Below are 71,712 nucleotides of genomic sequence, written 5' to 3'. Positions count from 1 at the left end.
TGATGCTCAGTCAGCCCTCTGAAAGCTTCTGAACATATTCTGCTTTGTTTCTGTTATACAAGATTCACAAACCTTCACCTTACACTTCATTGTCTCTCCCCATCATCACCCTCTGAAGAACCTCCATTGGGAATCTACTTGCCTCCAGTTTGGGCACAAATCCTCAAATGCAACAACATCATTACTTCCACTCAGACTGTTTTGCCTACCACCCCAAGAAACTTTCCTCAAGCAGAAGCAGTCAGGATTTTTTTACCACACTTGGTTTCCTCATGGGCAAAAGAAGAAAGGAAAAAGAAACTTGTTTTCTTCCAATTCTGATCCCTGGACTGAAAATTAAACTGAACCTGAGCCTCTTGAGCATTCTTAACTTGATCTCAAGGTATTCGTGGCAGATGTTTGTATGGCAGTTTGAGTTCCCATGGAAGCTGCTCTACTGGTTCACTTTTAACACAAGCACCTCCAAGTTTCTTTTGTTTCTCATCCTCACTGCCTTACACTTCTGACCCAAATGATTATAGCTACTGTTGATACTTCTTGTGAACAAGATGCTACTTTGAAGCCCATCCTATCACTAAAGTGAAAGTTTGCATCTTTCTCCCCTTTCCTCCTGATGGCAGAAGCCTGTAATCTTATTAACTGCAACAGCTGTAAATAGTTGCTGTTCCAAAGCAGTCCCACGTGGTCTGGGACAGCATTGCCTCCTTTTGACTTTAAGCTCAAAGAAAATCATTCTCACCCACAGTTAGTAAAGCCTTCTGTTCTTTAGCTTAACATATGCAAATGAACTAGTTCCTCTAAAATAAATTACAAATCTCCCTTACAAGCTACAAATCTCCTTTTCAAGTCATGAATCTCCTGTTCCCCTCCCCAGTTGCCAATGGTCTCTTCGCTCATGTTTTGAGATTTCCACATTCTTCTTTCCTGGATTGTGTCCCGAGCTATTTATCTTAATAGTTCCCCTGGACTCAGCCTGGAACCTCCCTTTAAGTCACTTGCTCAGTCATCTAATCATACCCTTAATCCCTCTTGATAGATCTAACCCCAACCGGCTACCTGCGCTGACAGAAAGAAGGAAACCCTGCCCTACCTATTACACATAACCATTCCCATGCACTCACTGAAATAATGGCATAGAATTCCTAGATCATCATTCCTGATAGTAACTGTTCTACTGACCACCTTTCCTTTTTCTCCTGGTGACTGCTAAGACCATGTTTTTGTCCTTTCTAGCTACTTGATGTTTAATCATCTCCTTCAGTCTTTTTATGTGAATATACAGTTGCAATGGATTTTAGGCTGTCATAAAAGACATGACAATCAAGGAAGGAAAGTACAAAAAGAAAAAAAAGTAATTTTCCCACAAATTAACAAGCAAAACCATCAAGCTAAGTCTGAAAATGTATCTGATACTGCATATGGGGGAAAGTCACAGAACACTGTTATTCCCAAACATGACTTAAACAGCAAAAGAAAACCACAAACAAACTACTCTAGATACCACAGTGAAGGCTAAGAACAGGTGACCGCTTAAAAACCAACTAAACAAAAAAAACAAACAGCAAGAATCCAGTGAGGCTCAACATATACTTAGTCTTTTGGGGATCTTTTTGGTCTCATGAAAGGTTGGCTGCTTTTCAAACAGCATGAAGCAAAAAAGACCAGATCTTCACAGCACAAAAATAAAGCAGCAACAGACCCTGGAAGATGCTCTGGCACAGTTCAAGCCTCATTAGAAAACACCTGCCAGCAGGACAATCCTGCTGAAGACTGAGAATAGGACTAGAGGCAGACTTGGGTGTCCAATAAAAAAACGGAAGTGAGAACTGGAGAGAATAATGAGCACATTCAGGTTTATATGAATGAGAAGGGTTTGTGTAGGAGTAGTAGTGGGAATACAATTTCTTCACCTTTTGTTGTGTAATTTTGCTGTGTAGTAGTGTTTCTGTCCGACTCCTTGTGTAATGCTACTGCATGGCATCATTTGTTGAGCAACTCTGCTGCGTGGTACAGTTTTTTATTTAATGATATTGAACATTAGGCAATGGTCTTGCATACCCTAATTTGTGTTTTCTGTTGTGCAACATCACTGCCATAGTACCTGACACAAAGGTGAATTGCATGAATCCATGTAACAGTGCTGAAGTCATGATTTTAACATGTATTCACTCAGGTGGAAAACGGAGAGGAGTGGTTCTTTTCTGAATAAAGAAACACAGAAAAGCAGCAAACTGGGCAGCTATTTGAGTGGAACCTCAGGTGTTAAGGCATGATTTCATCAAAGAGCATCTCATCATTGCCTGACAAATGACACTGACCTACCCAGAGCCACCTTGTAACCAGATTGTCTGACATTATGTATCTCACATATCCATACCTGACTATAAAACTACAGGAGGACCTTGGGTTACATACTATCTGGAATAAACAAGCACAGTAACATGCCTCCGATGCAAGTTTGGCTCTATGCAAAGCTATCCTTACAGAGATCTGCTGAAATCCAGAACCTGAACAAGAAACTCTCCACCTCTTAGGCAAAATGGAACCAATCACTTCATTACAGTGGATTCCTGTGTTAACAACACCACTACTGAACTTACAGCAAAAAATCAGAATTTTGCATTAGTAAGTTAGTAAAAGACTTGAGCAAATTTTAAATGCCATCACAATGTCATCCTGCTACTGCTTAACACTCTTTGAAGAAGCAGGAGAAAGTAAGTTTGTTCTACACCTAGTATCACTCTGTGTTACTTAGCTTTATGTGAGGAATGTAAACTTGTTTTTTTCATCCTTCCATTATTTGTTCCCCTCTCCTAATTTCTGGTTATAACAAACATGGACTATATAGAGTTAAATCTCATGTCTGAGGTTCAGACAATACATCGAAACTTTAAGTCTTTTTCCAAACAGATCAAGCAATCCATAAGGATATCAACCTTGTCCCCACATCTGTTTTCATCCCCATCTGTAGATGCTACTGATTGGCCTGACCAGCATCTCTTTCATGTGTTACCTGGCAGGCTACCAACAACTGTGTATTACAAGAGACAGGCAGCAAACACTAGCAAGATTACAATGCAATGCTGCTGCAAGCATTTTCATTTGATCCTACACTCTGTCAGTTTTTAAACACACAAGAAAACACTATCTACACAGGCGTAATTCTTAAAATATAGCAAAAAAAAAAGAATATAAGCTGGGAATATAAACTGTGAGGGAACAAAAAAGTGAGCGCTCTCCATCTATAACATAAGATTAATTTGTCTGACAGATGGCATAAAGGAAAGGGGAGGAAAAGAAAGGATTGCTGATGCAGTGAGCTTCCCGTCTGTAATGAAGGCCCCACATTCTCACACAGCCACAAAATACATCCCTATCTGCATGTACTTCAAAGCCTTGCTTCATTTATTTCTAGGTTTAAAATCAAAATAACCTAGACCTCATCACTGTATGGACAACTCAAAAAAACCCCAAACAAACAAAACCCAATTAGAAAAAACAAGCAAAAAACCCCAAAAAAACAACCAAACAAAAAAACCCCAACAAACAAATAAACAAAAAAAAGCCCCCAAACACCCAGAGAAACGTTTTGGGGGTTTTTCTGTCAGCTGCCCAAGACTACTCACAATAGCAACTATGAAAGCTGCAACGCTACCTTGCTCCTTTGGTTTCATCCACCAGAGCCAGACATTCACGCTAACCAACGCTTCCAGAGCTACCGGCCACTGCAGCAAGTTACCATCCTATCTGCTGTTCCAGCACTGAGAGCTGTTTTCACGTCTCCGTATTTCAAGATATTTTCACTTCCTTCAGCATCTTCCACTACTGCAGTCATAGGATGCCAATAGCAAAAAAACCCTGACAAAACCAAAACGGCAGAACCGACCCAAACGCACTTAATACAAGATGAGAAGCTTCTGCGTTTGCCGGAGCAACGTCCCTTCATTGATCCTGACGAACTCCACACAACGCTGTCACTGGGCTCTCACCTGCCGCAGAAGCCAAAGGCTGCCTGAGCTCCGGCACCAATTACCGGCAGCCTTCGCTTACCTCCGGCATCAGATTCCCGTATGACCATCCAAGGCACGCTGCGGTGAGAAGGAAACAGAAGAACGACGGCTCTCGGAAGCGGATCTTGCTAGGTCTAGCGCCCGGGGGACACCCTCCCCTTACCGCGGAGAGATGCCCCGAGTACCCCGAGCCGTTGCATGGAATTAAGACAGATAAACAACTAGAGCACCCACGCACACCCAGAAAAACGACGAGGAGAGGCGGCTGCGATGGAGTCTTCCCCTACCCACTAGCCCCTAGACGCGGTGCCAGGGCCGGGCCCGGCGGCCACCCCTGCTCCCGCCGGAGCGCGGCGCGTCTCCCGGGAAACGGAGCCATTTTGAACCCGCTGCGCCGCGGTGACAGCGGGCGAAGGGTGCCGGCGGGCACGGCGATGGCGGGGCCGCCGGGGCGCGTTACCTCGGATGCTCCAGGTCCAGCGGTAGAACTCGAGGGTATCGTTCACCACACTGGACACCAAGCCCATAGCGCGGGGGGGTTCGGCGGCGGCGGCACCCATAGTGAGCAGCAGCAGCAGCGGCGGAGCCGGCAGACCTATCTCGGCTCTTGTGTCCGTCCCTCTGGGCCGGGGCTGCTGCTGCTGCTGCCCTTCTACACCCGGAGATGTGATTTAAATCTCTATCTCTCGGTATCTTCCCTCCAGACTCCGCCTCGCTCCCGTCACCGGCTCCCGTGCCCCGCGGGCAGGGAGGAGAGCGAGGAGGCGGAGGCGGGCGGAGAGGAGCGAGAAGAGAACGAGCTGGGGGGGTAGCGGGAAGCGGCGCGGCGGCCGCGGCTCCGCAGCACCGTCCGCGGTGCGGTGCGCTCTGTCACGTGGCCAGCCGCTCGCTGCCCGCCGGCGGCTGCCCGCAGGGTACGCGGCCCCGCCGCGCAGGCGCACGGTGGCCGCCCCGCTGCTACGCGCTGAGGGGACTGCGGCGGGAGCAGGTGCTGGGGCGGCCAGGCCGCCCGTGGCCAGCCGGTAGCGTTCCTTCCTCCGCCCCCAGTGAGTGTCCGGAGGGGAAAACTGATGCTTAGCGTCTTAATTTGCCTTTTATTTTTAGATATGTTGTTGCCAGCCGGGGGAATAAATATTTCATTCGAGTTTTGTTTCTTTTCCTGTTTTTTTTAGGCGGATTTTTCTTGTTGTCTCCTTTCCTTCTTGCTTCTCCTTGATGGACAGGCCAAAGCACTGACCTGAGCAGTGGTGACTTTGTGAGGCTGTTCTTTGGGAGGTTCTGGCTCTTTAGCCTCTGCTAAAATCCCTTTCCCTCGCAGCACTGATAAAACCAGCAACTGCAGCAGGACCTCACTACCTCCCTGCCTTACCTGCAGTGGTCGATGCCATTTCCCTGACCAGCAACTTGCCCAACCTCCTCAAGCAACACTGAGATGCCTTTTGTGCCGTCTTCATCTCCTAGACCAAAGCCTTTATGGTCACTCAATGGCACAGAACGGTTTGCCTTCTTGCAAGGGCTGTGGCTGAGGGCTGCAGGAGAAGGCACCTCCATGGGAAAGGCAAGCAGGGCTGTGGGTGCAATCCCAGTTCATCCATTCTGCGCCTTATGCTTCGACCCCAAAAAACCCTCTGCCTGGTGTGGGTGCACCAGCTGCTCCTCGTGCACACTTTGTCTCTTCTGCCAGCTTGTCTCTCGACATCCCTCTTCCATGTTCCACATCATGTGGATGGCTGTATGGCACTCTCAGGAGTGGTTTCCCCACTGAGGGACAGCGGGGAACCTTCTCCCGCAGTACGGCAGCAGCAACCGTGTCACTTCTTGTCACTCGTTTTTGGTGAGCACAGCTCATACATCTTTCTGCTTGGTTACTCTGCTCAGCTCTTGGACTGCCCTGGCTCCTGTGGATGGGAGAGACACAGTGGCCACTGCTAGTTATGTCACTGCGAGCAGAGTGGCTGCACCTGGAGCTCAGTAACCAGCGAGTGTTTGGGAGTGGGGATCACCCACACTGGGAAAAGGAAGAGGAGCTCTATCAACCCCTGGAGGCCTGGATGGACAGGGAAGTCCAGCATACCCCAATGCTGCCTGAAAAGCCAGAGCCAAAACAAGGTTACCACCTGCTACTGTGTGGACAGATATTACTTCTCTCCACCTGAGAAGAGTCAATCAAAGCTCTGCATGAATTCCACTTGCTTGAATGACATTTTATTTTGATGGCACTGATCATAGCAGTAGGGCTGCTGAGAGCTCTGAAATGGGTAGGGCAAGTTTAACGCCAGCCTGGTTCCCAAGCTGCAGGCAGACAATGTAATGTTAGCTGTGGTTTCTGTGCCTCCTTCAGGTGAAACCACTGTGGTGTGTTGTTGGGTACTTACAAACGTGATGGGCGGTTAGCATTGTCTAAAGTATGGCTCCAGAATTTTTTTTAATGCTGCCATTTAAATAAAAAAGAAACTATAAGAAATGAGTTGCAGTCCTCATACTTGTGTATGGCCATTTGCCTTAGCCATGTTTGCAATGGAATGGGCTCCTGCATAAATCAAGACAGCAAAGGATTGCACTCCGCTGCTATCTCCAGTGTCAGACAAGATGTAAAATAAGCAGGGTTCCACCAACACAAGGAGTAAAGATCCTGTCTACCAAAGAACAAAAAGGAACACAACATATTAGCAATCTTAATAAATATTTCATAGTAAGAATTAATTCTATTATAGCCTAGATAGACTTACTTATTCAAGTGACTTTTAATTTATTCTGTGGAAGTCCTTTTTGCACAACTGACACCATTCATTACTGTTTATAAAGTGGTTATATGGTCTAGTTTTCTGTTTCATCTATTTCAGATTAGATAACTTCTCTTGACTGCAATTAATTCCCTTATATTGGCAATATGATTGTACATAGATAATTTTAAAGAGCAATTAAGCCTTGAGAAGAGCCACAAGAGAGCTGCAGAGCCTGGATAACAGGGAGAAGAGGTATGATCTAACCAGAATAACTTCTTACGTGCTTTGACATTGGCTTCAAAAACCATGATGTTTATGACAAACTATTCTCATTCGTTTACCTTTAAGCCTGTAAGCACATGGCCATGCTTTAAAAATTATGTCTCTGAAGGCTTCCAAACACATCCCAGTTAGTTTCTTACGTTTGTGCAGCCAGCAGGTGATGTGCTGGTTCTGAGACCCATGTCTTAAGGTGAGATGGAGGAGGAAGGCATCCAAAGGCATAGCATCAAAGCAGCCTCCAGGGAAATCTGCTGTATGGTAGTAAAAAAGAAATAAAATTAAAAATTATATAATTAATTAGTCAATATTGCATCTTCTGTGTGGCAATCTACAGGTTTCTAAAGCCCAGACATCTCAGGTGGGCAAATTTCCACTCAGAAAAGGCAAGCCTGTAGCACCTGACCCCAGAGGAACACACAGACTCTTACCTGTGATCCAACCATTTGTCCAGTACTCCAGGGTGCCTGTGCCGACAGCAGGCAAGTCTGTGTGCTTCAGGTGCAGAGGTGACAGGAAGTTGTTGGGACAGCCTGCCACAAAGAAGGTCTCCTCCCAGTTCCCATCTGAGGTACAAACCATTTTTTTGTATTCCTTTCAGACCATTTTCCCATTTTTGTATAAAAACAAACCAACCAACCCAAAAAACCCACACCAAAACAGCAAAACCCACAAACAAACACCACCCCAAAACAACAATCCCTGACAACAAAGCAAACCCCCAAAACCTCACAAACAATAGACTATCTCACTGAAGAACTATGTAAAGCCATTTCCTGCTGCTTCCTTACGTAAATAGATAGCAGCAGAAATGATACAAGGTGCAGCTGCTCAGTGCGTTCCGTAACGCAGGTGAGGAGGCAGTTATTCACGGATGTCACTGAAGCACATTCTGCTGTTACATTTGATGAACAAGCAGATGCTTCTGCACTAACTGAACGTATTCCCACGCAGGTTTTCCTTCAGGTTAGCCATGAGATCGTCGTAAAGGCAAAATGAAATGCGGGCACGTTGGATAACGTTTACGAGGCACAGCAGGAAGAAAGCAGTCTGAGTTTTGTACGTTGCCACCAGTGACCCCCTCCAGGCAGCTCACCGCCAGACAAAAGCAGCGGTGAACGAACTTTGCCCAGCTACAGAGAAAATCACCAGACCCAGGAGCTTCCCTGGTGAGAGAACATAGAAGTGCTTGATTAATGCATTGGATGGAAGATCTAAATGTTATATCATGCAGTAAGGGACAACCAGTAAAAAAGCCATACAAAATATATGCATTAAGCATGCCCAAATTAAAATTATTTGAAAGATCTTGACTTTAGAAATGTGTTTTGACGAACTAGAGAGGTTTCTGGGCTTTTTTTCATTCAGTTCCATCAAGGTTTTGAGAGGGAAAATGATAAAATAAATGAGTACATCAACTTTCCATGTACAGGAGAATCTTGCACAGGCTGTCAGATTTATATGCTCCTTGCATTGAAGCTTTTCAGCTGACTTGCCTTATAAAGACTGCTAGCTGTGCAAAATAAAAGCTTGTCTGGTCTTTGTATCAACAAATGCAGGCTTAAGTATGCACATATGCAATAGTCCAAATGCTGTCTGTTTCGGTACAGAGGCTGCTCTAAGGCAGCTTTATACCATAAATGCTTTAAAAGAGCCATTTTCAAACAACCATAATTTCGTTTAAATAATATTATACTCCACAGTGTGTCTTTCAGCACTAATTAATTTTTTTTTTGCTTTGCTTTGTTTATTACATAACATGTTTTTAACTCCATAATTTGAGGTGGGGTAACTCAAGGCACACAGGGATTACACAGCTTTTGCAGAGGGAGTCTTCCACAGGATGTGAAACAGATCTGGTTCATTTGTCTTCTAAACTTTCTGATAGATGCTATCTGTCCTTGCATACATTCAGCTGCATCTAACTGGGTTGTGTTTTTTTTCCAAACCAGATATTTTGCAATGATGCATCAGAAAGTGTCCAGAGACATTAATACTCAGTGCAGACTTTGGCCAAAATTTACCTTTTATGTGAGTTCACATTAGGTTTGACCTCACTTGCATCTGCCAGTACTCGATTTGATTTCTAGTCTGTACCAACTTTGTGTTTTGAACATCAGCCATTTTTGCTGTGGCTGTGTCCAAAGCATCAGAATTAAAATATATTTAATATCCTGGCTTAATGCTCCAGGGCTAGATCCACCATAGAGAATTCCTAGTAAAGTAAACACAACTTTTATTTCCACGGCACATACTGACGTTTCTTCTCCATCTTTCTAGAACCCAGCTTGGTTCTGAGATGAAAATCAGGGAAGTGGTAGACAGCTGTCTCCCAAGCCATGCCAGGTTTTGTTTCCAAGTAAATACAACTGTGGTTTGACTCCAGATCATTAAGTTTGGAGTTTTTAAACTGTAGTGCTGGGCTGCATGCAACTTAAACTGCTGCTGTTCTGTGCTGGTCCAGAAGAGGAGCTATTAATCCACTGTTTCCTAGCGCTGTTCTGAGAGATTAATTTGTAATTAATTCCTCTGTGGGAGATTTCCTCCCAAGCTAATGTGTACAGACAGTGTATGAGATGTGCTGTGTACCCAGCAGGTACACGTTTGTAGCTTTCCCTGTTTCAGGGACACCAGGATGATAAACCCCTGCATGCACACTATCTTGGTCTGCCTTACTGATACTTTTCTTACAGGATTTCTCATACTTCTGCTCAGCTGAGATTTTTATCTGCAGCACTATCTGTCACAGCATCTATCATTTGTGAGGTGTGGCAAGCAGGTTTTTGCAATGAGGGCTCCATATGTGTACATGCTAGAGAATGGCTATGCCAAACCATCAGCTGATGTTTTGAGGGCACTATGTTGAAATGACAGCAACATGTATGGTCAGATCCGCAGCACGTCGCTAACTCCCAAATCCAGCCTTTTCCATAGGTGTGTGTCACTGCTACTGCACCCATTTCACTGGGTGTGCCAGCCTCCTGAAGGCGTGTAGCTGTTTGTAGGGATGATTTTGCACCTTTGCTTCTGCACTGCTAATGGCCTGAAATGTAGGGCACAGTTCCCTGCAGAAGCTGCTTATAGCAATATAGTTAGGTGGAAGAGGTTGATTATGCAAGCCAGGTGCTATCATGCTGTCTCTGGCTGTAACTGTGTGGGTATGAGTGGTAACAATGGTGCTGGGCATACCCTTTCTCTGTGTGATGTGTGAAGGACAAAATTCAGGTAAAGGAGGTTCTTAAAGGCTATGTTGGCCTCTGAACTGGTGCAGATCTACACACTCTTGATGGACAGCCTGAATGCCAGTCCTCATTAGAGGCTCTTGTTCTCCTATCCTCAGAAGGTCCTGTGGAAGTATTTGCCACAGGGTAACACATATTATAAAACAGCAAGTTGCTGGTTTCATGCAGTTGCTGCTCTAAAGCTTTCTAGCTGGCAGAGTTCTCAACAGAAAATTGAGTAGTAGTGGTGTGTATATAACGCAATGGTATTGTAAGAGTATGAAACAAGAGCAGAAACAGATAATACAACACGAGAGTATTCAGTTGTTGAATCAGGAAAACAGCCATTATCTTGTAAAGAACCTTGAAAGAGTTTTTTCCTTGACAAGGTCCTGTCCACACTGAGCCTAAGTTGCCATACTTCCATCTCTCCTTCCTGGGGACAGGCAAGGAAATGCCCAGGGAGAGCTGCTGTGCAGGCACACCCTGCTTCCTGCTGGGGTTTGCAGTGCCCGTTGCAGGGCGTTGCGGCGGTGGGCTGGGTGCTAGGCTGTGAGCCATCTGTTCTTAGTGTGCAAGGCAATTAACACTCAGGAAGACTCTACCAAGACTGCGAAGCTCTTACGGGAATGACGTCACCTGTCCCCAAGGTAAGAGTCAGAACTCCACATGGCAGCTAAATGGACTTCCAGAAGGGAAGGTGGCACTCCAAACTGTTGTGCTTTTTCAAGAGGCAGCTATTGTGTGTGAGAAGGTGCACAACATACACATGTTCTTACATGCTGTGCACATTTTATCAATGCCACATCTAGCCACAAAGCTTTGTTTTGCCTCAGGTCTTGTCCCAAGATACTAGGTCTTACCTATGTAATGGAACAGGAAGCTTAGAACCAAAGCCTGGGAAGCCTGACACTGGAAGAGAATCTATCTGTTAGAGGCAAATTAAACTACCTTCGGACAACAGGGGCAAACCAGATACTGTAATATCTCCCCAAAACCTAGATTCATAGAATGGCTTGAGCTGGACGGGACCTTTAAAGATCATCCAGTTCCAACCACCTGCCACAGACAGAGAGATCTTCATAGAATCATAGAATCAGTCAGGGTTGGAAGGGACCACAAGGATCATCTAGTTCCAACCCCCCTGCCATGGTCAGGGACACCCTACCCTACAGCAGGCTGCACACAGCCTCATCCAGCCTGGACTTAAACACCTCCAGGGACAGAGCCTCAGCCACCTCCCTGGGCAACCCATTCCAGCCTCTCACCACTCTCATGCTCAACAACTTCCTCACATCCTAGCCTGAACCTACCCATCTCCATCTTTGCTCCATTCCCCCCAGTCCTGGCACTCCCTGACAGCCTCAAAAGCCCCTCCTCAGCTTTTTTGTAGCCCCCTTCAGATACTGAAAGGCCACAATAAGGTCACCTGGGAGCCTCCTCTTCTCCAGACTGAACAGCCCCAACTCTTTCAGTCTGATTACAGATTACCTTACGCTACACCAAGTTGCTGAAGGCCTCATCCAGCCTGGCCTTGAACACTTGTAGGGAGGGGGCATCCACAGCCTGCCTGGGCAACCTGTGCCAGTGTCTCACCACTCGTGCTGTAAAGAATTTCTTTCTAATACCCTGTCTAAATCTGCCCTCCTCAAGCTTCAGTTCATTCCCTCTCATTCCATCACTACAAACCTTTGTAAAAAAGCCATCCCAGTTTTCCTGTAGGCCCCTTTCAGGTACTAGCAGGTCTATAAAGAACCTTCTTTTCCTCATCCTGTCCCCACAGGGAAGGTTCTCCAGCTCTCTAATCATGAACAGTTCAGTGTCCTCTTTATGCTGGGGGCACCAGAACTAGACACAGTACTCTGCGTGGGGTCTCATGAGAGCAGAATAAAGGAGGAGAATAACCTCCCCTGTCCTGCTGGTCACTCTTCATAGAATCACAGAACGTTAGGAGCTGGAAATGACCTCAAAAGATCATCCACTCCATAGCCCCTGCCAGAGCAGGATCACCTAGAATAAGTCACACAGAAACATGTCCAGGTGGGTTTTTAATTTCTCCAGAGAAGGAGATTCTACAACCTCTCTGGCTAGCCTGTTCCAGTGTTTTGTCACACTCACAGTTTGGATGCAGCCCAGGATATGGTGCTCATGAACAAAAAGTAAGAGGTCTGTACCTGAATTACCTCAAGAACCCACAAAGTGACAGCTGGAACAGATCCTCAGCTTGTATAAATTAACAGGACTCTGTGGACGTCTGTAGAGTCTTTATGGACACATTTTGATGTGGTTTACAGGCAGAAACACCAACCGAAACACAGTAATTGCCTTTGCACTGAAAAAGTGACAACAAAAAGTGTGAGGGAGGCCAAAGATGCTGCATTGAAAGAGTGCAATAACATTTATAATTACATTAACATACTCTGAGGATCAACATATTAATGTGTGTCAACACAAAAAAAACCTCTAATACAAACTTCTTGAATAGCAACATTTGTTTCTGCTTTTCCATGGCTGATTCTAATAACAAAAGAATTAGTCTTGTTTGGTTTAGTCCTAGTAAGGCACAGCATTTGAAGGTGGAAATCACAAGGGGCAAGCAGGAATAACAGTCCTGAAGTTCAAAGGAGAGGACTTCAGGGAGGCTCCTGGCGCTCCAGTTCCCAGGAGCTGCTGAACTTGAAAGGCAGTGGAACGTTATTCAGGGATGACTTCCTCAAACCACGAGAAGCATCCACTTCCATCTGTGTGACGTGATGCCCCTGTGAGGAGGTCACTCTGGCTGCAGGTGGAACTCCTCACTGGGCTTAGATGGAAAACGAAGCCTGTGGGAGATGAAAGCAAGGATGGGCTTCTCTGGAGGAATAATGAAGGAATCCCCAAGCATTCAGAACCTGAATTAGGAAAAACAAAGCTAAGCCAGAGTGAAAACGTGAAGGACAAAAAGGGCTACAGAAGGGCTTCTACAGGAACCAAAGCAGCAAGAGGAAAACTAAGGCCAAATGGATAGGTAGCATAGTGATGAAGGAGGTGGCAAGGCTCAGGTTTATTATGCCTCAGTCTTTACTGTCAAGGTCTGCTCTCAGGCTTTGCATGTGTCTGGTAGAATACAACCGATGTAGAGATTACTTAAAGACCCCAAACACAGAGCCAAGCAGGATGCATGGATGACATTATTGCAAGGCTGTTTGCTATCTCCTGAAAGAGCTGTAGTGATCAGAAGTTCCCAGTGCAACGCCTGTTTTCCAGGCCAGGGAGGAAGAGCTGGGGAAACAAGGCCAATTGACTTCATTTCAGTCCCTGCAAAGTTTATGGAGCAAATCCCCTAAACCCTATCCAGGCACATAAGGAAGAAGAAAGTCATTGGACAAACCAGCATGGATTTACTAAATGCAGATTGTTCTTGACCAACCTAATTGCCTTCTACAGCATAATGACTGGATTTGAAGATAAAGGCAGAGCAGTGAACATCACTTACTTTCACTTTGGCAAGCTTTTGACTGTCTCTTGCAGCATCTTTGAAACTAGACTTGAGAGGTAAGGACTAGCTGGGAAGTTAAAAAGTGAGTAACAACAGGCTGGAGCCTTTACCTCTTCCTACTCCTCCTTTCCTTTTCCCAAACATAAGCTCGGCTTTGATGTTAAATTTAAATAGATTCTTGCCATGTATTTCTGTGGCTAGGGCTTGCCATGTATTCAGCAAAGAAATCTGAGCTCATGCCTGCAAGACTTGGGAGTTTCCAGGTGATTCTCCAATGTCATGTCTGTACACTAACAACGCGGTGTAGTAACAACCCACATATGCAATAACAGAGCTGGGTACATGCTTGTAAAAGCTTTGTTATGTGCCTGTCCAGCACGACTTAAAGGCTGTGGTGGGTACAATGCGCATTAGCATCTTCCATAGGTGTTGCCTTAGCCATATAATTCTTACAAATAAATAATACAAAGCAGCAGCTGATTGAGCAAAATGGTAACTCTGTGGTAAATGTCATTCTAGCTTGTGCACCTAGACATCTTCATCAACTACACTGTTTCCTATCCAGCAGGGAAAAACAGGCGCTTGCAGAACAAGATGCACTCTACCCCGCTGAGGTAAAACAAGCCATTACCTGAGTTGCTCTGCCTGTATCATAAGAGAAAGAGCTTGGAACGTTCACTACATGAAATACCTGTGTGTCAAGTGACTAAAGGAATCTAATCCTAGCCTTTTATACAGTCTAGGTACACATCGCCCATTGTGAGCCAGTGCACATATTCCCTATGTACAGACAAGCAGAATGTGCTCACATATTATGAATAATAATTTTCATGTATCTGTCTCATTATAGGATATCCTCTGTTTATAAACATTAATTACTGTGGCTTGGTGACAGTCTCATGGGGAAAGAATTCCCCCTGATTTAGAGATGTAGAAATGACAGCTGTAGCTTGCTTAAATCTAAGGCTGCACAGAAAAATGGTGCCATAAAGGTAAATACCAGAGGATGCCTCACAATGATAGCCCAAAGATAAGGTAATCATAAGGTGTGGCTCCCAAATCAGTAGAGTGTAAGGTGATGCATTCTGCCACCCTGTTCAAAGTAAATAGGTTGAGGTGTGGTGTGCACAGGCTAATTCCTGATGGATTCACATCAGTTATACATTAAACTTGGTACAGATGTAGCCGGACTGACTGAGGACAGGAGTGATGGATTGAAGGTCCTGTCCTGTTCCACAGGACATTTATGTGTCTGTATGATTCACATATTTTGATTGTGTAGAATCCAACCTTTCAGCAAAGAAACACAATCCAATAGCAGCCATGTGGAGAAGGTCTTGAAGGTACTAGTGAATGACAAGTTGCACAAGAGCCAGAATTGTGTGCCTGCAGCCCAGAAAGCCAACTATATCCTGGGCTGCATCAAAAGGAGCATGGTCATCAGGTCAAGAAATGTAATTCTGCTCCTCTACTCCACTCTGATGAGATCACCTGGAGTACTGGGTCCAGCTCTGGAGTCCTCAGCACAAGAAGACATGGACTTTTTAGAGAAAGTCCAGAGGATGACCACAAAAATGGTCGGTGGGATGGAGCACTTCTCCTGTGAAGAAAAAGCTGAGTGTTAGGGTTCTATCCCCTGGACAAAGCTTGGGGGAAGGCTGGTTGGTCCAGGCTGAATCCAGGACAAGGAATGTTTTAGAAGTTTCCTAGTGTAGATGACTTCAGTTCAGGATTGTGGAACATTCCCTGCTGCCAATTTATTACTGGGGACGTAGGCATCTACTAATGCCAGGTTTTGTTCATACCTTCAGTAGGCTTCATGTCACTACTTCTGATGTTATCTTCAATATGGATTTGCTGCAAAGTTTCCCCCACAAACCACTCCTCTCCCCTCCTGGCTTCATCTCCTTACTGTTGTTTGTGCCCAGTGCCTCTTGTATGCATTTCTAAGCCTACAAGCATCAATGTGTGCATCTCCAGAGCTGCAGGACAAATCATATGGTGAGGTTACCTCCCTCACTTGCTACATGGAAGTAAAAAATACATTTCAAATACTGCTAAAGTAGTCTTATTCATGGACTCACAGAATGGTAGGGGGTGGAATAGACCTCTGGGGATCATCTAGTCCAACTCCCCTGATAGAGTAGGATGCACATCCAGAAGGGCCTTGATTGACTCCAGAGGAGATTCCACAACCTTGCTGGGCAGCCTGTTCCAGTGCTCTGCTGCCCTTGAAGTAAAGAGTTTTCCCTCATGTTTAGCCTGAACTTCCTGTGTTCTCCTTTGTGCCCATTGCCCTTTGTCCTATCGCTGGCCACCACTGACAGGAGACTGTCCCCATCCTCTTGACCCCCACTGTTAGGATATTTATAAGCATTTATGAGATCCCCTCTCAGTCTTCTCTTTTCCAGGCTAAAGTGTCCCAGGACTCTCAGCCTCTCCTTGTAAAAGGCATGCTCCAGTTCTCTAATCATCTTTGTAGTCCTCTGTTGGACTCTTCAGTAGTTCCCTGTCTTGAGCTGGAGAGCCCATCACTGGACACAAAACTCCAGATGGGGCCTCACTAGAGCAGAGTAGAGGGAGGGAAGGAGGACCTGCCTTGACCTGCTGCTCACATTCTAAATGCACCTTGGCACACCACTGGCCTTCTTGGCTACAAAACCACACTGCTGGTTCCTGGTGAACATGTCCATCCAAGCCCTTCTCTGCAGATCTGCTTTCCAGCAGGTCAGCCCCTAAACTGAGCTGATATGAGGTTATTCCTCCCTAGGTGTAGAACCCTATACTTGCCACTGTTGAACTTCACGAGGCTCCCTTCTGCCCAGCTCTCCAGCCTGTCCAGCTCATGTTGGATGGCAGTACAGCGCCTGGGGTGCCAGTCACTCCTCCCAGTTTTGTGTCATGAGCAATTTTGCTGGGAGTAGACTCCATCCATTCCTCCAGGTCACTGATGAATATGCTGAACAGGACCGGACCCAGCACTGACCCCTGGGGAACCGGCAGCTACGACTCTGTGCCACTGATCACAACTCTCGGAGCAGTGCCATGCAGCCAGTTCTCAGCCCACCTCACTGTCCACTCACCTAACCCGCACTTAAACATTTAATTCCCTTCAGTTTTTTATTCTCCCTACGCTTTTTCTTGTCCCTCTTCCATGTGCTGGATAACTTCCTGATGTGCTCTATTTGCTCTGTTTTTCAGTTTCCATTTCCATATGGCACTCTCCATTAGCTGCCCACTTCATGACAGTTACAACAGCCAATAAAATGCCAAGTCACCTCTAATTTGCTATGTGGGTTGTGGTATGGCTTGGGTTAACTGCTGGTGTGAGCAACCAACTCCTTCAGTCACCATCACCTGCTATGACATAACCTTGAAGAGAGTCATTGTCATCCTTTTCCTGAAGGATACTGGTGAAAGTAACTGAGAGGTTGCATGTAAGTGGCAAAGAGGAAAAGAGGCGACCACAGTGATGATGATGATGGGCTTCAAGGTCAGCTTCTAGTAGTGGGTGCACTGGAAGGTGTTTTGCTGAATTCTACAAGTATTGGACTATGTAAAAGCTGTGGGCATGTCTTAGAGAATGGTCTATGGCTAGAAAAAGCTCCACTGATCTTCCTTACTGTTGTCATGGACAAATTGTACCAGAACAGGAAGAGATTCCTGAGTTTCACTGCAGTCTCCAGCTTCATGCACTGGATTTGTTACTGGTCTATAGCAATGGGTTTTACTTGGCTTTGTGTAAAGATGGGCAAAAGAGAATTTCTGTTGTACCACCTCTTTTTATTCCTATATCTGGTAATTCATGGATGATGAAAGAGACAGATTAACAGTGGAACACTCTTCCAAATGAATGTGGAGCCCAGTACAGGTACTCTTTGGCTTATGTAATTTCTTAGCAAGCTTTTGGGATGGGGGAAGTCTTGTGAAACAAATTGCTTTGGGGAATTCCTCTCACAGTTTAACTTCTTCACATGCTTGCCTAAATTTTCAGTTTGGCTGGCAACTGACACCTCAGAACACTTCACACAGGTGGAATTGAAGTGGTGAATGAGATGATCTAGAGGAGCACCACAAAGATGATCAGAAGGCTGGAGCACCTCTCCCATGAACACAAGCTGAGAAAGTTCAGATTGTTCAGCCTGGGGAAGAAAAGGCTCTGGGGAGACCTTATTGTGACCTTTCAGTACCTGAAGGGGACCTACAGGAAATCTGGAAGGAATATTTTGTAAGGGCTTGTGGTGACAGAACAAGGGGCAGTGGTTTGAAACTAGAGCAGGGTAGATTTAGATGAGACATTAAGAAGTAGCCCTTTACTATGAGCGTAGTGAGATATGGAATGGGTTGTCCAGAGAGACTGTGGATGCCTCATCCCTGAGACTGTTTAAAACCAGGCTGGATGAAGCTTTGTGCCACCTGGTGTAGTATGAGGTGTCCCTGCCCATGGCAAGGGGGTTGGAACTAGATTATCTTTAAGGTCCCTTCCAACTCAAGCTGTTCTATGATAACAAATCTTGGCCAGGCCTTAACTTTCACCCAGATGAAAGGAGGACATTTCCCCTCTCTTGTATTAAAAATCTTTTCAGTTGTTCCTCACACTTTTGTTTTTGTACATACCTTTGACTTTATTGATATATTGGCTGAGTACCCTAAAGATGAGGTTATGTGCTTGTAACATCAAGAAACTTGTTGCTGCACTCAAAACTTTTCTTGTACATAGAATCTCTTAAAATTGTGCAATACCAAAAGTCTCTGAAGCATAACATGAAATCAGTTCTTATCAGGGAAGTGGACATGCATACCACACCAGTGCACAACATACAACATGACCCACAGTCACCTGGCATTCCTTCATTCCTAAACTACCTCACCCTGCAGTAAGAGATGTGGGAGCAGGAGGCATCCCTCATCTTCGCTGGCAGCCTCCCTTTACCCACAGAGGGAGTAGGTGGGACTTCTGTCTGTGTGTGCCAGATCTGCAAGCTGAATGTGTGCTGGGATAACGCATGCAACCAGAGCCTGCCATTACCTTCTGAGATAATCAGAAGATACCACAAGAAATATGTGTCTGCATGGCTGCAGCATGGCCAGGACCAGAATCATTAAGACTGGAAAAAGATGGTGAGATCATTAAGTCCAACCATCAACCCGACACTGCCATGACCACCAAACCACATCCTGAAGCACCACGTCGGCATGTTTTTGAACACCTGCAGGGAGGGTGGCTCCACCACCTCCCTGGGCAGCCTGTTCCAAAGCCTGACCACACTTGCAGTAAAGACATTTTTCCTACTGTCCAATCTAAACCCCCCTGGCACATCCTGAGGCCATAAATATGTAGAGCGATTCCCAAAATCACAGGTTAATGTGCTGTGTAAGCAAACATGTAAATAAACATGAAAGGACTTTGACTTGTGGAGGAGTCTTGAAATACACCTTCCTGTTTCAAGCTAGATCCTGCAGGTTTTCTGAATAACCACTTTTCTCAAATGCAATTACTCTACCTGACACATAAGCAACCATATACTTGGGAGAACAGCAAGTGGACAGAATTCCAGGTGTCAATGTAGGGATCTGCAGACTGCTAGGCATGGCAGCTACTCATAGCTATCTGCTTCTGTGCCTACTCTCACCGTGTGGTGAAAGTGAGTTGACTGAGGGATGATCAGTTTGCCACACTCTTCAGAAATGAAACCAGCAACAATGCATGGCAACAGGAGCAATTAAGGGACAGATGATGGACTGCAAGTATGTACCATATCTCTGCCCACAGTAAATGGCTGGTAGATTTATCTCCCCAGTTCACATTCCTGGTACTAATATGAGACCACACATAGCTTCTTCCCAGAAGACATGGAAGATAAAGACTGGGGCAAAACCAGACGAGATGTTGCAGATTGCTCTGCCAGTCTCCTGGCCAGCTAATTTAAATGACTGTGGGATTTTTAGATGCAGGAATTCAGATTCCAGAGAAGCAGTAAACATGCAGCATCATGGTTTGGTTTGGGAGAAAACTCTGCTATGGTTGTCTCATGTTGGATGAGAACTCAGCAGTTATTTTTTCAGGTGCTTTGTGTTTTTTTTGTAGAGAAATGCAATTGATCAGGCACTCAGCTGCCCTGCACATCAGAAAGACAGCTGGCACTACTTATGAGCAAAAGAGGACTCAGTTCATAGACTGCTCACAGAATAATATAAGCTGTAAGGTACTGGATTTGTTCAACCATGAATACTTGATGTTTTCATTTTAACAGGGAGGACAACAGTCTCCCTTGTCATCTACACAGATGATGCTGGATTTTCATGCTACAGCAAGTCAGGCAGTATTCCTGCTCAGACAAATGTTTCAAATGTAACTACTACCATCTTGGGTCATTGTTTACTTGCTGAAGGAATAACACTGGTGGATAAGACAGCTTTGTTTGTAGTCTGCTTTTCTGAGGCACCTTGAAAGTATTAGCTTCTATTTTTGTATGAAAGTGTTGGTACCGAGGCATGAGCCATGCCTGGATTGGTTAGTGACTGGTTAAGTACCCAGTCATATTGAGTACCTCCAAATACTCAGGATGTAGGCTTTTATCTCTGTTCTCTTAGAAATGATTGATGAGGGGAGACCTCGTTGCTCTTTACAACTACTTGAAGTGAGGTTGGAGCGAGCAGGGAACAGCCTCTTCTTGGTGGCAACAGGACTAGAGGAAATGGTTACAAGCTGCACCACAGGAGGTTTAGGATGGGCATTAGGGAGTAACACTTCACTGGAATGGTCTGCCCAGGGCGATGGTGGAGTCACCATTCTCGGGGGTGTTCAAGTGAAGCGTGGACCAGGCACTTAAGGGCATGGTTTAGGGTTCACCCTTCAGCACTGGGCCAAAGGTTGGACTGGATGACATTTAAAGTCTCTTCCAAATCGATATATTCTCTGATTCTGTGTTTTACTGCTAATTCAAACATAACCAGCCATCCCCTCTGCATGCTTTTCCTCTGTGCTAGCTTAGTCCTTGATCTTTGCTGCTCTGTTGTTCAATATTTTCATCCACTGGGATTCTGGACTGAATGGCTTGAAGTTTCCAACATGATTCCTCAAACACTGCTATGTTTGAAGGGTTCCTGACACATTTCTCTATTTAGAAGGCGGTCCTGGCAGTCCTTGGTTGCACAGGATCTTCCTTTTTGACAATCAAGATATTTCATTTGGTCATAATTTAATTCCTTTCTCACTACTGCAAACAGGAATAAGCTTTTCAAATGAGCTTTCATGCAGAGTCTACATCAGCATACACTGGAATATGCTTTGGCTACATCAGCAAAAGAATTCTCTTCAGTGAGAATAAGGCTAAGTGCCAATGTCCAACCAAGTGATTACTGACACCAATAATCAAGTTTTTTCTAGAATGCAGAACATGACTAGTAAAGGTAGGGTCAAAATGTCAGCTTTATCCAACCTGTGACTGTACTTCTGTTTTGAAGGACTTAGTATTAGCAGTGTTAATAAAATTTGCTCTCTTAAGACAGGGGTTTTAAGTTCTTCTAAGGTGCCATATTGTTCAAACATCAAGTTTTCCAAGGCATGAAATGATAAACTGGGCAACTGGTGTGGTTTTGTCCCTAAACAGCATCAGAAACATGCACTGCCATGGCCACTCCCCTTCTTTTATTCTTGTCTTTTTTCTTGCTGGGGACAAGCACTCTTGTGAAGCACTCAAAGTATGGAATAAGTGGTTATTCTCACGTCTCTACTTTTAAAAAGCAGCTTTGCTGTGTCTTACCTCTTTCATGTAGCCTGAAAACAACTTCTACTGCAAGACTACAGCAAGTAGATCAGCCTGTCCAATAAGCCTGCATCTGTGTTAGAAAGTTTAGCCTTTTGGGTAGAGTACCCCATCAGTTTCTCCACATTTTCACCTTCAAGTGGGGCATGCAGCAGCAGTGCTGGTAACTATCACTATGTGGGCTGTACTCTGGCTACCTCAGTTAACCACATCATTGACAACCCTAACATGAGCAGCAGCTGGGCTATACAACGAATAATATCCCACACTGTGCTGTCACATCTTTACTATGTTACCTCTGCAGTAAAGCTAAATTGTGCACACCTGCTCATATACCCAATGGAAAGCAGAGTGGACAGAGTCTTCTAATCTCTTTTTTTCAGTATTATGTGTCTGGACATTTGCTAATTGCTAATTTCAACTCTCATGCTTCTGATTAAATCACTCTTAGTGATTGGTTCCTTTGTGCCATTAACCTATGGGTTCCTTTTTGAGTAACCTCCTTCCTTGAGAAATCTTGGGAGGAGGTGTTGCTGCAGTGAGTTACAATTAGTTTGCTGCCCAAGCCATGCTCTCTTTCCTAGTTTTCTGTTGCTTTCATATCTCCTCAGCTGCAGAAGTGTGCAGCTCAGCATGCAAGATTTGAATCCCAAGGAAGTAATCTGGTTTTTGCATTATTGACCTTATTGCAAACGTACCAGGCCAGAGCAGAGGAACTGGCTCTGCACAAAATCATGGTTGTCTCTTAGGTTATGGTCAGATTCTTGTGGCAGTCAGTCTCTACCACGCTGTATTTTATAGGTATTCCTTTAAAATTGCAGGGTTGGTACCAGGAGTAACAGGATGGAGAACCATGCAAGGTAGAGCACATGGGAGCTCACATTGCTCTCTCTCTTGCTGGCCTTGGACTGCTTTCAATAACCAGGTTAGCTCACTGAAGATGAGCTAAAATTAAAAGCTCTAATGAGGATGTCCTGAGGGGGATCTTTGGTTCTCATACTGCTGTTTACAGCTGTGATAAAAATCAGTTGCATATTTATTCATAGTAATAAGATCCTAAAATGCAGCTCGTGTTTGGCAGGTTTAGATCAAGCTTTTTTCCTTACTATCTCCTGAGGCTACATTCTGGGCAATCTGCCTAGGAGCAGCTGCCATTAGCTTTGCTTCATTGTGTCATTTTTGGCTGGGAAGGTCAATTCTTTTTGTGGGAAAACATTATCCTCCATCATTATTTTAGCCTCTTAGTAGTGGGGACCAGACTTCTTCCTTCAGCTTCAGTTTTAACTTCCTTCATGCTTTACAGAGAGAGCATTTCAATCGATTTCTTGTCTACTCTAAAATGCCACTTTGCTTCTCTTTTCCTGAAGTTTGAAATCCATTTTCTAATGCCAGCAATGGTAACAAGCCCAGATATTTCAAATATTACCATTCTTCACTTGAAACATTAAAAATCGCACCACAAACTTCAAGAGAACTACTGACTATTTGGAAGAAAATAAATTGAGAGGAACAATTTAACAGCAGAGAAAATGGAGGAAGATAGTTTCTATACTCTGTGCACTTGGTGGGGTTCTCTGGTTGTATTGGTAATTAAAAAGCTATCTGTATAGCTTCAGCTGAAGCAGTAGCCACACGCAGCTATTTCTCTGAGACTGTACAAACAGTCTGTGTCTCATTTTCTATCTTCCTCTTTGGCAAGGTCTGATTAATCCTGATTTCCTTTAGGATTAGAAATAGCAGGGTCCACTTTCTCAACAGGACTGATGAACAGTAACTGCAAGGTACCTCTAAAGAGTGCCTAAGACATCAAAATCAAGATGATGCAACACAAAGCTGTCCCATCTGCATGGTACTAGAACCTGTTGCCTCTGCAGGCAATTTTAATTATTGATGCAATTGAATATCACAGTGTGGTGTGTTGTTACTTTTTGCTGGTTTCAGAGATAAAATTAATCCAATTTCATCCTCATGCCATTTTTTACCAGCTTCCTGAATTTTTAAATACTTTCCCAAACTCTTTTGAGTACCTTTGTGGTAATGTGGCAATCAGGAGCCACAGTGATGCTTTCGACGCAGTCTGCCTAGGGCTGCTAAGAAGACAGAAAAGTCTGAGTCAGATCACAGTATCACAGCATCATCAGGGTTGGAAGAGACCTCACAGATCAAGTCCAACCCTTTACCACAGAGCTCAAGGCCAGACCATGGCACCAAGTGCCATGTCCAGTCCTGCCTTGAACAGCTCCAGGGACGGCGACTCCACCACCTCCCCGGGCAGCCCATTCCAGTGTCCAATGACTCTCTCAGTGAAGAACTTTCTCCTCACCTCAAGCCTAAATTTCCCCTGGTGCAGCCTGAGGCTGTGTCCTCTCATTCTGGCGCTGGCCACCTGAGAGAAAAGAGCAACCTCCCCCAGGCTACAACCACCCCTCAGGTAGTTGTAGACAGCAATAAGGTCACCCCTGAGCCTCTTCTTCTCCAGGCTAACCAATCCCAGCTCCCTCAGCCTCTCCTCATTGGGCCTCTGCTCAAGGCCTCTCCCCAGCCTCGTCGTCCTTCTCTGGACATGCTCAAGCATCTCAATGTCCCTTCTAAACTGGGGGGCCCAGAACTGAACACAGTACTCAAGGTGTGGTCTAATCAGTGCAGAGTACAGGGGCAGAATGACCTCCCTGCTCCTGCTGGCCACACCATTCCTGATGCAGGCCAGGATGCCATTGGCTCTCTTGGCCACCTGGGCACACTGCTGGCTCATGTTCAGGCGGGTATCAATCAGCACCCCCAGATCCCTCTCTGTCTGGCTGCTCATATAAGGATGCATCAGGAACAGTTTAATTTCCCAGGAAGCAAACACTGTGAAGAAACAAATCTGACTGAAAGAAACTTTTAAAAGATTATTAAAATACCTAATGTATTTTATTTTTGCTGAAGAACACTGTCTGGAGGACAGTTTATTTTTTCTATGAGTATTACAACCTTTCTTTCTCCAATCCTTTTATCTCTCTGTTGTTTTTCAGAGGTCTACCCTGTTTTCTTTTTCATTTATTCCAGTTTTGCCAGGATTCTATATGATATCCCCATTTCTCATCCCAGCTATGGAACTTAAATGCCAATTCTTCATGGCCTTGTTAATTTCCTAGAACAACACAACTTTCTGCTCCATTGACCCCATCAAAGTCCCTACAAATAAAAGAATCAGCAATTATGTTCTCACATAGACACAGAACAGGATTCATGCAATTTGTGCTGCCTCTTGAATTTTCACTAGATTTACATTCTGGTGTAACATGAAGACTCCAGCACGACAAAACATCAAACCCATCAAAACATCTGTGCACAGAAGGAGTAAGGCAACATAGAAAAAATATCATCTCAACCTTGGCTGAGTTAGAATTGCTCTATACTTCATAAAGAAACACAGGCACCTCCAGAGTCATCTGTTACATTCTGAACTGGGTGCTTAGACTCAACTTCTCGCTTGAAATGCCTTCCTTCTTATTCCTGTAGAATAAGCTTACAACGCTAGATTAGATGCTTAAATTCTAGATGAATAAAGGTAAGATGAAGGGAGACGTCACTGCTCTCAACAACTACCTGGAAGGACCTTGTAGAGTTTGATGCTGGTCTCTTCTCACAAGTAATTAGTGACAGAACAAGAAGGAATGAACTCAAACTGCAACAGGCTACGTTTAGACTGGACATTAGGAAACATTTTTTCACAGAAAGAGTGGTCAGACACTGGAATGGGCTGCCCTACGAGGTGGTGGAGTTCCCAACCCTGTATGTGTTTAAAGGTCGTTCACATGTGGTGCTTAGAGATATGGTTTAGGGGTGAAGTTTGCAGAGTCGGGTCAACGGTTGGATGTGAGGATCCCGGGGGTGTTATCCAACCTGAGTGATTTTAGGAAGATAAACTTCAACAAAGACCAATGTAGGTAATAGTTACTAAGTCATCTCTGGCATCTACAGAAAGCTAACAATTACTACCTTAGTAAATTAGTAAGTCATGCACCCATCTATCTATCTGTTTCACTATTTTCACTAGTGTGTTAATAATCTTGAAAATATTACAAGCATCAGAACCATACCACCTTAAAGACCCGAGTAACGAATACGTACAGCCAGAACGCAAACTGAGAGGCTGCACTGCTCTTAGTGCATTTGCATTACTATAATCTTAACTTTCAGGAAGGGGCGGCTTAAAGAGCAGCCTTTAGCAGTCTCAGGCACAATGTGGAGATATCAGGCGATAAAGAACTCGTATGAGCAAAAGGTAAAGACCTCACCTCAAGGAGGGCTCAGGCCCCGGAGTCCCGCTATTCCGTTACAGCTAAACGAAACTTCAGAAATTAACCAGCGACTGCTTAAAGAATAAGGATTTCCAGACACACTTTACGCAAGTTCTTTTCTGTCCTCTGCACTCTGCACTCAAGAAGTGAAGCCGAACACCTTACGTTTCCCTTTCCCTACGCGACAGGAACCATGCTGGAACATACCAGGGCAACCGTGAGCCACGGCTGCTCCGGAGGGCTCTGAGCAGCGCTCTGGCGGGAGCTACCGCACGCCTCAAAGACCATCAGTCCCGCGGCGCGGTAGCCCTACGGGAAAAACCTTCCAGCGGCGCTGCGGGACGTCATTCTCGCGCTTCCGTCACTCCAGCTGGACAGCGAGGCACCGCCTTCGTCCTGCGCACCAGCGCAACAGCGCTCTCCCGTTTCTGCCGGAAGGAAGTGCGGGAGCCCCAGAGACCCCTCAGCACATAGTGCGGAACGATCCTTACGCTGCTCGCTGCTCCCCGCTGTGCCGCCACCGCCGGAGCCCCACGAAAGGCGAGCACCCAAGGCGCAGGGTAAAGCCACGGCGCCGTTACGCACCGCACCGCACCGCACCGCACCGCACCGCACCGCACCGCACCGCACCGCACCGCACCGCACCGCACCGCCGCCACACACCCTGCCCGGCCGCCGCGCGGGCTGCCGCAGCGTTTCCCTTCTCCAGCCAATCAGCGCTCGCTTCCTCCCTCGCCCCGGCAGCGCTCTGACCAATGGGAGGTGGGCTCTTTGGGCGCCGACACCATTCAAACGGAGGGCGGCTCGCGCTCCGCTGCGGCCGCGGCAGCAGCAGGAGCAGGAGGGCTGAGGCCGACGCCGACGGTGAGTGTGGCCGGGTCGGAAGCGAGGCGGCAGCGCGCCCGTGACGGAGGAGCCCGCGGGGTTTATCTTCCTCCGGCTTCGCCTTCCGCTCCCCTCTGCGCGCGGGAGGTCGGGAAAACGGTGGTCCACGAGCAGTTCCTTCGACCCTCCTGGGCCCTGAGGGTGGGCTGTGGCGTGGCTCTCGGTGGAGAATGAGCTCTGTGACCCTACTGGGTGCCGTCTCTGCGGGAGAGGAACCGGGGTGGCTGTTTCCTTAGGATCTTTCTCTGCTCGGAGTTTCTTTTGTTTTATAACTCCACTTACAGAAGCAAAGAATCCTTTCTGATAGAGAAGACCTTTAAGATCAGCCATGGTCTAACTCCGCCAAGTGTGGTGGTAAGCCATGTCCCTCAGCACGTTTCTGCATCTTTGAAACGTCTCCAGGTGAGGGGATTCAACCATCTCGCTGGGGAGCCTATTCCAGTGTTTGAAAACTCTTCTAGTGAAGAAGCTTCTTCTGATATCCAACCTGAACCTCTCCTGGATGGTGCTTGAGGCCACTGTCTCTTATTCTATCACTTGTTACTAAGGAGAAGCCACCAACACCCACCTGGCTCCAACCTCCTTTCAGATATTTGTAGAGCGAGGTCCTTTCTCAGTCTCCTTTGCTCCAGGCTTACACCAACCCCATTTCTTTCACTTGCTCCTCTCCAGACCTTTAAACTAATAGAATCATTAAGGCATGACAAGACCCCAGCGGTCTTTGAGTTTGGCGAGGGGTTTTGAGAGTGGTAGTAGTTGTTTTCTTATTTACGTTTGAGATGTTACGTAATTGCATGGAAAACTTGTGAATAATCCAGCTGTTTTGTTGCCGGCTTGGCAAGGCACACACACAGCTGTAGCTGGGTGATGAGCTCAGTCCGCGGCGCACGCGATTCTCAGGCTGAGGAATGCCACTGTCTAGAAGTAGAAGTGAAGAGGAACTGTGCTTGATGTTAATTTATGCAAAGGAACTGTTCTTGATGTTAATTTATGCAAGTGGTTTTGGAGACAGGAAGGTGCATGCGGACACAGAGGAAAAACTTCGGAAATGGTGCCCAGGGAGCTCTGGCTAGTGCCGGTGGTACAGCAGATATACGGATATACCTGAAATGATACCCTGAATCTAAATCTACTTTCAGTTGTGTCTCTTTATTGGATCCTTAAGCCTTTAGGACTTAGAACTGTGTCCCAGTGGTTTTGTGATGCTTTGCCTCATGGTGACCTGTTGCGTAGCCTCTGGTCTGCTAGTGCCGCCGCAGATCACTTGCTGCTCTGCTTCAGACTCTGTTATTGGCAAGTTTTATTTTGTATCTTTAAGTCTTTTTGTGGCTAATACTGTCTTTTGTTATAACTATTGTTGTTCATAATTTTAAATGATCTTTTAAAATGTTGTATGCTTTGTTTTTTCTTTAAGAAAATTCTGGTTTATGCTGTAGGAGTTGTAAACACTACCAAGCAAAGATGATGCACATGTATACACTTTTTCAAGTTTTGGCAGAAGCTTCAAACCCACCACATTTCTATGTGTTTTGGGGAAGTAGTGGCTGGATAAAGGGGAGACTTGTACTAGTAGCTGCAGTAGGGAACCAATAAGAAGTTAATAAGTCTAAGTAAAAGGCTAATAACCATGAATGTATCAAGAAAATAAATATTCAAGTACTGTAGAAGGTGGCAGCTACACTTAATTTCCCTCACTTGTTTGTGTGATGCTCCTGCTTAGGAACAGAATGATAGTTTAAATGTTGGGGGGATGATGATGAAAATGTGTTAGAAAACCTATGCATGGGTGAAGTTCCTGATTTGGAGAGGTAGGTGACATAGGTAGAGATAAGTACTTTGCACAGAGTAGAGGACTTAACTCAAAATTCTTCAGCATAGTTTCTTGGTGTGAGTAGATGCTTTATTCAGGCCACAGGGACAGAGCTAATCAAATCCTTAAGGTATTGGCCATAACAGTGTGAGGGTATAAGGAAATACAGGTAACAGGATAATGCTGAATTCTTTTACTAGGCTGATCAATTCACTTGGAAAAAAGCCCACCAATCTGTTGGACACTTGCTTAATTTTTGTAGGCCTCTACACTTACTTAATATTATGTGTCCTTGGATGCAAATATCAGTGGATTCCAGGGGTAGGAAGATTGTATTTTTTTTTTGTTTTGTTCAAGAATTGTAAAGTGTATTCATACTTTCTCAAAAGTCTGTCTCCATTCAGAAACTGAAAAAATGTAACACAGTAAATCCAATATTTCGAGGCTGGATGCTATGATTTCTCTTTATCTATAAATAATTTTGGACATTAGATGTGAAATCCTATGGCTAGCCTATACTGCTGCTTCATCCACTTACAACATGCCAGACCTCTCTCCATCTTTGGTAAGTCATCATGGACAGGAGAGGTGCCTGGAGATTGGAGGGTGGCAGACATCACTCCAATCTTCAAAAAGAGTAAGGAGGAGGAACCCGGTAACTATAGGCTGTCAGCCTCACCTCCATCCCTGGAAAGATGATGGAGCAGCTTATCCTCAGTGCTGTGCTTAGACATATCAAGGATAAGAAGGTCACTGGGAGCAGTCAGCATGGTTTTACCAAAGGGAAGTCATGTCTGATCAATCTGAGAACCTTCTATGAGGACATAACCAGGTGGATAGATGATGGAAGAGCAGTGGATGTGCTTTACCTTGATTTCAGTAAAGCATTTGACAGTGTCTCCCACAGCATCCTCATAGTTAAGTGAGGTGATGTGGTCTGGGTGATGGAGAAGTGAGGTGGATTGGGAACTGGTTAAAGGAAAGAAGTCAGAGTTGTGGTCAATGGGACAGAGTCTAGCTGGAGGCCTGTAAGTAGTGGAGTCCTTCGGGAGTCAGTACTAGGACCAGTATTATTCAGTGTAACCACTAAGGACCTGGCTGAGGGCACAGAGTGCACTGCCAGTAAGTTTTCTGAGAACACCAAGCTGGGTGGAGTGGCTGCCACACCGGAGAGTTGTGCTGCCGTTCAGAGGGACTGAAACAGGCTTGGAGTTGGGCAGGGAGAAATGGAATGAAGTTCTACAGCAGCAAGTGCAGAGTTGTGCACCTGGGAAAGAACAACCCCAGGGAGCAGAATAGGTTGGGGCTGAGCAGCTGGAGAGCAGCAAAGGGGAGAAGGACTTGGGAGTCCTGATGGATGGAAGGCTGTCCATGAGCCAGCAGTGTGCTCTGGTGGCCAGGAAGGCCAGTGCCATTCTGGGGTGCATTAGGAGGGCTGGGGTTAGTAGGTCGAGGGAGGTTCTCCTGCCTCTCTGCTCTGCCCTGCTGAGGCCACATCTGGAGTGTTGTATCCAATTCTGGGCCCCCCAGCTCAAGAAGGACAGGGAGCTGCTTGAGAGAGTCCAGCACAGAGCCACAAAGATGGTTAAGGAAGTTGAACATCTTCCTTACGAGGAGAGCCTGAGGGAGCTGGGGCTTGAAGAGGAGGAGACTAAGAGGTGATCTCATTCATGTTTATAAAGATGTGCAGGTGAGTGCAGGAGGCTGGAGCCAGGCTCTGCTGGGTGATGCCCAGTGCCAGCACAAGGGGCAGCGGGTGGAAGCTGAGGCACTGGAGTTTCCATGTGAACCTGAGGAGGAATTTTTTCCCTGTGAGGGTGACAGAGCACTGGAAGAGGCTGCCCAGGTGGGTTGTGGAGTCTCCCTCTCTGGAGATACTCAAGAACCGTCTGGAGGTGTTCCATTGTGATGTGCTCTAGGTGATGCTACTCTGGCAGGGAACTAAACCAGATGATCTTTCGAGGTCCCTTCCAGCCTGATATTCTATGATTCTATGATACTTGCTCTTTTGTCACTGTCCCTTGGCTCTTATGTCATGAGTCTGTATAAGGAGTTAAGTTACTTTAAGTACTATGTTTTTGTAGATGTAGTTTCACATCTTCCTGATCTCTCTATATATAACCCAGTTCCTTGGTTCCCCATCTGTAGCCTACTTTTTTGTAGGGATTTCTAGACTTGGATGTGCTGCAATGTAGCTGTTCAGTACCTTAGTTCCTACTGAGTACTTACTACCAGGCTGTGGCTGTTTTAGGTCTTTGCTGCTCTCTCAGATTTTTGAATGTGCTTTCTTTAAAAGTAACCATGTAGCAGATTAAGCCAAAATGAGGCCCTGAATATGTGCCTATGTTTGATTTTCAGCATGAGTGAAAACATCAGTTGCAAATCAAAACAATGCACAGGTGGATATGCCCTTAGTGTTCTTCTTTAATCTGTAAATGTCGTAACAAGCTGACACATTTGGAAATGTTTGCCCTCAGTCCAGAAGTAATCTCTGTGCTTTTTTGTTCTTTTTTCTATTACTAAGGATAGTTCTATTGGTTTAATTGAAACTGTATTTCATGGATATCGTGAAGACTAGGCAAGTTCACAGGATACTCTGGTACTCATTTACTTTTCAACCTCTAACTATTCATTGTTTTGATACAGAGGAACTTTTTCAAAATGAAAAGCTACATGTCTGACCTCTGTTGGATTCTTGAAGTTGTCTGAGAAGCCCGACCCTCATCCACGTTGTTTTTGATAAGACATTTACATACTGTAGGAGAGATTTTCTGCATATACTACAAGTCAAACCCGGAACAGCTAAGCAGCGCACCAGAAATGTAAGTTGTTTTGAGTATTGATGACAACTCAGATCACATTTATGCAGAAAATGTTTTTGTGGCTTTTCTTTGTTTGTTTGTTTTGTTGTTGCATATGGGTTTTGGTTTCTTGTTTGTGGGTTTTTCGGGTGTTGCTTTTTCAATCTATGTTTGTAAAGCTTTCACGGCAGAATAATGAACCTATTATGTTAAGGAAAGTATGTGTTAAAAATTCCCAGATAGATTTTTTTTTTTTTTTTTTTTTTAAACAATGATTATTAAACATGAGGTAGATTTCTTTTGACCTTTATGGTGATTCAGATTCTGGAGAATCTGACTGTATCCATACTTGGAGAGAATGGACACAGTTCATGGATAGCTCTTCAGTCATATTCTCTCATAAACAGGAGATTTGGAATCTCTGAGTTCTTGTAGACCCTTCTGTGTTTATAAAAAGCCAAACTCTGGTAGGTACCAAAATCTTCCTTATGCAAGGAAAACAATATTTGTCTCTCTGAAGTAAAAGTATCCTAATAACTGGCTGTGAACAGACTGTTACAGCCACCACCTATGGAATTCTTAGCAACTTGGCTGCCAAAAGGTGGGTTGCTAGACAGAGCCAGTCTCTCAATAGACACAGCTGTTGGTTTTTTTTTTCTCAGTACTCTCACTGTTTAGGGTAAAGCAACTATTAAGGGAAGTTCAAAATGAGTACTGAAATTAGAATTTATTCAATGAACTGCTTTTTAAAAAGATAACAAATCTTAGTTCAGTGAAACAAACTTATTTTGGATAGCCCTGACTTAGCATTCTGTCTTGAACTTTTGTGGTCTGTGAAGTCTTGCTTACAGCTGTAGTTGGGGGATCCTTCTACTTTTCTTAGACCACTGATAATACTTCATTTTGTAACAAAAGGGAAGAAGCCACTTTAAGAATGTAGTGGGGTTTTGCTTTTCTGCAAAGACTTTTCAAAGCCATGTATTGAAATCTGACCAGAGTCCCAAGGATTGTTGGTAGTGATCATGTAGATGGTGCTTTTGCCAGGCTTAAATCTCGGAGCTGACACACAAACCCCCTGCTTTGAACTTGCTAAACCAACATTTCTAGGGAGACAAGTCTAGGCTTAATATTCTTGGTGGGCTGTTTCTAGTACAGGAAGAACATGAAATATTCCTACTTCTGCTATGTAAGCAAGCTCTGTAAACATGACAGTCTTTCTGGTTTACAGTCTGCTTGAGGAAAGCTGTGAGTCTGTTGCCTTAAAAGAAATAGAAACTATGTTGATTAATGCTTGAAAAAGTAGTTGACACTTTTGAAAGTGGTGCTGGATTTGGTTTTGTTGATAGTGGAATTTATTCCATTTAATTATCTATCAGTAATTAACCTAAACCAGATTTAATCTCTCTGGGGCTTCTAGCAAATTTTCATTGACTTTTTATAACCTGAGGAAAAAAATAACCAACAAGTCACTGTGAAAACAAACTTAGATTAAATAGTTTCAAATAAAGACTATCCAGAATGTGTTACATTCCATGTTTCTGGGCCCAGCTTCATGATAATCAGGAAGTCAGGTTACCTGGATATGTCCTTAATTCACCACAGATTTTAAACATGAAAATTCTGCTCTTAAGGTGCATGGAACATTGATGAATGGAGGGAAAGCTGTGTTTTTAATAACATTTTAGCATTTTGGCTTGTAGGCAAAAAGGAGAAAAAACAGGTTTTCTTCAGTTTATTTTAGCACTCTTGCTCTGCGCAGACTGCATAGATTCTTGGCTATATTTGTGTTGGCATGTTAAAGCAGTAAGGGTGTCTCCTGAAGGATGGGGATTGTCAGGATGGGATAAGCTTGTGCTAAATAGGATGTGGAAGTTTGCTTGTGGTGTACAGATTTGGCTATCTAAAGTAGGAAGTAACTACATCTGGCAATCTATTACAGAGATGTGCACATAACAGTTAAGAACATAGGAAATTGTGTTAATGGCTTCTAGAGTATTAATAGACTACTGTGATAGAAAGAGGATTTCAGGTGAGAAGGTGGCCAAAATTGGAAAGTTTCAAGTGAAAAGACAGGAGGAAAAATGCCAATTTTCTCAGGTCCTTGCCTGTGCTGCATCTGAAATGCTGCGTGTGTGTTCTTCCACTAGCTCTGCTGGAAAAAAGATCCAAGATTTTTGTGTATCCTCACCAGATATTTTACCACAGCGGTGGTTTTCAGCATTCAATGGTTGGTGTTGGAGAAAAACAATACCATTAAAACCTCAAGTATATAGTATCAAGTTTTCTTCCAATGTGAAAAATGTTTAAGGGAGGAGTGCATGTGGGGGTCTAACCCAACTTACAGGTGTCATCAAAGGAAAGTCTCTCCTTCCTACCTTTCCTTTCTCATGTTTGTATGGTGACACAGTTGAGAGCAGGAAAAATACCAAGGAAAAAGATAAAAGCTTTGCCCCTATTTTGTGTTGCTTTCTATTGGGATTTATCCTTGAGACATGTCACCATGAAGTCTGACAAGGGCTTGTTCCTCTGCTATTCAAGAGAATAGCAGAAATGTATGGCTGGGGGAGAGCTGCCTCTTAGCTGTCCTAATCTAGGGATTTGAGATGTGCTTTAATACAGTAGGCTCATAACTATTGAGGCAACATATCCCACCCCACATTTTATTTAAACACTGGATGTACTTGATTGGAAAGGGCTACTGAACTAGTCAGTATCTGACTGATTCCTTTGCTCCTTTAAGCTCTTTTCTGCCGGGAAGTTCATTTGCTTAGCCACGTTGACAAAGGCTAATGCAATATTTTTGTTTTGTAAATTGATTTAGTTTGGAGCTGCAAAATTCCCCCAGGGTAATTCCAGTTAGGGTGATCTGAAACTGGGCTATTGGCCTCACTGGATTTTAACCTTTTGCCTGCAGATGGAGGAAGAAGACCTACGTGAAAGAGGATTGCCACAAATTGCTTCAATCATGAATAGAGTTAGAGACTTGAGAAACAAATACAGAAATGAAGATAATGTGACAGATGAGCTTAACTGCACCAAAATCTCAGCTGATACAACAGGTGTGTGTTTCTATTAGTTGTCACTTATGCAACAGATCTTAATCTAGATTGAGCAAAAGAACCTTTAATTGAAAGGTATCAAGGTTTAGCATTTCTTCAGTATTAATGACCACAAAATAGTTTCTTCTCTTGTTCTTCAATCAGCTGTGTTCTGATTGTGTTGAAAAGAAATCCCTATCTGTCTTATGTGAAAGCTTCTCAAAAGTACTTTACTCTGTTTGCTGCAGTTTTAATCAAGCTCCTTTGTTTTCTTTTCTGTAAGACAACTCTGGAACTGTTAATCAAATAATGATGACAACAAATAATCCAGAAGATTGGCTGTGTTTTTTGCTTAAACTGGAGAAAAAGGGTATTCCTCAGATGGATGGTAGCCTGCTGAATAGACTCATTGGGCGTTACAGTCAAGCAGTGACTGCGTTACCTGCAGAGAAGCATAGTCAGGACGAGAACTATGCTCGCATCCTTGTGAGATTTGCTGAGTTGAAAATGTAAGTACAGATTTTCAGTACAAGAACTCATCATTAAGAATTTTATAGTTGGATGGTGATAAAACCAGTCTGGTTTTGTTGTTTCTGCAACAAGTTATCATTTTAAATTTGAGTGTTTTCATATTGGTGTCTTGAATCTCTGCATCTTTTGCTAGTTAGCTTATCTGTTGCCTCCACAGCACTTAGGTTTTTCGTATATGCTAATAAATGTTTGGTCAGAGCTGATGGACTTAGAGGTTAACACTTTCTGCCTTCTAATGTACGTAAGGAAATAGCATCAGACCCCTTTTTTTCCCTCTGCTTTATACCTCAATTGGAAAGAAGCCACATGAGTGAAATCTGATACATCTTTGGGTAGTTATAACCTGTGTATTAAATTGTGTATTGTCAGGATTAATTTCCGTGTGGACTTCTATAACGGATGGTTAGATAGTTTGCTGTTATTTAACCCATCTAGTCAACCCATAGTGGTCCATCCTTGTCCAGTCTACTTTCTTGCTTACAGCTTTCTCCCAGCTGCCTTAGAGCAGGAGGAATCACTCAGAACATTCTATACTTTAATAATTTGGAAATCAGGGTGGTTTTTGGTGGTGATTTCTTCTTTTATTCAGCCCACGTTGGAGCAGTATCATTGTTGAGATGTGTTCAGACGTAACTCGGAACAGAGGTATAACATGATTTTTTTTTTTAAAGGAGTTCTTTTGTCGCATGAAATATTGCAGCAAGAGCTGTAATGCATTCTAGCATTCTGAACAGAGTTGAGCAGGTAGTCTTCCAGTGAATATAGCTTTTTTTTCCATTTCTTGTATGTTTTCCTGTTTGGCTTTCTGGCAGGTGGCTTGATCCTGCAGTATGATATCTGTTTCTTTTGTCCATGCTATCATTTGCATGGATCTTGCTGCATCCATGTTTACTAAAAGCATACAGTGGCAGTAATCTGTTCAATCTACTGTTGAGAAACAAGCAGGAGTGAATAATGACCTGCTGTGAATCCTTAGTATCTTGAAGAGGTAAGGTGCTCTTGTGGAAAAAAACGTATCTTCCAGAAAGACCTCTTATCTTTAAAGACAGTAAGAAATGGACTTCTTGTTCAATGGCTAGTTGAACTTCCTCAGAACCAATTGTAACATAAGGTTTCAGTTCATACTTTCTGCTGTTGCAATTGAGGCCAGAATTTGCATAGGTGTTCTGATACCACCTTTGATGGATGAAAAAAGGTGCTTTTCACCAGAGTTCTGCTTGTTCTCTTAAATGTTCCACTTGACAGGAAAAGCAAGTTGGGGCATGATAAACTTGAGAAGCAGTGACAAGGGCTTGAAATTTTAGTGTCTGTCATCATCAACACTGTCCTCAGATCAAAGCTGGATTATTCCACTCTTGTTACTGGACCTGTATTGTCCTGGTATCTCCTCTAGCTGCGTTCTGATTATGCCAAATCACTTAATTGCTCTGATAGTGAGGTTAGTTGAAGAACCTTTGCCTGTACTGTGGTACAAGAGAACAGTCAGCTGCATCTGTGACTGATTATTCCCATTGCACACTAGCTATGCTAGGCCTGCTTTAGTGTTATGATTCTGGCTGTAGGACAGTGCCACCAAGTGTGTGGCATTTGGTGCCTGTTGTGAACGTTAGGTCTTGGTTTGCATATTGCTATCCAAGTCATTGCTGCTTTACCTATAGGAACTTAACATTTTGGAATGTCACACAGTGTCACCTTGCCTGGAGATAGCTTATTCTCTGCCTGTCCCATTGCTTTGGATGATCAGAGTAGTGTTTAGTTAACGTGCCTAAGCCATGATGAAGACTTTTTTTCCCCTTCATTTTTAATTCCATGGAGTCTTTCTGGAAATAGTGGTTTGGGTTTGTTTTTTTTTGCTTTCAGTGTTGTATTTTTCTGTACTTTTGCTGTTAAGCCTCTGTCATACATTTTTCACTATCCTCTCTTCTAAATACTACCTTTTGCTTACCTGTTGAACCAAGGCTGAATTTTTGGAAGCATCTCCTTTATTTCTTGACTAACATTTTTATTACTGAAAATCTTTAATATTAAAAAGGAAGATTTGAAAGAGAGAGAGTCCATTGAAATGTCATGTGAGTTTATTTCATGGTGATATACATTTGGGCCTTCTCTATCTTGATTATTTTTCTGAAGCTGTAGAATGTTTGAATGTTGTTGTACTGTATGTGTCTGAGCTGTCCTACTTAGCAATCTTTTGTTGAAAGTAAAACAAGGATTAAAGTTTAGCAGAAGTGAAGAAACTAAAATATGAAATATCTTGTCTGCACTTTGTGGCACATCTACACATTTTGGAAGTATAGCATATTAGCTATTGCTTCTTCTGATGTGTGTGTAGAAAATGGGCTTAAATCTACCTGGTGCTACCAAATGTAACTGACAAGACTGTTGCCTCAAGATATGAGTATGAGAGAATGAATTCCCTGTATCTTCCAAAGACTATGTTCCTACAAAACAGGAACAGAGGTAGCTGTTGGATACATGCTCTTGTGGTCCAGTTTTCTATGGGTATGGTATTACAGATGTGCCAATAGAAACAACTCTTCAGTAACTTATATCCCTGCTAAGGGAGTCTGACTTTGATGAAGTTGCAGAAGCTCTTTGATGTAAAAAAAACTTGACCTTAAGTGGAATTTTGGAGTTCAGTTCTGCTCTAATGGATGGGAAATTTGGTGACTATATTGCTGGAGGATGTAACTAATAATATATACAGTATTTCTTCTGACTTGATTACTATGATCCGTTTTTTCAGACTTGGTGTTTACAAAGTGATGTCCTTCTTGTCTCTCCTGAACTGCAGCCTCCTTAGTGTAGGAGTGGATGCATCTAGAAGAATGATTTTTCTCTGGATAGTACCAGCATGTAGCTTGGAAGGGCTACAAGTGTGTGCTCTGTGCAAGTTAGTGGGTGTTAAGAATTATCTACATGTGTTGAGGAATAATATAAGCAGTGAGCAAGAACGAGTCCTTAATCTTTCTGCTTCAGATTTAAGCACATTCTGGCTTTTGGAAGGGGTCAGTTCTGTATCTTTCTATTGGCATTTTAAGACTTTACAGCTGAAGATGGATTGCTTTTTGAGAACTACCTAAAGCAGGCTCTTCATTTCGTGTAACTGTTGATATGCTGTCTTTACAGTCTTCAAGATCCAGAGGAGGCACGGGACCAGTTTCATCTGGCCAGACTGAACTGCAAGAAATTCGCTTTTGTGCATGTGGCTTTTGCACAATTTGAGCTATCACAAGGTGTGTAAAAACAAAAATCCCAACCAGACAGTCAAATAAACACCTAGTTGGTTTTGCTGTTCTCTGGTGTTATACATTTTGTTGTTTTGAACTTCTGTTACATAATCTGCAAGGAAACTTGATAAGTATCAGAAGAAAAATCTGGTGATGTTCTTCTTTTAATTGGAATTTAATCAGAACATGTGTTTTTTAATGGAAATGTGTTTGCAGTTCTAAGAGGCTTTTCCTCTTCAGAAATAACTTTCAACCAAGATGAAAACCAGCAGTCGTTTCTCCTGTTGTTTCTTTTTTTAAGCTTAGATATTGCAGATGAGTAAGGCTCTTACTGTGTTGAAAAATTAATGCTCAAATTTGGATGGTAATTTCACTACAGATACTTTAAGCTTGCAGAAGAAATTCTGTCTTCTAAACAGCAACTGTAGATGCATTACTTCTGTTAAATCAAAATATACCATAAATGTGCAATCTGGTTCCATTAGATCTTTTTTCATGTCACTCAGGTTAAGTAGGTAGCAATTAGATTTTAATTGATTCTTTTCCTGATGAACATTTATGTTGGGACAACAGAGACAGTTTATAGCTTCTGTTGCTTCATAAATGCTGTGGATTGACTTCTTTGCTGGTTTTGTAGATGCTGTGTTCCAGTCAGCTGAAGTGGGGGTGCCATTTGTCAGTGTTTGAAACAGAATGGTAGTTTTGTGTTATATGGTACCATACAGCAATGTTTTAGGCAAGATTCTGATATGATAGTGATGTCTGTCAAAAATTCTAGTGATCTTTATTAAGGTGCCTTTTTTTATCCTGTTTATTGATGTACTGGATTTGGCCCAGGTAGAATTGGTTTTCTTAACAGCTCATATCATCCTGTGGTTTGGATTTCTGACCGTAACAGTGTGTTGGTAACATACCAATGCTTTAACTGCTGCTGAGCAATGCTTGCACAGTGTCAAGAATTTCTGTCTCTTGCTTGATCTCTCTTCTGCTCAGCATCTGGGGCTGGATAAGAGGCTGGCAAGCAGCTGAGGCAGCTGACTAGAACTGACCAGAGGGATACTCTGTGCCATATAACATCATGCTCAGCATTAAAAAACTGGAGGATAGTCTTTCCATGCTAGCAGATGCTTGGAAACTGTCTGGGTGTTGGCCTGCTGGAAGGAGATGATGTCTGATTGTCTTTGCATTGCTTGGTGTTTGTTTTTTTTTTTTTTTTTTTTTTTTTTTTTTTTTTTTTTTTCCCCTTTTGCTTATTTAACTATCAAGTTGCTTCTTTGGTTTTGCTCAGTGAATCATAAAACAATTTCAGTCAAAGACATTAAAGATTGAGTCCAACCATTCTCTTAACTCTACCAAGTTTGATGCTAAATCCTGCCCCTTTGCTCCACATCTCTGTGCATCTTTTAAACACCTCCAAGGATGGGGATCCCTCCCTGTGGAGCTTATTCCAGTGCTGAGAATCCTGACAGGGAAGAAGTTTCTTCTAATGTCCTATGTAAACCTCCCTTAATGAGCTTGAGGCCATTTTCTCTCATCACTTATTACTAGGGAGAAGAGACCAATCCCCACCTTGCTACAACCTCTTTTTAGGTAGTTGTAGAGAGCAATGAGGTCTCCGCTCAGCGTCCTTTCTTCCAGGCTAAACAACCACAGTTCCCTCTGCTTCTTTTCATAAGACATCCTTACAGAATGATACAATGGTTTAGGTTGGAAGGGACCTTAAAGATCATCTAATTTCAACCCTGCTGCATTGGGTAGGCATAACTCCCACCGGATCAGGTTACTCAAGGCCACCACCATCTTTGCCCTCTTTTGGACTTGCTTCAGGTCTCCATGTCTCTTGTAGTGAGGGGTTCTAGAGCTCTCTCTCTAGACTGTCCTAGTCTTTTCAAGTTATAGTCTAACCTGTCTAGAACAGTGTCATCAATACTCTACCAATAATCCACAAAGTTCACCTGGCCTTATGTCATTTGTTTCCTGTCATGTAGGGAAGGTGGCTGTGGTACTTGTCAGAAATGTTGTGCTGACTACCCACAGGATTGGGTGTTTGGGTGTCTTTTTGTGGGTGATTTGGGCAGTGATCCATGTCACTTTATGCAGCCTGCTTATCTTCTCCCTTTAACAGCTTGCTCTTTCCAGAAAGAAAAGCATATTCCATTAAAACTCTTATCTTTGAATAGAAGCAGCCATGGCAGATACATTTTCATATTTTTCTGCCTTTTTTTTTTCCTGCATGGTTTTAATCAGTACCAAGCACTTGGTGCCATGGTCTAGCCTTGAGCTCTGTGGTAAAGGGTTGGACTTGATGATCTGTGAGGTCTCTTCCAACCCTGATGATACTGATACTGTGATACTGATACATGCAAACTGTTGTGTATTACTTAATATGAGACATTCTCCCAAAATTTAGCTACGACAAGTAATTAAAGGAGATGGAATTATTCTACAGTCTGGGTTCTGAATACATCTTGCTAGATGTTATTCTTTACATTTACTTTGTTTGCTTATAGATAAAACCACTAACAGTGGAAAATACTTTCAGCCAAGTACTTTTTTTGACTGTACTGTAGGGTACAGAGTTTAGATGTGTGAAGTGTGTCCCATGAAGCAGAGCCACTGTATTAAAATTGGACAGCAAATACTTATTTGTCTCCTACTTAGGTTTTCCTTTTTTATTTCTAAATTTACTTGTAAGGGAGGACAAAAGACTGAAAATCCTGCCTCAGAAATACATACCATGTGAAATAATTGGTGGATGCTGGGTGTGATTCCTTCACAGGATAAGAATAAGGCAATTTGCATGTTTGTGACTTAATTCCAATTTTTCTGTTTCGGATGAGTTATCTGACTGGTCTTGCTTTAATATGTACTTGTGGTGTTGAACTCATTTGTTACTTTTTACTACTGTTTATAATTTTCATGAGCACTGCATGCTGGTTAAAGATTATAAAACAGTAATACTGCAATAATCAAGATATTGTCAAATAAGTGTAATAAGCAAAACCTGTTGTGCAACTTAGTATAGAAATGTTACCAGTGACTAAATGCATCCTTCTATCACAATCATTTTGTGAATTTAATTACCCCGTAGCTATGGGATGTGTTCATGCAATAATCTCTTTGACAGCAAATAGTCAATGTAAAATGAAATCCTAATTCCAAAGGAGTAAGACATTTATGATTGGCTCAGATTTTATCGCCAATGTGCTGTCTGATTTGTATCTGTTACCCTTTAGATGATTGCCATCCCTGGAGGTGTTCAAGAGAAGACTGCATGAGGCACTTAGTGCCATGATCTAGTTGACTGGATAGGGCTGAGAGATAGGTTGGACTGGATGATCCTAGAGGTCTCTTCCAACCTGGTTGATTCTATGATCTGTTTGACATTTGGCAATGGAGCGGTAGTGTTCCTGCTTGGGTGCTTTGAGAAAGCATTAATATAACTTGTGAGTTGTATATTGTCACTTGGAGTGCTGCTTTTTCGCTTGAGTGCCCACTTCAGGCCAGAGGGAAAGGAGGAGGGCAGTGCTTTGTTAGCTCCTCATCCCAGTGATTTCAGCAGTCCTTTAGCATACCTGTCAGTTTCTGCTGAATTAATCCGAATTTCCCTTTGTGCTAAGGTGGAAATTAATTCACCTTCACTTCTCTGTGTTGAGGAAAAAATATGAACTAAAGCTCAAGTCAAAAGCCTAAAATTATGGCTGGGAAATTGATTTTCTTTATAAATATCTTTGACCTGGAAAGGGAATAACACAAAGGTGTGCCATTCTGTTTTGGTTTTATTTAAATGCTGAATGCAGCTTCCTTTAAATCGGTCAGATGAGGAGCTGTCTGATTTGGTGTGGCTTGGGCAGCATGCTTGAAACAAGATTTGCTGTCTATTGCTCGAAATTCATGACAATAAATCTCTGCTTTCAACTGTGTTTATATGCCTGGATGTAACATTCAAGATTTTTGTATGTGAGCTGTTGTGAAAATCACATACTTCTGGCTTTACTTTTGTGCCTTGGTTTCTCACCTGTTAGGGGGAGTAAAGTGAAGTCCCTCACTTTTTAAGGGGACTGAAGCTGCTTATTTTTCACGTGGATGTCTTGGTGTCACATTATTTAATGGGGTATATGGTACTAGGAAGCATTACTTTCATTGAGTAGGAGGTCTTGTTGAAGTAATGGGTTGTTAATAAGTGTGACTAAAGGTAGGATTCACAAAAAGAAATATCAAGTATCCACTTGTTAAGAGTTTTGGAGAAACCGTGTTTGATTTTGTGGTTAAAACCCAAGTTGTAACAAAAGGCACCAAGTTGATTTAAATAGACTGGTTTTTACTTTCACGTTTGTCTTGCTTCAGTGTCCAATATCATCCATTCAGTGCCCTTGAAGAGGCCACTTAAGTTCCTAATATACAACCCACTATTTTCCTCCATGCCTAGTGTGAGCTTCAAGTGACAGTGACATCTAGCTTATCACTGGAGATTTGAGTGCTAGTGCCCTGAAGTAGCATATTGTATAAGAAAAAATCATATGTATGTGGTACCTATAAGAATGAAGCTCACGTTTTGCTGCTTTGAACTGAGGACAATGAGCATTTGAGATTTCAAGATTAATGGCTTAAAGATTGCTCTGATGCTCTCTAAACCAAAGAATATAATCTGTTTGCGGTACACTTCCTTTCCTAATTTGACTCTTAAGATTATTTTTGTAATAGCTGTATGTGTACATGCTTATATGTAAATTGATTGCCTTTAATGTTTTGTTAGACTGCCTCTTTCCCCTGCAGTTCTCAATCTCCATTTGTGGCACTTAATAGTGAAACTGTAACAAAAAAACCCTTTTCTTTCTTTTAACTGTAGTACTGTTTAACTGAAGTAATGATGTTTGATTTAACACATGGTTTTACTTTTAATTTCTATTAAGTGCATTTAAAGATGTTTTATAATGCATATATAATAAAGTTTGTATCTAGTCAGATGTAAATGGAAGTCCAGGAAGGTCATCTTTCCTTGCTGATACTACCAGAAAAAGCTCACAAAAAACCAAAACCACAACCCCCCTGGATTTTAGAATTTCTGTTATTTCCCTGCCGTTCCTGCAATACTAAAGAAATACTGAGAATTAATTTCTGAGTTCAGAAAGCATATTTTGTGATTTGGCAGTCGCATGAAAAATTGACTTGCTTGATTAGTTTGTAACTAGTTCCAGGCACCTGTGAAGTGATTATCTGTGGGGAAAAGTGCCTCATGAATGGTAGCTTCATCTGGAGAGAATGATGCAAAGTGGACAAATGACAGCAGAGATGTTATTGCATGTTCAAAAAGGATAACAGAAGACCATGTTGTTCCAGTATATTTGTTTTTCATTTCCTTGATTTCTGAAGCCTGTTTTCCTTGCTATTTAGGAAATGTGAAGAAGTGTAAGCACCTCCTTCTGAAAGCTGTGGAGTGCTCTGCTGTTCCACCAGAAATGCTGGAAACTGCCCTACAAAACTTCCATTTGAATAAAAAACAGTTGCTTTCAGATGAAGAGAAAGAGAACTTAACAGGTAATTGCAATTCCTTAAAATGTGGGTTGAGTTTACTCATGTTGTAATCCTAGATTGAAAAAAGATCTTTCTATGTTTGTCTCTTCCAGATGCAAACTCAATTTGCTGTTGTCTAAAGCAGGCATCTTTTATCTGCAATATCCTTATTCCAAAGAGGCACCTTTATCCGTATTCCTTCAGTACTTTGTTCTATCCTCAATGCAGGGCCTGTGGTTTTGCACGAGCCATAGAGTGGTGCCTTCCCTAATTTTGCAGAGGGTGTTCCTCTGGTCATTAGATATTTGTACTTTCTATTGGAGCTTACAGCTGAAAATTTGAAATAAGACCTGCTGTGTTGTCGAGGAGATCTTTGAATAATCAGATGTTCATTTGAATTTTAAAAAGAGCTTGTCAGGAAAAATAATAATGTAAGAGGTTAGTGTATATCTGAAGGCTCTTAACAGCTTGCACTGCACAATGTTCACTAAAAACGAGATTAAGCTACTTGTTCTGTGTTGTAACAAGAACGCAATGTGTTCACAGGCAGCTACTCCAGTGTTGATGGATTTGTATTAGTGTGTTCTGACTTCTCATGGCCACTAGTTTACATGAGACTGGGCCAAAAACTGAACCCTGGGGAACATCGCCTGTGACTGGCTGCCAACTGGATTAACTTTGTTCACCACCACTCTTTGAGCCCAGCCATCCACCTAGTGCCTAACCCAGCCAAGTGTCCACTTGGAAAATCATCTTGCTCTGAGAGCATAGGTTTCTTTCTCACTCCCCCCAGATGCTATTTAATAGTTTTGGTGCTTGTATTTCTCCTCTTGCATAACATAGGTTAAGATGAACAGTGAGGATTTGTAGTTTGCTTTGACAATTTTTAGACATCTTGAATCTTCCTTTTGTGTATTTAGTTGTGGCTTACAGCTAACAACTATGCAGAAAACAAGTAGTAAATATATTTAATAATTGTTATGTGCTTATCCTGGAAAGCTCCTTTTGGTTGCAAGTCTGTGTTTTTTAATCTGAATTTTTTTAATATAGTAATGTTTGTCTAGATCAGTAGAAAATAGCAATATATCGTTAATGCTGTATTACTACAAAAGTGTATCTTTTTCAAGTGTGACTTATTATGAACAAACTCTTTTTCTTTAGAAACAAATACAAGTTGCAGTAATTTCTGAATAATTCTAATTTACCTACAGTGCCAAGTACACACGAGACTGGACCTCAGAGCACAGCTGGAAATTACACAAGCGTTAAAAAGAACGATTCCAGTGAAAATTTTTCTATTGTTACCAGACATTTGTTTGGGTAATAGCTTTATTTCTTATTTAATTTTCTAAAACCATCTCTTAAAGTAAACCAAAACACATTTACAGTGTGTTGTTTTTCTTGCCTTTAGCGGGGAGAAGTCACGGGAGCTTGATGCTCTAGTGAATAACCACAATCCACTGAGACCACTAGACAAAAGTAACCAGGTAGACTATGCACCACTTTGCTTCAGAATTGCAAACTCCTCTGCTTTGCACATCTGATAACTTCCACTTTGCTCTTAGGTCTGTCCCTTTGGGAGGGTTCCTGTTCAACTAGTAAGTGATGATGATGAGGAGGATGTGAAAGCGATGGATGTCCCATTTACAGCTAGTGTTATGAAGAGGTATGGTTATTTATTTGGATAGTGAAAATGTCAGGTGCTAATGTTGTAGCTAACTGGCAAATAGCCACTACAGTTGCAAAAGGTATTGCAATACCCAGTTTCCTAATGTACTGCTCAAGTCTTTGTAAGGGAGCATGCAGAGGTCAGTCTCCTGCTCTGGCTAATCAGCTGAATCGAAATGGAGACTAACACCCAAAAAAATGTATTCAAAAGAACTTTACATTTTTGTGTTGCATGTTCTCAGACGTGAGATTGTCTTGTGACTTCTAAAAGAATTTTATATCCTCACTCTTGACCTATGATAGCAATTATATTCAGCAAGTGATTATGCTCACTTTGTTATGAACTAAACTTTGCTACATGCTACCTGACTGTAGCAGAGCTAGGAATTAAACAGAGGAGAAAGCTTCCCTCCAACTCTGTTCTGCTTACTTTTTTCTTACTGTTCTGATTAAATTAATGCAGAAATGGGAACTAAAAAAATGAAAAACGTAATCAGAGAGTAAAAACTGCATACTTAGCTTCTTGGACCTGCTTTTATGCATGTTTGAAACTTGTAGCCAAAAGTCTTCAAGCTACATTTTTTTGTTTGGTTCACAAAAGGCAATTGCTGCATGCCGTTGGCATGTGATGTAACTAATAATGTTATTTTAACAGGCAAATATCCAGATCCAAACGTACAGCCTTGATTGCACATTTTCCACCACCAGAACCAAAATCTTGTGGGGGTGAATTGTCTGATCAGGTAACTTAAATCTTTTTGAAATAGATGTAAGGAACTTTACCTGACTGTTTAGCAGAAAGGAGAACAGTAACACTTTTCTTTAATGAAAGAAAGAGGGTAGAATTTCACTTCAAGCAATTGTGACTGGAGATGTTAATTGTGGATTTTCAGATTTGAAAGTTGTTATGCTAAGTGGGCATTACGGAAGAGCTTTTTCTGACCCATGCATCTGATGAGAAAATGGAGTGGGTGTTGATCTTTTGTGTGATTTATGAAGCAGGAATAAACAGATTTCATCTTGACTGCAGAAGCCCTTTTGGTGTACTTAGTTTTTTTTCATGGGAAGTACTCGGTTCATTTCACCAAGCTCATTAAATGCTTTATGGAGGTACAAATTACAAGGTTTGATAGAGATTAATGTCCAGTTATGTGGTAGTTTGGGAGTTACCCACCCCTCCGACTTAAGAAAATCACCCAGACTGGACTCAGATGGCTGGAAATTAAAGAATGAAGCTATATTTATAGCTTAGCACGATATACAAGCAGATATACACAAATATATACAGTTGTATACAAATTAAAAGTAACACAGAAACACACTGCTCCTCCCAGAAACAGAGTCTCCAGGAGGGCTCCCGACCCAAACCCCCTTCTCCCTCCTTTAAGAAATAACCAGATCAACCCATGCATATCTCATGTGATAAATATGGAGATCTGGTCAGATGTCAAAAAAAAAATGGTGGCAAGGAGGTTAGAGGAAAAAGAGGTTAGGTGGATTAGGGAGTTAAAGGCAGAGTCAGCCACAGAGAGCAGACTGTCAGAAAGAAGATGCAGCCTGAAGTGGGAGCTGAGCAGAGTGTGTGTGAAGTGCCTGTCCTAGCTATATTTTGAGGAGTTGTGTTTCTCAGAAGAAGAATGGTGATATAGGTTACTGGTTTTTTTTTTTCCTTTCTTCTCACAGCTAAAGATTTAATTTCTCTTAGGAAAAATCAGCCTCAAATCGGTACAAGTTATACTTTGCACGTTCATGTCATGTGTCTTCATCCCCCCCAAACGAAAATTCAAGACTAGAAAGTGTTCAAGTTTGTTACAGTAACTCCATGATGGAAACTTGGTAGTGCTTGTCCATGTACCCTGTACTGCCTTCTGAAGCATAATGACTTTGTGGGGCATCATTTATTAATTATCATAAGGAAATGTCATTTAGGCACCATGATTGAGTTCTTTGATTTTTTTTTTTTAAAGATGCTTTTTATTTTCTTTAGTACTTACAAGAAAAAAACTTGTGGTTGCAGGTATCAGATGAGAACAGCTCAGAAACTGCTACCAATTCGACTTTAACTCTCAAAAGCAAAATGGATACAAGTCTTGTGATGAAAAGAGAAGGTAACTGTTAACATTTCAATAATATGAAATAGAAGAAGCATAGAAAATTTGCTGATCTCCATTTTAAAAATAATTAATTGCTAAATAGAATGTTCTTCAAAAAGTGGAAAAAAATGGTCTGTTTGGAACGGAGCAGTGCCTTTTTATTTCAAAACAATCCAATCACAACCCACAAAAATCGCCACTGTGACACTGTCCAAAAGCATGGAGTGCTGGGCTTGAAGTAAAATGCCAATGCATAGTGCTAATTCATTTTCCTTCACTCTAAAGAGTATGTTTGACAAATAGGCATTGAAATGGCAGTCGTGCAAGGTTTCAGGTGAAGCCTTCCCAGCCTGAGTGTATAAAGATGCTACTGGAGTGTGTGGGAACAGTGCTATGTTATACCAAAGAAAGGTGGCTGTTGGCTGAGAGAAATTCAAACAAAAGTAATCTTTAGATTTTTTTTTTTTTTAGGTAGTTTGCTTTTCATATGGCTTTCCTTGTGTATGCTCTCAGCTTGCCCTATGGATGCCATAATTCTGCTGTCTTTTGTAGAGGTTTAATCCAAGATGGTTTGGCTGAAGTAGACTTGCAGGGGAGACCATGACACTGTCTTCAACTGGAAAAAAGTGCAGAGTTCTCCCAATTTTCTCTGAATGCAGAACATCCAGTATCGTCTGTTCAGCATTGTCCATGCTGTATACCCTTTACCACATGAGAGCCTAAGTTGCTTTTTCTCCTATTGTTCATATATTAGGATTGTTCATACATCTGAATAGCTTGCTTCAGTAAGGCTTCTTTTGCCTGTCTCTTGATTTCTTCTGTTAAGTAGTTGTTGTCTTTGGCTAGCTTCACTGCCCCACATATATTTGCTTCTGAATGTTAAAATTAAATCACTTGGAGCATTTCATAACTTGCAATATAGTGCATTCCTCACCTGAGTTTTACCACAGCAGCATGTGCATGCATCTTTGGATACAGTATGGACAAATACATTTTTAATATTGTAATTAATTACTTTGTGAGGTTTGCTCAAGCATGAAAATGCTGTCAAAAAACAAATTATTTGCCCTTTTTTTCCAATGTCATGCAAAAAAATCTTTAATTATTGTCACCATATTTTCTATATACTTGGTGCAATCCAGTTTATTAACTGCAGGAATCCTTTGTGTGAGTGACACTTGTATTAAATAAGTGTTTAGAGGCCTGTTAAATTTCAGTGACAATCAAATCCACTGTCACACTTTTGATGACTGTAAATGCTCTTTCCTTAAATGGTATGGTTTCATGTATTGTAATTTTTAGAGAATAGATTTCTTTATAGAAATAGAAGTTGTGGTACCTTTTGCATGGTTGAGGTTTTTACTAGATTGTTAAGAAGCTTGGGAATTATCTTGTTTTGGAAACGGATGTGTTATGTTCCAGAAATCACTTAAGCAGAGCCTAAATATTTATCTAATGCATGATTTGACTATTGTGTGAAGTCACCCCATAGAATAGAAATGAGACCACCTTGTGTCACAGCCTGTCTGGGAGAGATTTTGAACAACTCAGATTTACAGCCAATATCTCAGGGCTGGTCAAAATTTTAAAGTTCCAACTACTGACTTAGCACCCACACAGAGAATATCGAATATGTGTGCTAATCTTTCACAGCTTCTTGCTTCTTTAGGATGTACTTGACCTTTTTGTGCTTCTTTCAAGCTTCCAGATGAGATGCTGGATGTAGCAGTTTAGTCTTTCACTAGCTGAATTCTATCCATCTTCTTTGCATGGGACACTGCTTTGTGTTTGAAAACTGAAGGGGCGCATGAAGGGATGCTTTTAGAAGCATAGAGTAGCTTGGGTTGGAAGAGACCTCGGAGATCATCTGTTCCAACCTCCCTGCCATGGGCAGCCACCTCTCAACTAGACTGCTGCTCAAGTCATCTAATCTGGCCTTGAGCACACCCAGGGAGGAGGCATTCACAACCTCTCTGGGCAGCCTATTCCAGAGTTCCCCCCACACCCTTACACTGAAGAACATTCCTAAGATCCAGTCTGAATTAGGCTGTGTTCAAGGCCTGCCCTATTCCACCAGTTCAGTATTTTATCTCCACAAAAGGAGCCACAAGGTCGAATGTGCTTTGTTTCTTTACGCTTTTTGCTTCAGCTTTAAGCTGAATTACATGTTGCCTCAGACAACAAGCTTCTAATTGCACTAAGGTTGTCTTCAATGCTTTATAAACCTGCTCAGCATCCCAGGATGTTGTAGCAAAAATTACAAATACCAACTTGTTCTGTGTATTGAAGCACACAGCTATATAGTGGTATCCTAAAGTTCCGAATAAAGTTGAGGTGTTACTAATACTGAATGAATCCTGAAGACTGCACTAATTCCTTTTAATTCCTGATTCCAGTAAATCAACTATGTTCACATATTCTGATACAGAACATGAGGTGACTGCCTAGAAACTGTGGGATAAATCTGCCAGAAACTGAAGTACTAAATACCAAGTCTTTATAATCTGTGGTTTTGGTTTTTTTTGGTTCAGAAAATAAAGTCCTGCATCAGGAGCTGAAGGTACCAGAGCCAAGGAGTCTGGAAAATCAACAGCAACAATTTCATTCTGGGGAAAGCTGTAGAAAACAATTGGAACAGATGAAACTCAACTGTGTTAGTGCCAGCAAAAAATGGCCAGTTCAAGAAGTGACACAGAAAGGCTGCTATCAAGAGGTAAATAACAGAAATATGCAGTGCTTTTCTAGCTGCAGCAACCTTACATGTTGGAAAAATGAATAATTGTGCTTTGTCGTCTGTAGATGAAACAGTCAAGCCTTGAGCAATCTGGTCATACTGTTTCAAAGGAATTATCACCATCAGATGCTGCTTCTAGGACAAGCGGTCCACCACGTGTGTCTGGAACACCAAGCACTATGTATAATGACTACATGGACTGGTGAGCCACTTTTTTCATCTGCACACTGATGGTCGTCAGTCTCTAGAAAGACTTTAGCAGTCTTCAACAGTGTTAAGTGTTTCTGATCAGATAACAAAAAGGATATCATAGTGATTCCAAGACTTATCTGTCAATTGACTGACTTGCAGATTCAGGTTGTGTTTAGGGAACTCGTCAGCTTTTCAGCACTTGTAAGTACACTATCAAATCAAGGTCTAAATGGTAGCATTTGCCTTTCTCTGCTGCTATACACTCCTCTCTTTTGGATGCCTTGTTTTTGTGGCTGATAGGCTTTTTTTACTTCAACTCTCTATTAGTCTGGTTCCTGTGATGCATCTGTGGGCTTCAATAAATGAACATACAAGGAATCTTACATATAGTTTGCAGAACTGAGCACTCGACTTGCAAAACGACTGCATGGATAACCAAATACTGTTTCAATTTAAGCAGAAACCTCAGCACATATGCTGATAAGTCTTTCTAATATATGATTACTTTTTTTTTCATATGTGTGTAGGATAAATCATATAGGGCAAGGATTTATGATGAGTAAGCACTCTTCTTGTTGGTAGGGCCTCGGTTGCTGCAGTATTTAGAATATATAGAGTGAATAAAGCATGTACTTTCATATGGAGCTTGATAAAAGTAGTCCTTGAATAGATTCTGGTTTTGCTTTTTAAAACTTTTTATGCATGTTTTTACAAATTCTCATTACTCATAGTATGTATGGCACATGGTAAATACACAGAATGGAGTGTTTTTGTGTTCAGTGAGAACTGTGCTTTTGTCTGGCTTTGCCTTTTTTTCCCCCGCAGACTTTATCATTCTTTACAAAAAAAGTGTTAGGAATAAATTTCCAGTTTTGATTTTTAGCACAGTTTTCTATAAATACTGTAGAAAAAATATTAGGAAATCTAACTAAATACAGGAAGACAAATCAAGGGAAGAAATAAACACGCACAAAGCCAAGCAACAAAAAGAACTCCAAACAGAACCAATCAAACCCAAAACAACAACAAAAATGATTTCACTCTTAGTTTTCTTAAATATACAATCCTTGTTCATACACAATGTAGTTAAAGTTCTCCAGAAACCTCTCATGATGGCCATGGAGTTTTCAGTATGCTTACTTTAAAAAGCCTCTCTATCTAAAAAGACTTTGAGTAAAGAACAATACAAGCTAAAGAAAGCTAACTGTGAGTCAGTCTTAAAGCCAGCTGGTTTAGTTATATGGTATCTTGATTGTCCAGCTTGTAATGAGTGCCAGCTATTATCTGAAAACACAGATTTCATTACTTTGTGTTTTAAGAAACATTTTCTAAGTATATTACAGTTTAAATGCACATCTAAAGGACTGCTAAACCAAGAAGTTGAGGTGGTCTTAATATTAATTACTGAAGTTAGCAGAGCTTTTGCTAATAAAAGTTAACTTTCAAGAAGCACTGATAGAATAATCTTTAAAAGAATACAACTGCTGATACAGTTAACACCTTTCTCTTTTAGTTTCAGAACACCGATTGTACAGAACAAATTTCTACCAGGTCAAATTTCTGCTTCCTACAGCCAGCTCCCATATTTTCTACCACATACTCCAAGTGGATTTCAAAATCAAACTGGTTTGCAGGTAATGACTTGAAACTGTCTTCTGCCATTTTTCAGTGCATGTATTTTCACTTCAGTTTAAATATATGCACTTGTTTGTTTTTTTTTTTAATCTAAAGTTGCTCTTTATCTTTCTGTGTGAGTAATGAGAATAAGCTATACAGACTACTTTCCAAAATAATTGCTTCTTTGTGTAAATGCCTGAATTTCAGTTAAATAAGTCAGCTCTTGGAAAAATCAGGTTGTCAAATCAGGAAGCCTTTGTCTGAAACCTGAGCCCTTTGAGAAGCTATTGCAAGACAGAGGCAAGCACTGGAGGCACTGTGTTTTTTGTGTTTTTTCATCTATGCTTTTATACTGGTACTACTTAGTACAGTAGAGTACATGTTGAGAGGGTGTTTAAAAACTGGGAGAGGCTGAGGGAGGTAAAAGAATGAAGTTTTCCTTTCTGTTAGATTTCAAGAATTCGGGAGGCTGAGGCTGTAGATGGGGTGGGGAGGTGGGGGCCACATGTTTAAGCTTCATAACAAGGGATTTGTATTTACGATTTGTGGCTGCTCCACAGTTTGTAGCGGGTATGGGCAGTGCAGGCTGTTTCAGCTTCACAGAACAGAAGTCTGCTAGGTGGTAACTATATGAAACAGTAGGTGAGTAGAGCACAGCTCTAAGTTAGTCGAATGCTGATGACTGAGAGTCTCTTAGGTGATCCAGTTTCCAACATTATCTGTGAAGAGGAGGATGTCTAATGATCTAAGAAGCCTTATTAAAGAGCACCTTTCTTGATTTCCAGTGTGAAGAGCATTGATATCTTCTATAAGTGATGAGTGATGTTATCTGCAAAGTGATAGTCATTATACAAATAGTTCTGCTGAGGATACCTCTTGCTTTACTACTTTTTATCTTGTTCAGAAAAATTATGACAATTTATAGCACATTAACTTCATAGATCGTAGAGTTGGAAGAGAACATCAAAGACCATCTACTTCCAATCCCCTTTCCATGAGCAGGGACACCTTCTAACAGCCCCGGTTGCTCAAGGCCTCATCTGATCTGGCCTTGAACACCTCTGGGGAGGAGGTCATCCATGACCTTCCTGGGCAATCTGTTCCAGTGTCTTACCAGCTTCACTGTAAAGAATTTTTTCTAATATTCAGTCTAAATCTGCCATCTTAAAGCCGTTGCCTCTCATCACAACAAGCCCTTGTAAAAGTCCCTTCCCAGCTTTCTTGTAGACCCCTTCAGGTACTGGAAAGCTGCTATAAGGTCTCCCTGGATCCTTCTCTTCCCCAAGCTAAACAGCTCAAACCATCACAGCCTGTCCCCATAGGGAAGGTGCTTCAGCCCTCTGATCATCTTCATGGCTCTTCTCTGAACCTGCTCCAGCAGTCTGAGGTTCTCGTGTTGGGGGCAGCAGAAGGGGATGCAGCACTCTAGGCAGAGGGTGAGAATCACCTCTCAAGTCTGCTGGCCATGCTTCTGATGCAGCCCAGGATATGGCTGGCCTCCTGGACTGCAAGTGCATGTTGCTGGCTCATGCTGAGTTTTATATCATCTGAGCAGAGCACTACTGAGTTCTGCTGCATATGTGGCCAATAGTTATTTTCTTTTCTGTTTGCAGGTTCCAGCTCCTCTCCCTTCACATGAATGTCTTACTATTAAAGGAAGAATTTATACAATATTAAAGCAGATAGGTAGTGGAGGCTCAAGTACGGTAAGATGGTGTTTGTCTTTTTTAGAGTCACTCATTGAACAGTGGCAGCTGCATTGTAAATTTACATGTTTAACTTCTCTAATGAGTACCTACTACTAACATGTGCAAGGTGTCTGATCCAGAGAATCTAGACGTTTGTTGTTTTATGCTTAGCCTTTTTCTGTCCTAGATGCAGAAGAAACAGTGCACAGTTTAGATTTGGTATGGTGCTTTTACATCTGGGTCTTCAGAGAGCCTGCAGTAATCACTGATTGAGTCATCATTTATTTATTGTGAAAATGATGCTTCCTATATTGCAGGTTATTAGGCCCAGTATTAGTCATTCTAGAGAGCAAATAAAGTAAAACTAGTGGTGCAGATAAAGGCTCTGTGTTGCAGTAAAAAAAAACCAGTGAACAGAAACAGATATGGTCAGAACACTGAACAGAAGTTACATATCTAGGAATAAAAAATGATCAATCGACTCTAACCCACATAACAATGGTGGGAGCCCGCTTTGGTTTTGCTTTCTGTGTGATGTCTTGAAGGTAAATTGTGTACAAATACAATTTCTGTGGTGGAGTAAACTCTAAGAGATGTGCTGCAGTGTTACTGTACATCTTATTTTGAGAGGCTATTGTTTGGGGCAACGTGATTGTGGTGTTAGGAAATGTGTGGCTTGTAATGTGGCTTGTAAAGTTGATTGAAAGTTCCTGAAGTGAACAGACAATCTCTTATATCTGTAACTCCTGGGAAGTGGAGTGTGCATATGACTGAAGTGGTGAGTGAACTGCTTCTTGTAAGCAAATTTGGAATCTTAGGATCTTGGGCAACAGTTCTGGCAAAATCTCCTGTTCAGAAGGTAATTATAGCAAAACCCATAAGCTGTAACTCTTCCAGGAACTGATGCAAAGCTAAGGAGTCTGTGGTTTCCTGGGTCTTTACTCATGCTCTTGTAAACCGAAATAGTGCTGATTAGCTTCCAATCAGCAGGGACTTCCAAGAAGAAAAGCTTCCTGTGTCCACAGTGTACAATCATAGAATGAGGTAGGATGGAAGAAGCTTCCCTGCATGTCCAATGGCCTCCTTAAAGTAAGGCCAAAATAGAGCAGGTTATTCATGGTCTTTTGCAGTAGAGTTTTGACTGTCACAAAGGATGGAGATTTCTACAGTCTCTGGACAGCCTGTTCCTCTGACTACATGAGGTGAAAAAAGATCCTGATATATAATTGGGATTTTCCTTGTTGGCTATGTCTGTTGCCCCTGATACTTGGATGGTGTTTTCATAGAATGGTTTGTATTGGAAAAGACTTCAGAGGTCATCTAGTTCCAACCCCCTTGCCATCGGTAGGGACACCCTCCACTAGACCAGGTTATTCAAAGCCTTATCCAGCCTGGCCCTCTCAGGGAGGAGACATCCATGACTTCCCAGGGCAACTTGTTCCAGTGTCTTACCACCCTTACTGTAAAGAATTTTTCTCATGTTGTCTCTTTCAAAAGCTGAAGGCAGCACTAAGATTCCTTGTGGCCTTCTCATCTTAAGACTGAACTGTCTCGTTGCTCTCAGCCTCTTGTGTGCCATGAAGTCTAACCTCGACTCATTTTGGTGCGATGGCATGGATGTGCAGGCAGGTCAGAGAGGTGTTATTTTATGCTCTCAGGAACTCTTCAGACTTGTGATCGAATACACTTAGTGAAATACGTGGTAGCAAGGTGACTTCTGATAAACTTTGCTGCTCTTGTGGCTTAATTTTTTTTTTGTTACACTGACTTAAATGAAGTTTTGTAAATTTCATGCTGTTTCTTCCTTTTGACAAAGTACACTTTTCCTTCTGGGTTCCGTCTGTGAATAGTTGCAAGTACCATAGTAAATCAGCACTAGGACTGAATGGAGTTATTAACTGACACAGTATTGCAGGTGTTTCAGGTCCTGGATGAAAAGAAGCAGCTGTATGCTGTCAAATATGTGAACCTGGAGGAAGCCGATAAACAGACTGTTGAGAGCTACAAGAATGAAATTGCTCATTTGAGCAAGCTGCAGCAACACAGCGATAAGATCATCCGCCTTTATGGCTAGTGAGTAAACTCTGAATTTATTACACCAAGACCTCTTTATGTAAAAGCTTGCCTTAAATTTTAACAACTGTTTTTATTTTTTAGTGAAATTACTGATCAGCATATCTACATGGTAATGGAGTGTGGAAATATTGATCTCAATAGCTGGCTCAAAAAGAAAAAAAGCATTGATGCATTGGAACGAAAGAGCTATTGGAAAAACATGCTGGAAGCTGTTCACACAATCCACGAATATGGTATTGTAAATAATTCTAGGTATTTGTACAGGTTATATGGCAGAGAGAAAATGAATGTGTTTACATTATGGGAGCAGTACTTCTCTTAGTTATGTTATAAGCCTGGTGATCTTCAAAGATGGGTGCTTACTGTAATGTGAAAGTTCTTTTTAGCAAAGCATATCTTGCTGCAGAGACAGCCTTTGCTAACTCAAAAGGATCTTCAAATATCAGCATTGTACAATGCTTTCTAGTTCCTAGGAATTATTCTCGATCTCCTCTGGTACACATTATATGCTCCCAAATCTTAGCCAATCATCCTCTTCAGAAAAGCTTTTAATAATTACACAACAGTGTAAAAGCTGTTTAGTGCTTCAGGCCTTCTGTTCATCTTATGTGATTGAATCACATGTGTCTGGCTACATAACAAGAGAGAGCAACTTTGGATCATTTAGGTGTTCAAGAAGCATGTAGATGTGGCACTTCAGGACATGGTTTAGTGGTTGTGTTAGCTGGATTATGATTGGATTCTATAGTCTTAAAGGTCTTTTCCAACCTTTAGTGATTCCATGATATTCTCGTTGTAAGAGTGAAGTGACCTGTGCATATATCATAGAGCACCCAGTCTTTACAGTACAAGAGGACTAGAACAGTCAATAAGCTAGAAAGACAGCAAAACCTGCTAAGACACTGGCTACATATGACATAGGTCCTTGAAACAAACAGTTGTGCAAAATAAAGATGGATTGATCAATTAGAATCATAGAAAGGTCCAAAGGTCATCTAGTCCAACCTCCCTGCAGTGACAGGGACAGCCTCCACTGGATCAGGTTGCTCTAAGCCTTGTAGGTAGGGTTTGTGAGAGACCAGTCATGGGTAATCCTCAGTGAATAGTACCTTTTGAGATCAGGAAGCAGAAAACATCAGCCTAAGAATCAATTATTTGAAGTAGCTGCTTAGCTGATTATTTAAGAGAGAACCACAGGAGTGGACAGGCCATTGAATTGCTCCAGAGTGGCAATATGCATGCAGAGCTCGAGGGCCCATGCCTAACTGAGAGAAACTATGCAAGTCAAACCTCTTGGAGTTATTTGGGGTGCCTGCAGATTTGAATAAGTAATAATTTCTAACTAAAAAAAGTCGTACAAGTCTTAACTGTTTAAAAGACATGAAAACATTTAAGAAATCTGCAAAGAATAATTATGGGCTTGGTCAGGTAAAGCTGATCTGCCCTTTTTCACAGAATTGCAGAGATGTTCAGGTTGGAAAAAACCCTCGAGATCAAGTCCAACCAATAACCCTACTCTACAAAGTTCACCCCTAAACCATATCCCTGAGAGCCAGACCTAAACAACCTTTAAACACCTCCCAGGGCAGCCCATTCCAATGCTTGACCACTCTTTCTGTGGAAAAAAATGTTGCCTAATGTCCAATCTAAGCCTGCCCTGTTGCACCTTGAGTCACTCTTGTTCTATTGCTGATTACCTGTGAGAAGAGGCCAGCACCAACCTCTCCACAACATCCAATGAGGTCACTCCTCAGCCTCCCCTTTTATGAACTAACCAGCCTCAGCTCCTTCAGTCACTCTTCATCAGATTTATTCTCCAGGCTCTTTATTGGCTTTATTTGCCTCCTCTGTACTCAGTCCAGCACCTCTATCTCTCTGAGCAAGGGTATGGGATGTGAGCAATAAAAAAAAAAAAATATAGTAGTAACTTGGATTGACTTTAAACTCTTATTTTACAGGCATCATTCACAGTGACCTGAAACCAGCAAACTTTCTGATAGTTGATGGAATGTTAAAGCTAATTGACTTTGGCATTGCAAACCAAATGCAACCAGATGTTACAAGCATCATTAAAGACTCTCAGGTGAAATACTTGTGGAAAATCAGTGTAGACTTTACAGAAAAGTGCTATAGTTCTTGCTGAATGTTGATTAATGTAGTAACTTCATTGAGTAAAGAAATGTTATGCTGAATGGTTTCATGTGTGTAAATACTCACGAGTTTTCACATGAGCTTTTACTCAATGGAATAGTAATGGCCTTCAGCCTTAATGGAAGCGAATTTCCAAGATGCTTTTCAGTGCTTTGTGAGAAAATGTTGCATTTTAATCAGGTGAGTTTAACTAAGGACATGTTTCACTTAGTACTTCTTTATGTTTAGGTTGGCACAATGAATTATATGCCACCAGAAGCAATAAAAGATATGTCTTCCTATGGAGAAAATGGGAAACCTCGCTCTAAGGTAGCAATTAGTTTTCTTTCTTCTCCTTAGGGAGAGATGTTTGAAGTCAAGCTCTTGGTGTCTCTTTCCTCATCTCTCTCCTCTCCCCTAATCCGTCCAGCCTGATGTGCTTTCCTTTGAAGTGCTTCAGCCTCAGCAGAGGTAGATAGTGCTGTAAGAAACCATCCTAGGTGTGGTGGTTGAAATCTGGATCTAAATGCTTTAAACCCAGAGAAACTGAACTCTGACTTCCCACTTTGGGGACACAGCTGTGATCTCAGAATCACAGAATGTTAGGAGGTGGAAGTGACCTTCAAAGGTCACCCAGTCCAACCCCCCTGCCAGAGCAGAATCACCCAGAGCCAGTCACACAGGAATGCATCCAGGTGGATGCTCCAATGTTCTGGTACCCTCACAGTGATTTTCTTTTGCTTATGTTCACATGGACTCTCCTCTGCTGCAGCTTGCACTGTTGCCTGTTGTTGGACATCACTGAGAAGAGCCTGGCTCACTGAGGCTTCTGTCTCAATGGTTTCTGGACTGAATTCATTTAGTATGCTTTTATCGGTGTATATACTCATCAGTATGAAATTAGAATATTGCTGCTCAGCTTGTTAAGGACTACCTTTAATATTCTGTTGTTCAAGGAGGTTGATTTTTCAAAGATAATCAATAAAACTAGCTCTCAAGGAATCTTAATGGCTGAAGTCACAGCACTGTCTTAGCAGCACTGTCATGGTGATGGTTTGGGATTTTTGTGAGAGTTACTAAGATCTGTTAACCAGTGTGAAGATGTGCAGTCATTTCAGTACAACTAAACTGGGGAAGTTCCTAAGGTGAGGAGTAATCTGTTCGGTTTTTTTTCATTAGATAAGTCCCAAAAGTGATGTGTGGTCGTTGGGATGCATTTTGTACTGTATGACATACAGGAGGACTCCATTTCAACATATAACAAATCCACTTAATAAACTGCATGCTATTGTTGATCCTAGCTATGAAATAGAGTTTCCAGATATTGCTGAGAAAGATCTTCAAGATGTGCTAAAGGTAACTGTGTATTAAGATTAATTTTAGTTCAAATAATAGCAGTTTGTTTATTCAAAGTATGTTTTCTTGAGACTGACTAAGTTGTGCTTGAGAAATTTTGGACAGAAATGCTTTGTGCTACTTGTAGTAACAGGCCAAAAGAAGATTTAATGAATCTATGGCTACTTCATATAGTTGTCACAGTAAAAATGTTTTTTCAGCTCAGTTAACAAGACAATAGTTACACTCTGATTTAACTCCTTTTGGATGAACAACCCAAAGTAAATGCAGTAGCTTTTATACTTGCCATCCCTCTCCCTTGCCTGCTATTGAAACTTGGCCTGTGCTGTTACTCAAACTCTAGTTGTGTTGCTCAGCAGGTGACAAACTGTAGCAGTTAAGGGGATAACTTTCAAATCCTGGTGTGATTTTATTGTCTTGGGGAATAAAAGGACATTGTAGGTTCTAGTCTTCATCTCTTCTGATGCTGTTGCTTGAGTCAAATGGGATGCCGAACACTACTCTGGAGATAATGAAGGCAATTAGCTTAATCTCTTGTTGTATTGTGACTGGAGTCTTTATGTTGTTTGGCAGTAAAGAAGTTCTGACAGGTTTCTATGAAGTTTATTCTTAGGAAAATTCTTAATTTATGGGCAAAGCATTCTTCCTGTTTTCATTTGCAGCGCTGTTTAATAAGGAATCCTAAACAAAGAATATCTGTTTCGGAGTTGCTGGTACATCCCTATGTTCAAATTCAAAGTCATTGCCAAACAGGTACATTTTTATTTTAAATATATTTTTATTAAAGAGTATTTGTAATTTAAGAAAATAAGATGCTTTACTCCTTTATGTACTTCCAGCTTGCTGATTTAACAGTCTGTTCTGTTCAGTCCCTAAGTGTGTTTCAGAAAAGACTTCAGTATCTCTTTCAAACTGCACTGGTAACTTCTATGTAGTTGTATACAGCTTCAGCCTAATTTTATATTAATTGCAGGTGTTCCAAATGCAAAAGGAACAACAGAGGAAGTGAAACGTATCCTTGGCCAACTAGTTGGCTTGAATTCTCCCAACTCTATTTCTAGAGCTGCGAGGGTAGGTGCATTTTTTCCATTCTGTGTGGTAGTGCCTGTTCATGCAAATAAGGGTTAGAACATTTGGCAGGAGAAGTTGGAGGGATACTCTAACAAAGCTGTAACCACAGTTGGAAAAACATTACAGATTCTGCTGATGTTTGTTTGAAGGCATGCAGAATCTCTGCGCCCTTCTGAATGGAACAGGTTGAAAGGATGATGGTAGTCTTAATTTTTGGTTGTGTTTTTCTCAGCTACTCCTTCCCAGTAGATCTGCATTGCTTTATTACCAAATCCTCCACTGCCCCAGTATCTCCTCTCTAAAGCAGTCCTTACTGAAATGCTTTCCTCTTACACTGCCCAAAACCCTAAGTAGTTCTAATTTTAAGAACCACTGTCATGCAAAAGTGGTATGAATCTCTGTCACGTGTGCAAGCTCTTGGACTGAAACAGTCTTCCTGGAAGCTGCTGAACTGCTAATGCATTGCTATGTGTGAAGTACTCACAGCATGTAGAGGTGTTATGGTTCTATCCTCCTGATTTACTGCCTGAAAGAGAAGGTTGATAACTCTTCACTGACTGGATTCTTTCCATCTCTCTTGATGAGGTGATGGTGGTCAAATGTATAAGTGAGATGGAGTACAAAGCTTTTTTTATGGGAAGGGAAGCAAATTCAGCATGCATCAAGTAAATCTGGAGAAGTTCATTGCACTGACTTGCACTACTAGTCATACTTGATTTTTTTGAAATATGGGAGTGAACAAGAAATTACCCTTTTAATGACATCATGATGCAGCTATGTTTGTGGCCACTTATTTTCCTGTCTTGTATAAAGCTTGCTCACCCTGAGCTTGCAAATGCCTCTCTCCTCCTATGCTGGTGTTACTACATCAGAGACAACTAATGGAATAAATTTTACTTTTTTCAAGTCTCAGCAATTACTTTTTCAGCCAACTTGCTCATACAGCTAAATCATCACATGTTTTCTTTTAGGCACTACATTGCATTACAACTGAATCATATAATCAGTCAGGGTTGGAGGGGACCACAAAGATAATCTAGCTCCAACCCCCCTGCCATGGGCAGGGACACCCTACCCTAGATCAGGCTGGCCAGAGCCCCATCTAGCCTGGCCTTAAACACCTCCAGGGACAGGGCGTCAACCACCTCCCTGGGTAACCCATTCCAGGGTCTCAACCACTCTCATGGTGAAGAACTTCCTCCTCGTGTCCAGCCTGAACCTACCCATCTCCAGCTTTGCTGAGCTGCCTTAAACGTGTCTTTCTGATTTGAGAGAGAAGTTTTAGTATGGAGTTGGGAACATTTCAATATGTGATGCTTTATTTCAAGTGGTAATGTTTGCCATAAAGATGTGATAGATGTGATGTGAATCAGTGTGCAATACAACTGCTCACCTGAACTTCTGTGTTTTTGTTAACTTTCAGACTTTATATGAACAGTGCAGCAGCGGCAAGCGTCTTGATGTATCAGCATTTGCAAAACATGGGAGCCAAAAGTCATGGCCAACAAAATGATGTTCAGCTCTTCAGGATGCAACAGAGATGACTGGTCTGTTTAAAAAATATTTTGTGCTGCTAGCTTTTAAAAGGACACTCAGTGTATAGTTCATATCTTAAAATGTTCTTTGTGTTCTGGTAATGTTTGTAGATCATTCAAATTTTTAATTGACAGCTTTTTTTACTGTGGGCTGTTTCACTCTTTGCATGTTATTTATGAAAATTGCTAGTTTATGACTATGATCTCATTTAATTACAAAATTCAGGTTCTGTCTTAACTGAATTGCATTTCTAGTGAAAATATGAATTTTAAACTTGCTTATGTCATTAAAAGATGTTAAAATGCCCAATAGCTTTAAAGTTGGAGGAAAATAAAATCTTCAGGTTTTTGGCAGCTGCTATGCTGTCCTTGGATACCTTCAGAAACATGGAGCTTGTCAGCTCTGCCTTTATCAAGCATTTTGAATTAGCCTGTTTAGTTCCCTCATAATAGCTCTGCCTATAAAGAGCTTCACTTCATTTACTGAAGTGAAATTTTCTTGTTCATCCGCGTGAATAAAGAATATGACTTACTCCTTGATTAGTGATGGGAAAATTTGAAAGTCAGCACTAGGCAAGCTTTCCTTGGCAGTTTCTGCATATTAGATTACTGTCTTTGTGTTTTTTTTGGCTTCAGAGAAGCACTGAGATGTTTGAAATTCTTTGTCGTTGCTTGTGTATTTAAGTTTGATTTGGGTGAAGAAGTCATAATGTGATACTTCACAAAGGCCTCAACTGAGTGAAGTTTGTCTTGCTTTGTAAATATGTATTTAAGTGCTCTCTTCTCTCTTCTGTTTGTGTTTTTACTCTTTGTATTGCATGGATTCACAGCATTTAGTGTTTTTCTTTTTTGATCTTGGAACATTAAGGTCACTGATGTCATACTAGTTGATTTTCTGTAGCTTTCATTTCCATGAGTCTTGAAAGATTGAGGATCAAAAGCATCTGAGTGGCGTACTGCTACTAGTTAACTGTTAACCTGAACCTGTATCAGCACTGTGATATAGAATCATAGAATCAACCAGGTTGGAAGAGACCTCCAAGATCATCCAGCCCAACCTATCCCCCAGCCCTATCCAGTCAACTAGACCATGGCACTAAGTGCCTCATCCAGTCTTTTCTTGAACACCTCCAGGGTCGGTGAACTCCACCACCTCCCTGGGCAGCCCATCTCCATAAAGCCTCTGAAGAAGACTGGCACTCTAGTCTAGACTGCCATAGAATCATAGAATTGTTTTGGTTGGAAAAAGCATCTAAGGTCAAATACAACCACAGACCTAACACCACCATGGCTGTAAAAATGCGTTACAGAATGCAATGTCCACACATTTCTTGAACATCTTCAGGGATGGTGACTCCTCCGCCTCCCTGGGAAACCTATTCCAATATCTGACCACAGAAGTCTGGGTATGCAGCCAAGCACTGGAGCACAAATCAAGTGCTTGGAAGATACTCTTCCTCTGTGGTGGAGGTGCATGTTCATAGCCCTGTCACCTGTATGTCAGCTGGTAGGCTTATTAAGTCAGTTATCTGAGGAGGTGAAACAGGTAGTTCTTACTGCTGGGCACTTTAGGCCATCGCATCTTGCTGCCTTGGGAAGATGCAGCTGGAGTCTAAAGAATTCTCAGAAATGACTCTTAAGCATCACAAAATGTTACGTAGTTGTTTTGTCCTGAAGAGGTAGATATTGTTCTTGAGAACTTTTAGTCTGACCCTGTAGAAGGGGAATTCCCACTGCCTTTGCCAAGTGTGTTAGTAGGGCTGAGATACCTAGACAGAGAAGATAAAGGTAAGCTTATCTGGCAGGGATAGACATCTTGTACTGCATGCTCAGTTCCACTTTCCCTTTGTGTCAGTGGGGATCGCTCTTAACTGACATCTCCAGTTAATGAAAATGTGCTACCTTTTTTCCCTGGAAAAGGGAAGCAGGGAGCCAGATGCAGTGTGGCAGCTGCACTCTGACTCTTAAGCTCTCAACACAACTTTTATCCAGTAGTAGTAACACTGGTATCACTCATAGCACTACCATAATCTCTTGATTTGGAGTCAATAGGAAATGGAGATAAGGAGTTGTAAACAGCTACCTCAACAACAACACCGGAGGGAAGGCTTGATTTCAAGGTGTTCTTGCTGTCTTTTCTGCCACTGATTTATCAGTTTCCTGATGACTTTACAGCCCTATAAGGATGGAAGCCTGACAAGAACAACTGCGTGTATTTTGATCTCTAATGATACCTAAAACTCTTAAATAGTTTTTTTCCCAGACCTGAGTAGCTTTGATTTTAAATAAGGTTTTTAGAATGTTATAGTATAATAAAAGCATCCCCAGTGTGGTTGGGAGACTTTGGGTTCCTAATTCTCTCATTCAGAGCAGCAAAGTAATTGTTCAACTATTTTTTTTCAGAAGATGAAGAGTAGTATTTTTGTAACTTCTATCAGACCTCTGCACTATGTCAGTGTTTCAAAATTGTAAGCCCTCTCCACCTTTGCATGCCAGCCAGGACTGTCTTGCTGTGACAGCAAGTGGTTGTCCAAGAGCATTCATTATTCTTGGGTGTGGTGTTCCTCTGCCTGTTCAACAGCCTTGTGTCAGGTCAGAAGTGGTTCTCTGTGTTATGCTGGGAGAGTACTCCTGGTACCAGCCCTTCACCCCTTGGCATGTTCTGGGTGGAGGGCAGAAGTAGGGGGCAGAGAGCTTGTGCTCACCCCAGTGATGGTGCACATGCAGTGACAGTACATCTTCCCTCGTCAAGGCAAACTTGGTGACAATTGGCTCAACAGCAAAGTTGCCAGATGAAACATTGTGGAGTTCAAATTCCTTATCTGTGGGGATGAGGGGAATGGTCCTCTATTTTTGTGGAAAATAGTTAGACTTGTGCTGTGTAGCCACACAGTGTTAGGGGTTGGAAGGGACCTCCAGAGATGGAGTCCAGCTCCCTTGCAAAGCAGAACCACTTAGGGCACGCCACATAGGAATGCATCCAGAAAGGCTTTGAAGATCTCTAGAGGAGGAGACTCCACAACCTTTCCAGGCAGCCTGTTCCAGTGCTCCATCCCCCTCGCAGCAAAGTTGTTCTCATATTGAGAATTTCCTGTAATGGTCACGTTCTTTCTGACTGTTAATTTTCTTTATCCCAGACCTTAGCACTCCTGCAGAAGGTCAGTGGTATTTCAAGCACTGTGAGTACATATGCTAATTGAACTGTGCCTGTCTGTTAGAGAAACGTTACAGTTTAAAGCTACTGAAGAAACACTGTTAACATTCTGCACCTTTTCATATTCTAGAGTGAGAGATGACTTGTGGCATGGGAACTGAAACACTATGTCTGGCTTTCTCTGGAGAGGAAGAAAAGTATTGGCCTCTTGAGAAAGCTGAAGAAAATCTTTACTCTGCAGAAATGCCTTTTCAAGAAGAGCTACCACTGCAGTGTCTCCCAGCTCCTTACCTATGTTGCAGATATTGAAATATTTCTATGTGATTAATGTTATCCTTAACTTTCACTGATTTGCTTCTCTGGTTAGTGTTGAATATGCAAAGAAGCAGTGCTACATGCCTTAATTTTATCTTGTTTTTCCATTGTAGCGTATGGTTTATCAATCCCTTCTCTTGTGCCATGGCTGCTAAAAGAACCCACAGGAAACACAGCTGGTGTGAGAGATTGCTTATGAAAGAGGACTGGGGCTGATGAGAGGCAGTGGGTTGTTATCAGTCATCTCTTTTAAATAAAAATTTTCCATTGTAAATGGGATTTGTACTTCTCTGCCTCAAAGACAAGATGTCTACCTACCTTGGCAGCTGCCACTTACTGGCCCTCAGACTAGTCCTGGTTTTCCTATTTACAGACAATTATCTCCCTTTTCAGATTCTGCTCTCTGAAGTACAGAATAGATGTGCAGAAGTAGCTTTAAAAGACAGAAGATGCATGTCTGACATGTCAGGTAACAGAGGCTGCTGCCTGAAGCTTTCTCAGGGTCACAAAATATCCATCATGTTACTGCCACCCTCAAGGCCACAGTTCAAGACCCTGTGTATGTATGAAATGGGGAGAGAAGGTGATTGACAAAACCAGACTGTGGCTGTTACTGGATACATGTATAGTGTAATGCTATGGCAGCTACAACTATGTGAAGAGTACAAAGGCAAATGAGAACACTTCAGTGAGGTCCCTCTAATTCTTATTTGAAAAAATGGGTCTGGAAACTTATAGCCTTTAATTCTGTGCTTCAAAGAACCTTTAAGACAAAGAGGCTTAACTGCAAAGAGTAGCTTCATTTTTATTTATGGATGAGTATAACATTTGCTCAGTCTGAACAGGTCTATATCTGGTTAGAATTCAAATTCTAAACTGAGTTTTAAGCTTTGAAAGCTTTGTTCTTTCAGCCTGTCTTGGTGTGCCAACACCTAGAATTCAGTCTTTGACAAATGCAAGGAAAGGAGGCTGTTGTCTTGCATAACCCCTTGCTTTTAGGGCACTTGTGCAAGGAACAAGACAAGTCTTTCCCTGTGGCCCTGGAGGAGTCAGACTACTGCTTCTTGTCTGGCTTTTTTGATGGCACTCTAAGCTGATGAATGTAGGTGGGTGGGAAGGGAATGGCTAAATCCCTGACAGTGGAGTGAGTTAATAATCTGAAGGAAAGTGGTCAAGCTCTCACTCTATTTTGGTCTCTCCTACAGGCTTTCTCTTCTTTTATTAAGCACCCGAGAGTGGTTTCATGCTAAACAGATAAACTAATTCTGGAGAAGACCTGATAAGTTTCAAATTTAAACAGCTGAAGTAAGCTTGAGTTCTAGTCTGCCCCTGAGGTCTGGCTTGCTCCTGAACTCCTCAGCAACAACCAGTGGCTAATCCTTGCAGGTGCCAATTATGGCAAGAAGTCTAAACTTCTGCTAATACGGAAGTATTCCCTTCCTGCTCAGTGCATGCATTGCCTTGCAACTCAGATCTCTGTGCCCACAATCAGTATTTGAGAGAAAACTTGTAAGATAAAGGCTGTGAATAATGGAGCAGGTGCTGTAGTGTGATCACTTGTAGGATACAGAGGTGTGCACCTTTAGGGAAATAGCAGTCTTTGTGCAGCCTGCCCCTACACTTTCATGGGAGTTGCTGAAATGAAACCTGAGATAAAAATCTGACTCTTCACCTCAATTCTTCCCATTGGCAGGTAGAATATCCACAGCTAAACAGTGATGCAAGCTCTATCAGATGCATTGCTAAAATCCAGGCAGCTCTTGCAATGGAAGAGATGACTAATTCAATGAGAAATAGGGATGCCACTATTCTGAACCCTTAATAAACACAAGGAAAATGTCGATGATTAAACAGCATCAGCCCTTTGGTCTTGACTTAAAGTATTGTAAAGATCTCTGTTGTCTCTGTACACACTTAATGTTGTGGCAAGTGCTAGTAAACTGAATACCTGCTTGTTATGTCTCTGTCTCAAGTATTTTCCTCCTTGTTGAAAAAACAAGAGATACAATTAAGTATATTTAAGGAAATGGGAATTAGTTTCTTGGCATTGATACTTGCTTACTATGTGGCCTTGGATAGAACCATTTAGGTTGGAAAGGACCTTTAAGACAGAGTCCACTAGTTAACCTAATGCTGTCAAGGTAAGATATTTCTCAGTCTTCACCTGTAAAGTTCCTTGTCTTGTCTTTGCTTGCAGGTTGGCAGAAAGCTGTTTTGCACCATGAATCTGTGGGGTGCTTGTGTTTGACTCCATGCAGGACAGAGCACAGAGCGGCCTCATGCTTTGAAGTATTCTAAATGAGGGTAATGTTTGTCCTCTGTGTGATGTTCATACAGTAGGGGATCTGATTTTATGGATGCATGGTTCTGTGCATCAGAAAACAGTGATGCCACCTCCAGCGTGGATGAGGAGTGCTGAGCACTGTCAGCTTCTGGGTAGTGGAGGAACTCCTGAGCCATCCACCAGGAAGCACTGACCAAGACCTGCCCCTTAAGCAGAGGGAGGTCTACAGCCTGCATGTTTCATTTTGCTGGTGGATGTGCCAGCTACTGTGCTCCAATGCAAAAAAAAAAATGCATGGCATTTGGACCTACCTAATGTCCTGAGACCTGCAGGTAGAAATGTTGACTTGTTTCAGTTGGAAGGGACCTTTAAGATCAAGTCCAGACTTCAACCTAAGACCACTCTGTCCATTAACTCACATACTGAAGTGCTATGTCTACACATTTCTTAAACACCTCCAGGGATGGTGACTACCACATCCTGGAGGCAGCTTGTTCCATTGCCTGACCACTCTTGCAGCAAAGAAACTTTTCCTAATATCCAAATCTTGGCACTGGAAGGAATGTCTCTGCTCTGAGGATAGGCTGAGGGACCTGAGGTTCTTCAGCCTGGAGAAGAGAAGACTCCAGGGGTGCCATATTAGCATCCTTCCAGTACGTGAATGGATCCTACAGGAAGGCTGGAGAAGGACTTTTCTTAAGAGTGTCTAGCAGTAGGACAGGGGAGAATGGTTTGAAGCTGAGGGAAAGTAGGCTGAGACTGGATCTTAGGAAGAAGCTCTTCAGTATGAGGGTGATGAGACTCTGGAGTAGGTTGCCCAGGGAGGTTGTGGATGTCTTCTCCCTGGGGGTGTTCAAGGTCAGGTCAGATGAGGCCTTGAGGAGCTGAGTCTATTTGAGAAGTGGTTGGAGCAGATGATCTGAGGTCCCTTTGACCCTGAGTCATTCTGTATGGGTCTTAATGTTTGAGCTTGCAAGTTAGACTACCATGTATGACTTGCACAGTGAAATCAAAGGGAGAGCATAGACTGAAGAGCAGAACAAGAGAGGTAACAGATGTTTGAATATTAACTGGTGAGAATCTTTTGCAGAAAAATAACACATGCAGATCTTGGCTCTTTCCGGTGACTATGAACGTGATACTCATGGCATATTTGGATTTTCCAAATGCTGCCCAGACAAGGTCTTTCAGTAGCTCTTCTCACATGCTGACATGCCTAGACAAAGGAGAACAATCTCAAAGGTAAATGGGTAGGAGAAAGCTGTGGACATACTAGTCAGTCATTCCTACCTAGAGAACATTACTGGTAAGGTGGGCCAAGGAGCTATGGCAATGCACATTGTCAGGTGATCTTAAATTGCAGTTGATACAGAATATTCAGAAAAACAAAACTTGGAGCTTCCTGTAGTATAACAGCTAGAATAATCTTCTCTCATTGATGAAATGACAAAGGCAAGCCCACAGTGACAGAATGCAAAGGAATTTACATGGTGGGAAGTATCCTAGGATGTACGTAACACAAGAGACTTCAGAGTGGTATTTGGGGAAGGATCTCCGGCGATGTGCATGGTTCTCTGAAGACATGTCCCCAACCTTTACACAAAAGACCCAATTAGAATGTTACTTATTGGGAAAGGAAGAGAACAAAACAAAGTATTGATGTGCTGCTAGATAAATGGGCTGAATGTTGTCTACAGTCTTTGAGAAACAGCAGAGTGAAAGCAAAATAGCAGAGAGAGACAGTGAAGGTGTCTAAAGAGATGGACCAACTCCCTTACAAGACAGTAAGCTGTGTGATTCATGTAGGAAGCTATCATTCTGGCAGGGTGCTGGATGGGAGAAGTCAGTATTGCTGATTAAATGATTAGCCATAACTTTCAAACAGATGTGGAGGAGACAGAGGTTCAGTATGCAAAATGTAGTTATGTTTGAAATGAGGCTGGTGGGGGATATGGTGGAAGGCAAAGGTATACCAAAATGAGATTAGATACATTCAAGGAGATTATGGTGATCCTTGTCACTGAATATGAACAGTGTGGATGTCATCTCTGGCTTGGGAATTCCCTCTGAGCCTAGCACCTAGGATGTTTTGCCAGAGATGGAATCACATACCTTGCTGGAAAATTATATCAGACCACACTGCCTCTTGCTCTGACCTACTGTGGCAACAGTTAGACTCCTTAATTGGAGCCCTATGGTTGGGTTTCTTTGGGTGCTGGGTAGCAGATACCTGATTTCAATCTCCACCCCTGTCAATAGGACACCTTTTGCAAGCAGCATTTGAACGTATTCCAGACCTGTCAGTGTGAGTGGGGGAGCAATTGCAGGCATGTTGTGTGTCACTTGGCCATGCCTGTGCCACCTGATCTGGCATCCCACCTCCATCCTGAGACAGTAGTCATGCAGGTTTTGTAACTTTGCTGTAACTTCCCTGCTGAGATCATCTGCTGTACCTGAGAAGAGCACTGGGAAGCCAGCATCATGGCAAAGGCTTTTGCCTGGATGGAAGCTGAGAGAAAGGCTGCAGGAAAGCAAGTAGACAAGTAGTCATCTACAGCACTCTGTAGTAGGTCCAGACGTTCAGGTCTGTCTGTTAGAGACTTGGTCTTCAGGTTTGGTCTTACAGGTTCATCTTTAGGTTCTGTATTTGCAGCATACGAGGTTGTCTAGTCTGGAAAACAGAAGGCTAAGGGGAGATCTTGCTGCTCTCTACAACTACCTGAAAGGAGATTGTAGTGAGGGCAGTTTGTCTTTTCTCCCAAGAGACCAGTAATATGACAAGAGGAAATGGGCTTAGGCTGTGCTAGGAGAGGTTTAAATTGGATATTGGGAAAAAGTCCCTTACTGAAAGAGTGGTGAAGCATTGGAACAGGCTGCCTAGGGAGGTGGTGGAGTCACCATCCCTGGAGGTGTTCAGGAAGTGTGTAGATATGGTGCTCCAGTTTAGTGGTCACGATTGGGCTCAATCTTAAAGGCTTTTCCCAACTTTAATGATTCTATAACTTGCTCAACTCAGCTTGCATCCATATGCTGACATAGTTGGCACTAGGTCACATTTTGCACATAACTGCTGATAACACCTGCAGCAGTCAGCTGAGGTTGGCACAGGTGGCAATGTTCCAGTAACCACTTTGGCACACTGGTGGGTGTGTTTTTTCTACATGGGCAGGTCTACAACCAGTCCTCCAGAACTTGTTTAACTAGCCCTTCCTTCCCACAGCACCTTGCCTCATGCTTTGCTATATGCATGTCCTTATTCCTTGGTTTAGGGCAATAGCTGGAAGCATTCCAGTGAGGAAATGCTAGTTCAAGGAGTTCACAGTGTACTTTTCAAACTTTTCTGGGTTTCACATCTGACAGTTAGCTGGTATCATTTAGAACTGTAGGATCCTTAAGGATGGAAAAGACTTTAAAGATGATCAAGTCCAACTGTCAGATCACCACCACCATGCTCTTTAAACTGTGTCTTGAAGTGCCATGTCTGCATGTTTTAACACCTGCAGAGATGGTGACTCTGCCACCTCCCTGAGAAGCTTATTCCAATGCCTGATCACTCTATTAATGAAGATTTTTTTTTCCTGATACATATTGATATTACATATATATGTTTGCTGACTCCTGCCCCTTCCATGGCCTGGAGTCGAGGTCCTTTCAGGATTTGGAGTAAGCCTGCTGTAAAATGAGGAACCCCACATCGTTTGCTGTTCACTTTATGGTCTGTTACATCTCAGCATTAAATCTTGGCCTTTCAGCTTCTGGTGAAGGATGTTCTTGAGTTCAGGGAGGTCCTGGTTCGCAGAGAACTAGTGAAAAATAAACTTTGCTACATATTGGATGTCCTGCTTTTGCCTCTGTCTGGAAACCTGTGTTCCCAGAAGGGATGTACATAAAGCCTGGTGGTGTAATGAGTTCATCTATAGACACTGGTAATGCATGAGTTGTGCATCCAAGCACATGTTCTGTAACAGCTTGTTCATCCCACCTGCTTACAGTAAACAGCAGCCACTCTTTAATTTTGCAGTTATCACAGTAACTTTAAGTCTATATTGAGATGCAGTATCACAGAGGTTAATTGATTTTTTTCATCATAAACATCTTGTAGAACATCACAGCCTAATAATGAAGAATTCCCTAAGATAGGCCAAGCATAAAAGAAAGATGAAGACACTAATGCAGGACTAGATAAAGCATCCACTTCCCACTGCAGCAAAATTACACCAT

General features: G+C 42.2%; 2 protein-coding genes across 4 annotated transcripts in view; one reads left to right on the top strand and one right to left on the bottom strand.

Moving 5' to 3' along the window:
* Positions 1-4,921, bottom strand: part of ELOVL4 (ELOVL fatty acid elongase 4) — a 53,109-nt gene extending 48,188 nt beyond the window's left edge. Inside the window, exon 1 of one of the 3 annotated variants that reach the window (XM_064169094.1) lies at positions 4,471-4,921. In XM_064169094.1, the coding sequence (XP_064025164.1) occupies positions 4,471-4,570 (100 nt within the window). In that variant the 5' untranslated portion in view covers positions 4,571-4,921. Of the gene's footprint in view, positions 1-3,896; positions 3,954-3,989; positions 4,083-4,470 lie in introns of those variants that run through there. The other 2 variants (XM_064169095.1, XM_064169096.1) reach the window with 2 other exon arrangements.
* A 26,189-nt stretch (positions 4,922-31,110) lies between these two features.
* TTK (TTK protein kinase) lies at positions 31,111-67,165 on the top strand. Its single transcript, XM_064169150.1, has 23 exons — positions 31,111-31,286; positions 34,180-34,324; positions 34,587-34,812; positions 37,964-38,070; positions 43,459-43,602; positions 44,790-44,898; positions 44,990-45,065; positions 45,144-45,244; positions 45,902-45,989; positions 47,264-47,354; positions 49,871-50,052; positions 50,139-50,275; positions 51,779-51,899; positions 53,496-53,588; positions 55,486-55,643; positions 55,728-55,879; positions 57,605-57,729; positions 58,026-58,106; positions 58,956-59,132; positions 59,795-59,885; positions 60,106-60,203; positions 61,627-61,750; positions 65,023-67,165. The coding sequence occupies exons 2-22, from the start codon at positions 34,180-34,182 to the stop codon at positions 61,714-61,716; spliced, it is 2,592 nt and encodes an 863-aa protein (XP_064025220.1). The 5' UTR covers positions 31,111-31,286; the 3' UTR covers positions 61,717-61,750; positions 65,023-67,165.
* Positions 67,166-71,712: the final 4,547 nt, after the last annotated feature.

The sequence above is a fragment of the Pogoniulus pusillus genome, chromosome 31 (genome assembly GCF_015220805.1).
Source record: "Pogoniulus pusillus isolate bPogPus1 chromosome 31, bPogPus1.pri, whole genome shotgun sequence".
In the NCBI taxonomy this organism is placed as follows: Eukaryota; Metazoa; Chordata; class Aves; order Piciformes; family Lybiidae; genus Pogoniulus; species Pogoniulus pusillus.
Note: the sequence above shows the minus strand (reverse complement) of the source record. Positions and strands in the feature narration are given on the sequence as shown.

Bases quoted from the DNA above. Each gene is read 5' to 3' on its own strand.
- TTK (XM_064169150.1), top strand. From the start codon at position 34,180: ATGGAGGAAGAAGACCTACGTGAAAGAGGATTGCCACAAATTGCTTCA. The intron at 50,276-51,778 runs GTGAGCCACTTT...TTTCTCTTTTAG, and splicing joins TATAATGACTACATGGACTG to TTTCAGAACACCGATTGTAC. The intron at 58,107-58,955 runs GTAGCAATTAGT...TTTTTTCATTAG, and splicing joins ATGGGAAACCTCGCTCTAAG to ATAAGTCCCAAAAGTGATGT.